The sequence below is a fragment of the Eumetopias jubatus genome, unplaced genomic scaffold (genome assembly GCF_037043125.1).
Source record: "Eumetopias jubatus isolate StellerSeaLion01/CBP00866 unplaced genomic scaffold, mEumJub1_p1.0 scaffold_6, whole genome shotgun sequence".
Taxonomy (NCBI): Eukaryota; Metazoa; Chordata; class Mammalia; order Carnivora; family Otariidae; genus Eumetopias; species Eumetopias jubatus.
Window position 1 is genome coordinate 88,869,855 of NW_028274812.1, and position 72,089 is coordinate 88,941,943.

A 72,089-nucleotide genomic window follows, 5' to 3' on the forward strand; every position below is an offset into this window, starting at 1 on the left:
AATCCAACTTTAGAACACCCTATATTCCTATGTTTTCTGTAATGTTGCATTTATTAGTGGGGTGTTATCCACTAAGGTTAATTTAAATGTCATTTAGAAAACTGTGATAATAAAAGAGTGATAACCCCTATTCATGCTTTTTATTCAACATTTTGCTCCTTCTGGAATAAAGTATTAAATCTTTAAAAATGATTATACATATTTACTTATCACTAGAATATTCTGTCATTGTATATTTCTAACAATGGTGGGAAGCAATATTTTAATGTATCAGAACACATCTGATTTGGATACTGCATATACGGGTTCATATTAATTTCTTTTTGCTGTTTAAACTTGAGATCCTGAAAATTGTTACACTTTAAAAAAAGATAAAATATGAATGCTCTGATACCTTTATCTTCTGTATCTAGTCATTGTAAATGCTAAGTTTTTGCTCCAGATTTGTCTTAAGTAATATGTATAATATTCACATAATCTTAGACATTTATTTGTGTCAATTAGGTTTACAATCTGATAACTTTGGTCGATGATAAAAAAAAATTATAAAAGGTAAAATCTGATGTTTTTATTGTTTTGTTTATTTTTGTACTTTCAAGTTTTTATGTAAATTTCAGTTAGTTAACACACTGTGTAATATTAGTTTCAGTGTAGAATTTAGTGATTCATCCCTCACATAGAACATCCAGTGCTCATTACAAATGATGAAAATTAAATATCAAACTACCTGAGAAAATGTTATTTTCAGTCTGACTTCAGTCACAGGGCCTGGACAATCTGACGAAGAATTCTTTTTATAGTTTCTCATAACTATTACATTTAAAAAATAATAGGTCTATTCAAGAAAACACAAATCACTCTAGTTTTTTCTTAACAATGTGTCATGCTTATATTCTTATTTTTATTTTCTGAGGCGTGGAATTAAAGGCATTACTTCATGAAACCACAGAGAAGGAAATTTGTCTGTGAGATTTCTTATCTTCTAAATCTTTGAAGTCACCTGAAATGATCTTCATTTCTACACAACTGGTCAGAATCTGTATGGTTTTTAGTTTACCTCCACTCCTTAATCATTAAGTAACTTAAAGACAGGGCTTTTTCTGGTTATCAATCCATTCATTGAATTTTATCACTGTGCATAGCACATACTTGGTGTTCAATAAATACTTAGTAAGTGACTCGGCAGATGAATAAAGGTGAAATTTATCAAGTTCTGTACATCAGAGTTTTGTGTATCATCTTTGTTCATATATAAATAAAATTATGGTCCTTACCCACTGTGTTTACCCAGATCAGGTTTTCTTCACTAAGTGGTTAACAAGGAGGGCATAAAATGATCTAAATATTTTAATTTATATGCTGACAATGTGGGGTTTTTTTGGGGGGGTCACCAAAATGAAAAAGCAAACAAACAATATGAAATTGCATATTTCATTTTGCAATATGAAAAAATATTAGTAAAATATATGATGATATTCTATAGAAACAGATGGAATCTATTTTAGGCTAAATTCAATATATATCACAGTGTTCTAACCAGACCAAGCATAACTTACAAATGCTATAGAAAATACCTAAATTTTAAAGATCACTTGTAACACCAGAAAGTTTACTATTTAAAGCTTACTAAACAACAGATGAATTAGTTTACAACTTTTCTTTTCTTTTTTTTTTTCAGGGACCATAAATGCTATTCTTCATGTATGGGAGGATTTTGATATGTACTATCAAAGCTATTAAGCTTATGTTACTTTTCTTACAAAGTATTTTTATTGAAGTGTAATTACCATAACAGTGCTAGGTTAGTTCAGGTGTACAATATAACGGGTATCATCCAGCATTATTTCTTTGTTTCTCAGTGCTTGGTGGGAGGGCAGGGGTTGAAATCTAATAAACGTCATTCTGATTAATTTATGAGGTTGGTATCTGAAGAAAAAATATTAAAACTTTGTCTTTCTTCAGATGTTTCTAAGCTTAGAGAACATAGGTTGCCGACATTCAACAAGTTCATGGTAATAACAACTGTACTTAGATGTAGGCAATCATAGACAAACAGAGCTTATAGATGGATTAAGAGGCTTGCAACATTCTTTGAGGCCCAGGATCCGATATTTCTTAAAACTAGAACCATATCTAATCTTCCCACTAAAGTGAACCTAAAATTATTTTTTTTCTCAAATATGTTTAAGTTAGAATTATGTCAGTTTAAACTACAAGAATCCAAAGGGTTTTTTGTGACTCATGTTCCGTTTTGATTTCTATAGCTTACTAACCATCCCTCTATTAATCAGTTTCTTCAATGGAATGGTACAGGTAATTACTTTACAGTCAAAGCTGGTGCTATCATGAGCAATATTTTATCCCATTAATACAAATTTCAATATCTACAATGATCCTATATTATATTTGGTCTAGTAAAAAAGATTTCTATTTACCTCATCTTTCAAATCTTTGTGGGCTACCCACTGTGGCTGCCAGGCATTCCTATATACTCTTTCTTATTGTGTCCTAATTCTCAGTTCTAAATATGTCCTTACTATGGGTGCCTGGGTGGCTCAGTCATTAAGTGCCTGCCTTCGGCTCAGGTCATGATCTTAGGGTCCTGGGATTGAGCCCCACACTGAGACTTGCATGGAACCCCCATAGCACTCCATGCTCGGCGGGAAGCCTGCCTCTCCCTCTCCAACTCCCTCTGCTTGTGTTCCTGCTCTCACTATCTCTCTCTCTGTCAAATAAATAAATAAAATCTTTAAAAAACTAATAAATAAATAAATAAATAGATCCTTACGAAAGCATAGAACAGATTTACTCTTTATGGGAATTCTCAAATACTTTATGGACTCGATCCTGTTCTTCTAAATATCCTTTTATTCAGAGTGCAATTTCCACTTATTCTTCATTTATTATGATATCATTGACTTTTTCTATGTGTTTTGCTTTCTTGGCGTTTTCTCCAGATTGTCAGTTTCTTATTTTAAATATTATATAAAAATTTAGTAAAATCCACAATTCAGATGGAGGATGGAAAATAGCAAGGGTATCTGTCGGTTGTACTTACTCAGTTTATACACTTTCTGTCAAACTCAAGGTATTATTTCAGGTGAAGAGAAGTTCTGATCTGGGGCATACATTCAGACATGTATGTAGGTAGTTTTGAAATATCTCTTTATATCCTTATTTATGGGTTGGATACCTGGAGTCAGTAAACTTTGATCCAACTAGAGGGAACAACATAAATACTTCTCAATTAAATTCAGAAAATGTGTTTTATATAAGTCATCTGGATCTTAGTAAATTATGGTCACTCTACCTACAGTAAAATTTCAAATAACTCTGATGAGTCCTTTATAAACAAAATGAGAAAGCGTATTATCCTGGCAGAACAAAAGTATGCATATGTGGTGACAGGCGAATCTGTGAGGGCTGCTTTCTCACTTCCCCATCTGAAATGAGCATGAGTCCCAGCTCATGGCTCTCTTCTTTTCTAGGTTGGCTGGTTTCTTATCTCAACCAGTCACAAGCTTAATATGGTCCACCCCCAGCAGTATAGGCACCTTTTCAGGGCAGAATTGCAGTGCTTATCTAAGCTGCTATGACTCCAGTAACAACTTGAAGTTTTTACCTTCAAATATATGGCTTTTATTTCCACAGATAACATTTTCAACAATGGTCTTGATTTGGTTCTAAATCAATGAAATGATAGTAGAAGGGTGATAAAGTGTTTTTGGATGAGGTTTTAGAAAGGGATCATTTTCTTCCAACTGTACATCTAATAAAACCATGTAATAAATTCTTTCTTTGCCTTGCTGACAGGGTCATCTTCCAGAAGATTGGGAACATAACCAAGGAACTTCAATTTTTACTTAATTTTAGCAAAAAGAAGTCCTGCTTTCTGAAGAGTAGTGATAAGAAATTTGGAGAGAAAGTATCAACTTTCTGGGTGTAGTCATAAGCACTATTCTTACTACTATAGTAGTAGCATTATTCTACTATTTTACTCTGTCAAAAAGGAGATTTTAAAAAAAGTTTTAAGATAATTGACAATTCTGTTGTAATAAAATATAATAGTACAGAGGATCTGCGGAGATTGGAGGTCATGTCGCAGAGTGATGAAGAGCACCTGATTCTAGCCATACCACTTACTAATGATATAATTGTCTGCATTATTTGTAAAATAAGGATAATAATAGTACATATCCTAAGGGTTTGTTGCAAAGCTTAAATGAATTGAAGTATGTGAAGTGCTTAGAACAGCACCTGGCAAAGGATCTTATTGAGAGTTTTATAATGAAATTCTATCATTTCAATAAGTGAAGGAATAATAATAATAATAATAAGTAAGCAGAGTATCAGCTCAGATATTTCTCTAATAAGGATACATGTGCTTTTTTAAGTATGTAAAGAAAGGATACTTAACTATGGAAAAATACATCAATAGAATGAAAATAGTCCCATTGTGTCTATTATCAAAAATAAGCTGGCACTTGCAAAATATATCAAAAAAGAACAAGAACATTTATGAATATGGATATACTCACCATTTTGGGCAAATCTTAAAGAAATAAAAAAGGACTACTAAATGTAATATGTTTACCTTTTGTCTGTCAAAGAGAACAATTTGCAAACTGGAAAGTATTAGTGATTTACTGTTGAAGGACCTCTTGCCTGTTAACAAGTGAAGAAAAACATTAAATGAATTAAAATCTCTGACACTGAGGATTATATATATGACTTGATAAATAATTTAGAGTGTGATTGTGCAATCATTGCTGGCTATCTATGAAGTATTATGAATAATAAGATTAGGGCCAGAATTTAAAAACAGGCAAATGTACTATACTTTTTATAAATCAGAAAATGATATATTCTGGAATCTACAGGCAAAATGCACTAAAGGTTGTCCTTAGCAAAATTTGGGTGTTAAATATAAACCAGGTGGTTTGTAAAAGAATTTGTAGTTGACAAAGGGCCATAATATCAAGATTCTAAACCTTATCTTTCAAATTCCTTATGCTGTAATCCTCGTCAAGATACCTCGTTTTCTTGATTTATGTTTGTCACCTGAAAAGTGAAAGATTATATTAGACACTGCTTGAGTTCTCTTTTAACTAGAATATTTTATAAACCTATGACTATGTGATTCTGTCGTTGGCAAGGGCATCTCAAGCAAAACATATTTTACTGTGTGTGCAAATCAAATGTGATTAACATTAAGAGAAGCTGTGAACATTACCATTGCCAAATAAAAACAAATTTGGACCTAAGAAAGGAGAGATTTTCACTGAATGGATTATTGCAGTGGAGAAGGTGTTGAGGACCATTACAATGCGGAGAATGCTACCAACAGTGAGACCTGGAAGAATCTTAAACATCAGGCAGAAAAAGGACTTTTCTTTTATAAAGACAAGTAAATGATGGTAGAAAAATAAGATGTGTGAGGAAATTAGAAGAGTGAATGCAGATAATGTGATACAAGAGTTGATCAGAAAACATTTTACCCTGAGGTCAGCCTATTCTCTCTCTTGGAGAAGTTGTTAAAGAGGGTTGCATGCTAGCTCAAGCTGAGGGTGGGTCAAAGATTAAGAGCATGGTGGAAGGAGAGAATTTTAACTCAAGTTTGATCAAGTTAGTTTGATGGGCATCTTGTTCCAATTGGTTACTGGGGACAAACAGTTTAGCTAATTATTTATGAGACACATTACAGTCTTTTGGAGAGTCTGTGCCTGGCCTTGTCATAGGTAAACAAGGAGGAAATCTGTAAGACATATGGGAAAGAGTGGTTCTAATAAGCCTTTTCCTGGAACTCACAGGGATTTTTTTAAGCATATCTGTTTTCCGGCATCACAGTCTTGGTAAAATTTAACATTTTCAATGTAAATGTCTTAGTGTAAATGTGTTTTAATTTTTCTCTGATAATTAACTATGAATGGAATTTCTGAGTCATATGGTATCAAAAAAAAAAAAAAAATTGCACCAGACGAAATAAATGGGCAACAGAAGAATTTATTTGAGATTATTGCAATAGGGAAGAGAGATTAAACCCAATTCCACTGAAACAAAAGGCAAAAGGGTTTTTGAGCACTGGTGTGAGCTAGTGGAAAAATACTGGAGGACATAAGTGAGGAAGGTTGGCAAATGTGACTAAGCTGTCTGTGTTTGCTAATGGGTATATATAAAAATTGGATCCCTATTGTCCCACAAACTGGAATACAGGGAGCTCTATTTTCATGATGATTGCATTTCAAAGGGGTGCCTCCCAGGTATTAGAGAAAGACATTTCCTGGGTTCTAAAACTTCAAGAGACCAGAGAAGGCTTATATCTCAAAGGGTCAGAGGAAAATGTATCATTTATCAAAGGTTTTGTAAAACAAATGCTCCAAAAATAGGGAGGTTAAGAGCCTGCATCAGAAAGAAACCTATCTAAAGTTTAGTCAAGCTGAGGGAAACATTAAGGCTATCTCGGTCAATATTAAGTTTATATTTAACATATAAGAAATTGTCAAATTGTTTTCCAACATAGTTGTACCATTTTGCATTCCCACTGCATTATGACAAAAACTAGAAACAACACAAATATCCATCAGCAGGTGAAGGGATAAATAAATTGTGCTATTATCTAAACAATGGAATAGTGCTCAACAATAAATAGAAATGATTGCTGACACATGAGAAAACATAGGTGAATGTCACAAACAATATATCGATTGAAAGATGCCGGGCAGGAAAAAGTACTTACTATATGATTCCATTTTTGTAGAAGTCTGAAAAGACAATTCAAATCTATAGTGACAGAAGGCAGGTAAGTGATTGCCTGAGGCTAGGAGTAGGGCTGTGAAGGGACATGAAGGGCCATTTTGGAGTGCTGGAAACATTCTATATTTCAATAATGGTGATGATTAAAGGAGTATATGAATTTATGTAAACTTACTAAAATCTAGAGCTATAGTGGGTACATATGATAATAAATTATACCCTAATTAGCCTATTTAAAATTTTTAAGAAAGTTGTAAGTCATGCTGGTATTACTAACCTGTTAGGTAGGAAGAAAACTCACATATTGATTACTTTCCATTTTTAATGTACAAGTTAATAATTAGGTTCTTGATAAGATAAGAGAAAGGAGTCTGAAGATAAGAGTATCTATGACCTCAGGCTCTTATTGAACAAAGGGAGCAGAAGCGTGGGAGAAAAATCTTATTGGAATTTAGATTTATTTACTCACTGTCTCTTACTGTGATTGTTGGGACTGAAGAACAATTTCCTAAGATATTCATAAGTGATAACAAAATGTTCCCTGAGCTATTTAGTACATGGTGCTTTTTAAAATTTTGTAAACAACCTTCAACTTCAAAGCACGTAAAACATCGCAATGTTCAAATGATCTAAAGGAAGTTTGTTGTAGGAAAAGGAATTTTTTTCCACTTAAGTAGTAAATGAACTTGATTAGCCTTTCATTTACCTATATTATTATTATATAAATTGTCTAGTTTCTTTTGCTCTTCTGACAAAATCTCAGAAAGCAAGTGTCTACTTTGTCTCCCAGGGTGCCTGTAAGATAAACGTGATGCTTGCAGATTTAAACACAAAAACTAGTGACGTTTGATTTCATCCGTAACACCCACTGTGGCCCACTTGATGAATGAATGGTTTCAGAGAACATGTCTTAATTTCTGTTGCAAATTTTTAATTTATACCATGAGATCTTGTGGGCAAGATGAAGAAATGTATTATGGAAGAAGGGTTGGAATTAATTGGTTAATCACACTAACACAAAGCTGTTAATAGTGATAGGAATGGCAGCATACCAGGGGACTTGGTCTTTGTCTCTGTAATTAAAAATCTTTGTCACTGGGCACCTGGGTGGCTCAGTCGTTAAGCGTCTGCCTTCGGCTCAGGTCATGATCCCAGGGTTCTGGGATCGAGTCCTGCTTCGGGCTCCCTGCTCTGCGGGGAGCCTGCTTCTCTTTCTCCCACTCCCCCTGCTTGTGTTCTTGCTCTCCTGTCTCTCTCTGTGTCAAATAAATAAACAAAATCTTTAAAAAAATAATCTTTGTCACTGACTTCAGTAGACATCTTGGTGATCCATCTGTCATTAATCTCTTTTAAGACCTTTCCCTTTCCCCTTCCTCCAGTTCTGTCCAGTCTTTCAGAGGGGGGTCCGCCGCACTACATTTGCCAGACTTCCTCACCATTAGGTGGCACTGGTAGAGGAATGCAAGGAAGGAGGAAAGGATGAAGGGGGGAAGAAAGATGCGAGCATTTGTGTGCCCATCACTCTATGTTTTAGGAAATATTTTCTTGATTTTCAGCTCCTTCTCAGTACTTCCTTCTGTGTTCACAGCTCCTGTTGGAAAGCCCCCTTCATGTTTCTAGCTGCCTTCACACAGCCTCCCATTGGAGCTCCAGAACACTGATTTCTAAGGGTGCTTCCTAAATTTGCTGATCTCTGAGTCTTCTCACTGCCACTTGTTTGTCTCTCATCTTTTTCAGGACATTGCAATTATTTTCCCATATTAATCTCACTGCAATGAACTACTTGCCATGGTCTGTTCTTCTGACTTGCCCTTGAGCCTCACTGGATATAGTTGCCATGTTCATTGTAATTTTAAGTGGCATGAAAGTAGGATAGTCAAGGAGGGTAGGATTCAAAAACATCTTGACAAATGTATTTTCTATTTTATCCAGCTGTAATCCAATTGTCCACAGCCTGTTAAGATTTAATTCTTACATTTGTGCCTAAGAATCTTTATATTTGTAGAAAAAGGGCTATAAGTATATGCCATGTAAAATGCTTCAATAGTGGTTAATGAATTCATGCTCAGGATAAGATGGACTGTGTTACAGGATGAATATTCTGGAAGAAGACATTAAGGTGAAGTTTGTGGTACCCAGGAATTAACCACTGTGAAGGAAAGAGAAGAGAAGCAGAGTTGGGCAGAGAAAAGAGGTAAAAGTCAAATGTAGTGTTAATAAAGCCACAGTCATTTGGGAGGGAATTCTAGAATGATCATTGCCCTTTGGATTGTTCTACAAGGGATTTAAATGGCCTGGCCTTATATCCATGCTTTACTAACCAGATAAAAACTTCCCCAGGAAGAGTGGGTTTTCTGTAGTTGAGGCAGACCTAAAAGAAATTGGAAACTGAAGGCTATCTGTTTATTGACTGAATTCTCCGCACCTCCCCACCCACACACACACTTCGTGTCCCCTCTCCAACACACAGCTGGTTTTCAAGTCTTTTCTTGAAGGGGGGAACTGAATCATATATTTCCAGATATTTCACAACCTGGGTTTGAGTCTTGGATCTCGCTTTTACATATTTTATTATCTTAGACAAATTTTAAATGCCTCCTTGACTCGGTTTATTCCTCTGTAAAATAAAATAATAATACTACCTACTCATGAATATTAATTTAATGTGTCAACCTAGCTAGGCAACTCTGCCCAGCTTCATGGTCAAACACTAGTCTTTGTTGGTTGGAAGCCACTTTTTAGATGTGATTAACTTTTAAATCAGTAGACATTGAGTAAAACAGATCGTCTTTCATAATGTGGGTGGGTCTCATATAATCAACTGAAGGTCTTAAGAGAAAATACCTGAAAAGGAAAGAATTCTGTCCTCAGACTGCCTGCAGACTCAAACCTGCAATGTCAACTCTTGCTGGAATTTCCAGCCTGTAGCCCTGCCCTGTAGATATCAGACTTGCCAGCCCCCACAATCATGTGAGCCATTTCCTTAAAATAAATCTCTCTCATCATATGTATACATCCTATTGATTCTATTTCTCTGGAGAATGCTAATACAATATTTCACAGGGCCGTTATATGACTTAAATATATTGGGCTCTAGCACAGTGCGTGGCAAATACTTAGGATACAATAAATATTGGTTCCTATTGTTTACCTAAAGGTTTCTATTCATTAACAACTCAAGAAATTATGAACGCATTATCTTAACTATAAAAATAATGAACCCTCTGTATATGAACCAAACTGGATTTAGATATTAATTATTCTTGAATATTTTAGAGTTCTTCTAAAATTAAATGTACTCTCTTATACATGAAAAAATATGTTCAATTTTACTATTTTTTATGGTAGTCCCTAGATACTTTGTTTTTCCCAGCAAGTCTCTGAAAATTTATCATGCAGATTACAGTGTAATATTAACCACCTTTGAGTACTAGAAGACTGTAAAATGCACTCCATGGTGTTTCAATGCATGAAGGTACTTTCGGAGTGTTTTATGTAGCATAATCCATTTACTAAAACTTGCAGTGCCCCTTGTTTTATGAGGTTCTATGAAGATGACAGATGTTTCTTAATGTTTCACCCTGGGAATTCTCCCTCAAATAAAGCTGTCTACACAGGAGACTATGAATATAGATTCAATTGTTTAGAGGATGGAAATTCTCCAATTATAATACTATTTATTATGAGTTTCACAAAAATATTTGCACTAAAAGAAAATGTACTGGAGTAGGATGTGTAACTCAAATTGTCTCTTGATTGTCAGGCTAAAGGTTATTGCAAAACTGTTTTTCAACACATGGGTGTAAATGTCTGACTGCCTATGTACAGATGATTTGGAGAAATTGTTCAGATACAGATTTCTCCATTTTATCCATACCTACTGGATCAGAATCCACAGGAAGAAAGCCCCCATATATCCATTGTAATAATGGATTCTATTTCTTATTCACCCTACAGTTTAAAATCTACTAGACTATATACTCACAAAATAAGTTTAAAAACTAGAAAATTTTCAGAATCAACTACATATTTAGAAATATAATTGAGTAAAATAACTTTTTAAAAAATTTTTATAAACTTTAAACTCCCAGTTATCTGCTCTGTTTTTGTTGAAAAACATGGTAGTTGGGTGTATTGCGTATATTTTTACATAGACACAATGTCAGAAAGCAAATAATTTATCTTCAGCAAGAAGTTTATGTCATTTCACTATATTTATATCAATAGATTTTGACCTAAGGCAAACTGAAATCAACAACCTACAGATGCTTTCTTTTGGAAATTATTGAAAGATGTTGCAATATTTCAGACTCGATAAACAAGTAATTAAGTTAGAAATTTGATCATTTTGATGTAATCATATGAATTCCAAAAAGCATTTTCATTGTATATTATTAATTATATCTAACCAGCTATTGTACATCCACAGAACCATAAAACAGAGAAGTCTGATTCGATGTCATATTCACATTGTGGAGAAGAAAATAACTGTTTTCTTTTTCAAAATCCCTTTTCCTTAGCACGTGCAATGATAAAAGAGCTGAAGTCCATTTTAGTTTATCAAAAGTTTATTCAATACATCCTATGTACTAGCTACTATTTATTAGTATCAGCCACATAGATTAATAAAATCACCCTTCTCTTTAGGGAGTTAAAACATTAAATTAAAACAATTTACCCTTATTTCTTAACAATACCATTGTGTATTGCATTATTTAAGATTTTTTTTTAAGATTTTATTTATTTATTTGACAGAGAGAGACACAGCGAGAGAGGGAACACAAGCAGGGGGACAGCAGGGAGCCCGATGTGGGGCTCATGATCCCTGGGATCATGACCTGAGCTGAAGGCAGATTCTTAACGACTGAGCCACCCAGGCACCCCTGTGTTATTTAAGAATTATGTTCACTTACAAATAACAAGAACTCTATGTTAGTTTCCTATCGCTGCTATAACAAATTATCACCAACTTGGGATTTAAAACAATTCAAATTAATTTTCTTAAAATTCTGGAGGACAGAAGTCCAAAATCAATTTCCCTGGACTCAAATCAAGGTTTGGCAGAGCTGCACTACTGTTGGAGACTCTACAGGAGACTCTGTTTCCTTGGTTTTCCACACCTCCAGAGCTGCATTCCTTGGCCCATGTTCCTTTCCTCCATCTTCAAACCAGCAGCTCCAGGGTAGCATGTTTCTGTAATCAAATCTCCTTTTGCCTCCTTCTTTTAAGGATCCTTTCAGTTTAATTAAGCCCACCCAGATAATCAAGGATTATCTTCCCTTTACAATTTTTTTTTTAAAGATTTTATTTATTTATTTGAGAGAGAGAGAATGAGAGATAGCACGAGAGGGAAGAGGGTCAGAGGGAGAAGCAGACTCCCTGCTGAGCAGGGAGCCCGATGCGGGACTTGATCCCGGGACTCTAGGATCATGACCTGAGCCGAAGGCAGTCACTTAACCAACTGAGCCACCCAGGCGCCCCTACAACTTTTTTTTAAATTTAATCACAGCTGCAAAGTCACTTTTGCTATAGAAGGTGATATTCACAGATTCCAGGGATGGGAACCTCAATATTCAGCCTACCACTCACCCCAAAAAAGTAACTCAGATAAAAAAGAAGAGTATTTTAGCAACCTAAAAGTTTGCTTTATATCTAGACTAGGATATAAAGGCTAGAATGACAACACTACGGTGTTTTCAGGGAATCAGTTCCTTTCTACACCATCCCTAGGATATGACACTTGTCCAAGTGCCTCCATAATGGCTTTTGGAGTTTTAGCCATTATTTCTGTATTCTGTATTTCATTAGGAAGAAGGAAGGACAGAAGAACAAAGACATATAAATTAGCTCTCTCTTCCTCTTTGGAGAACTTTTCCAGAAATCCCACCCAAGGACTTCAGATCACTACTCATTGGCTCGAACTCAGTCACATGGTCCCGACTGGCTGTATAGAAGGCTTGAAATGAAATTGTTTATCTTTTAGGGGCACCTGGGTGGCTCAGTCAGTTAAGTGTTTGCTTGCGGCTCAGGTCATGATCTCAGAGTTCTGGGATAGAGCCCCCTGCTCAGCGGGTAGTCTGCTTCTCCCTCTCCTCTTTCTTTGCTCCTCCCTCCTCCGCTCATGCTCTGTCTTGCTCTTTGTCTCAAATAATAAAGTATTTAAAAAAATAATCTCTTATATTGCTGCCCATATAAATTGGATTTGGGAAAAGGAAAATGGGAACTGAATACTAGGATCTGCTGTTACACATTAGTATTTATTATAAACCTATATTTTGGCTTATCTATTATGAAAATACATGTGTTATTAAGCCAATAATTATATTATCTCTTAGTAAGACCATTGCTTACATAGCAAAATATGAACTCTTGCTTTTGAGATACATCAGTTTTAGAAGTAGGGTTCTTTCCTTTGGGTGTGTCTGGGGAAAAAAAAAAGGAGATCAAATATGTTGTAGTCATGCCGTATCAGAAATCTATCGTAGTTGTCATTGTGTCATGTGATGACGCCTACAAACACTGAAATTAGAATGGAAGTGCTGACAATGAAAATTTTGGAGGAAATGTGTGTGAAGATGACTCATTTTACTTGTCCTTTTTGAAAGATGTGAGAATTATTCTGCCAGGATTTCTGGCCGAAATTTGAAGTTCTATCCTATTTAGCTCTGTCTCTTAATAAGGTAACTAAGACCTGAGTAATAAATTCCAAGTAGGTATAAACAGAGACATTTCCAATATACTTAATTTTTTCTGATAAAATATACTATGAAGTCAAAAACATTAATAAATTATGCTATAAGAAATACTATAGGTACTAAGATAATTTCCGGCAAAAAGATGAAAATGTTAATAAATTATGCTATAAGAAATACTATAGGTACTAAGATAATTTCTGGCAAATTAAAAAAGAAAATACGTTAAGCGTTAGGGTGTTGGGTTTTTCTTAAAATATCCTGAAACCACTTTGTTCTCTTTCCCATATCATCAGTGTTATTTATCCTGAGTCAGACATAAGTATACTCTTGTATTTATATTTTGTCCTTCTGGACTGTTTACACTAAGAATTGCATCCATACAGAATTGTTTCCCTGCGGCAGAAACCACATTGTTTTGCTTTGAGGTTTCAAACATCAGAAGTAACTTTGAAGTGTTCTGCTAAGTGCCTTGCACTCAATAATGTGCCACTATTTTCTCCTGGCTCTCTGCTATCTCACTTGTTCCTTTTTGGGTGACTTTGTGACATCCTCCCCTCTGACTCGCCTTAATAATATTGGCATTTATCACAGTTGTTTTCCTATCCCTCTAGTTGCTCTTCCTGGGGGATTTTATTGTCCTTGTCTTGTTTATGACTTGCAAATCTGTATCCCCACTCCAAATTTCTCCTGTAAGTTCCAGCGCTGTAGGTTTAAATGTCCACTGAAGTTTTCCACTTAAATGCCCTACAGGCACCTACAACAAAGACTATTCAGAGCTTGAACTCTCCCCAGCTTGCTATCAGTTTACCTTTTCTCTATTGTTCCTTCTATTAGTGAAAGACACCATCATCCACTTAGTAGTTGAGGTAGGAAAGGAGGGATTACCGTATGTCTTCTTCATGTAATTTGTGTTCCTCATCCCCCAACAACAGCCATATTTAATTACCTTGTCCTGTAAACATCATTCCAAAATATCTCTAGAATCTCTACACTCTACTCATCCAAATCCACTATGATCACTTACATTAAGACCTCAACAGTTGTTATTCTGCATTAAGTGACAACTTTGCAACTCGACTCAAGACCAAGTATATTGATCTACCCTCTCCCCAGTCCCATCACCGCATGACCAACAGAGTCCTTTTCTGAAAGCTTGTATCTCACCATGTTTATAACCTCTTCAAAACGCTTGGGTTACAGTCCAGTTTCCTCCAGATGAATATAAATGTTTTCTTTCTTTCTTCTTTTTTTTTTCTAATTCAAGTCTGTTTTTCTCTCCAGGCACATCCCTTTTTTCTAACTCTGAGCTCCAGATTTACCAAACATTTTTCTTGATTCCTAAATATACCATGTGCTGTCTTAATTCTATGTGTTCAATATAAACATAAGATCTGTTCTTAGAAACTGAACATCCCATTAACTAAAATTCTTACTAGCACTTTGGCTCTCATTTAAATTATTTCATTCCTTCCTAATTTCCACAATCTGGTAAAGAAAATAACACACACACACACACACACACACACACACACACACACACACACACACCTGACCTACTCCAGTAATGTTTCATTATCTTTTCTGTTCTGCCCTTAGTCATAAAATGTCAAATTCAGTATCTGCATACTTGTGTAAATAAATGCCATAAACTTATGCTTACTTCTCATATTTTTAAGACATGGTTAGTTTCTGAACTAACATGTATAAAAGTGATTTTAAGAAAATCAACCTCCAGTCCCTGAGAGCTAAGGTGCATATTGGGGAACAGCAATCATGAAGGGAAAGGAAGTGAAGATCCCTGACCTCCTCATTCTGAGATGAGGGAAAGGGGGTATGTGAGTGAAATTCCTCAGACTTGTGGTTTCCTTGTTGCAGGAAACACTCAGAGTGACCTTGAATGTAGGGTTTCATTTTTGCACTAATCCACATGGTAAAAAAAAAAAACTCCCACATAGTGATTAGTTTATCTGTTATACATATATTTGGAATTATAGTTAGTTTTCATGATTGTCCACAGGGATTTTTGAACTCTCCTTGAGCCTCATTTATACACTTTCCTGATTTAGTCTTCATATCATTCATTATTTTTGCCTATCGACTTAATTTGGAATATCTTTCCTTTTTTCATTTTTTGCCATTTATAACCTTTAAAATGTAAGGATGCCTTTTGATATATCAGCCTCTATTAGATCGAAAAGAATGACTCTTGTAAAAGAAATTTAATAGGTTAAAAGAGACCAGATTCCAAGGATCGGACTAGACTGAATTTGCCTTAGGAAACATAAAACAAGGAAACCATGGAGAACCATTTAATAATTTTAATTTAAGGCAATAATTTTAATAATAATAATAACAATTAAGGCAATAATTTTAATAATAGTAACAACAATAATAATAACAGAGATCACATTCTTTATCTTTTATCTTGCTGTTTATAATTTACTCAGAAGGCCCAGAGCAGGCTGAAGTGTGAAAATATTCTGTGAGAATTGTCTCAACATATACCAGAAGTGTGGACACATCGGAGAAGGGAAGATTACATAGATTATTATGAAATGATCAATACATCACAGATGAGTTTCAGGGTGGCACAATTATCATGGGTGAAATTGCAGTTTGATCTGAGCACACATTCCTTAGAAACTCACTTCTTTCTTAAGATTTCATTTATTTACTTGAGAGAGAGAGAGAGAGATAGCGACAGAAAACACAAGCTGGGAGGAGAGGAAGAAGCAGGCTCCCTGCTCAGCAGGAAGCCCAATGCAGGACTCTATCCCAGGACCCAGGACCTAAGCTGAAGGCAGATGCTTAACTGACTGAGCCACCCCGGTGCCCCAGAAAATCACATTCTTAACTTCTAAATTTAACAACAGAAAAGATTTAATATAGTAAAACAGAGCCAAGCAGAACAATAATAGATTAAATCCAAGTGTGGGAAAACAGAAAATACCTTCTATGTGGGAGTATTCCACTAAGAGAGTTAAATGTGAACTTATTTTTACATATTCCAAACTCCTTGATTTAATATCTCTTGCTAAAGGGTATCACAAAGGGAAAACCATTATTTTTTTTAAGATTTTATTTATTTGACAGAGACACAGCGAGAGAGGGAACACAAGCAGGGGGAGTGGGAGAGGGAGAAGCAGACTTCCCATGAAGCAGGGAGCTCGATGCGGGGCTCGATCCCAGGACCCCGGGATCATGACCCAAGTGAAAGGCAGATGCCTAATGACTGAGCCAGCCAGGTGCCCCAAAACCATTATTTTAATAATTAATTCAGCCAATAAAAACAAATCAAAGGATGCTAAAACTAATGGACAAAAGTTTGAAAAATAATGAATATTTATATAATATCCCCACAAAATACTTACTGATTACAAAAGAAAAAAACAGTAACTCTACAGTAGAGATCATCAGACACCTTCTTAGTCAAGAGATCAATGTTAACATCATCAGTGCTGGGGGAAATTAAATTGTGTGCCTGCCATGTAATGGATGCAATGCGAAGAATACATCATTATTTCTCATTTCTATGATATTTTGCCAAAGAAGCATTACCAGAATTGAATCATAAGGAAACATCAAACAAACACAAATAGAGGTCCATTCTTCAAAATAACTGCTGGTAATCTTCAGAAGTTTCAAGGTCATGAATGTCAATGCAAGACCGTGGAGCTATTCCCGATTGAAGGAAGCTAGAGAGATTAATAACTGAATGTAACATATTATTCTGCATTGAATCATTTTGTTATAAAGGACATTATTGAAATAATTGATGAATCATAAATGGTGAGGATAAATTAGATTCATAATAAATCAATTTTAATTTCCTGATGTTTGTGTTTATATTTTGATTACTCAAGACTTTTTTTTTGTAAGAAATACTCATTGAAGATTTCAGAATGATGGGGCATCCTGCCAACAACTTATTCTCAGAAGTCTTAGAAAAAAATGACTTCCTTACTATACTTGCTACTTTACCATTAATTTGAAATTACTTCAAAATAAAAATAGAAGATAAAATGTTAATTTATATTTTTATTAGAAGTATCATGTTTCTGTTTTATTATGAACAATATATTAATTAATAATATTAATTAATAGTATCTATTACTAGTTTTTATTTTTATTACTTAATTTGTGAATATTTTTATGATGCACAAATTGTCATCTATAATATTTAAAATATCTTTTCCACAGTGTCTCAAGTTATTTGTGGCTGCTAATCAAAAAACCAGAATCCCAGAAAATTAAACTATTAAGGATGATCTTGAGTTCTAGGTTTCTTTTTTTGTTTGTTCATTTTTAATTAGAGTTAGAAGGGTGCATCTTAAACTTGACTCCATGTTAGACTCACCTAGTCAGGTTTTTTTTAATATGTGCATGACCACACTGCACCCAAGAATGTAATATAATTGGTCTGGGTGATACATGAACATTGCCATTTTCTCTAGTATCCAAGGACAGAGACATGGTCACCACCAGACTTGAGAAATATAAGGCTAGAAATGTTAGTAGTGATAATCAGTATATTGCTTTCTGTTTTAGGATCTATTGTGAGAATAATTGAACAAGGAATATTGATTGATAGATACTGCATCCCCTGTTCTTAGTTAATGAACAACATCTTCTTTTGATACAAGGAAATTAATAATACAAACATCAAATATAATAACTATTTTATCTAACACATTGTTTCAGATATTGTTGACTTTTTATATTTTAGACAAGAAGAGCTTACCTAAATTTTATATAAAATTTGTGCAAAATGGACAAATTCATTCTGTGAAATGTTTTGTAATTCTTCATTTTTAGTAGGACCTAGTATAAACCAAAATGGTTTACAATATTCCAAATAATTTCAAGCTTATTTACCAAAACAATTGCTTAGTAATGAATCCTGATTTATTAAAAACCAAATGATCACTTTGTTTCATCATATTTCAGTCTCTACTGACAGAAATATTAATGATTTTTCCACATCTGTCTATACATCAGTTTGTAGTCCATTCAAGTGATGTATGGCCTTATGGTCACAGCTGAGGTTGTATTCATGTCTATATACTTAGCCCCAAATAGAAAGCCTGATAAAGTCCAGTGAATTAATGAATGAAAAGTTCAGATGATAGACATTTTTGGTTTTCTCATTTGGTCCTCCAAATTATAGTGTGGCTTCTCTTTTTCTTCATACATAAAGTTATTCCAGCCAATATGTGTTAGATTTTACATTTTTTCTACAAAATTTCTTAAAATAAATTCTCAATTTTTTCTTATGGAAAGATAGCCAAACAAAAGTTCTTAGAATATTGCTAATAGGTTGTAGTTGGATGTTTCTATAATGAAAAAGTATCAAAAGATGATCTCTCTCAGTAGGGGGGCTTTACATATGCACTGGCGCTTAAATAAACTCCTCTATATCAAGGTACTTGAACTCTTTAGTAGAAGAAAATTATTCTGCTTAATAGGTACCCTTCATATCTATGAAAATAAAAACAGGTAAATGCAAGTTATAAATGAAAGCTCTTTTTAATAAACACTTTGTCTTTTTAGAGTATCAGCTTTCCTCTGATGTTAGTATCTTGTTCACCTTCCTCCTTTCTAAAGTCTGCTAAGTTGGTGGATTACACTACATTGCAGTCTTTGGTTTTATGCCTCTTCTTGTCCTTGGCATTTTCTCTTTGCCTCTTTATGGTAATGAGGCTAATCCTCTTTTCAGTGGGCTCCTGTGGGGCTGTAGCATCTAGACTCTCAATAAAAAGCTGAACAGTTCAACAATTTTTATTGAGTCTTGATTGAACAGCCCTTAGGGAGCTAAGCATAGAAAAGAAGAGATGGTGAAAAGTAGTCAAGAGCTGTAATAGCCTCAGTCTAAGGAAGTATAGCGCCAGTCCAACAGACCCGGCAATGTCAAAAATTTAACAGCTTGGCATCAGTGCACATCTCCTGGTGCCAAATAATGAGGCTCAGAGAATAAGAATAAAAGTGGCATTGAAGTTACATTTTTCTTTTCCTTTCATTATGAAACACCTGAAATTGGGGGTGCCTGGGTGGCTCAGTGGTTAAGCGTCTGCCTTCAGCTCAGGTCATGATGCCAGGGTCCTGGGATCGAGCCCTGCTTTGGGCTCCCTGCTCCGCAGGAAGCCTGCTTCTCTTTCTCCCACTCCCCCTGCTTGTGTTCCCTCTCTCACTGTGTATCTCTCTGTCAAATAAATAAATAAATAAATCTTAAAAAAAAAAAAAGAAACCCCTGAATTTGTAGCAGAATTGTGAATGGCCGAAGTCAACACCCTTCTGTTTCTTTTAAGTGAAATCTTAACTTTCAAAAAATAAGAAATCATGTTACATAATAAAGAGTGAAAAATTTTCTGGCATTGAGGAAATTCCTTCACAACTACTTGGCATTCCTCAGACCCATTCAGTCCTGCTCTCACAGCACTCCTACCTCCTCTGTCAAGCTGATAGAAGAAATAATATGGGAATGAAAAAGAGGAGTTCCACCCACAGAAGAAGAAAGAAACCTATAAAGGTGGACATGGTTCCTCGCAAAGAGAATGCTTCTGGTAGTTCCTAGACAGCAGCAACTGGGAGCATTGATATTCATCATTCCTTGAGGACTCAAAAGAAAGCTTATTGAAGGCTCTTGTTGGTTTGCTATATCCTTCATTAAAATATGTATCTCATGGAAAGCTGTTAAGGAAAATAGCTTTCTATGGTCAAATATCTTGTCAAAACTCCAAGTAGAAAAAAATTAGTATTGAACTTTGTAGAACTCTCTATATTGTACAATGTTGTAAAGCTTCAAGCAATGGAAAAACTATGCAGCATTTCTCAAATTACATATTTGTTCTTCAAAGCATTTTGAATGTAGGACATGAAAAGGTAAAAATAGAAGGGCAAACTTATCTCAAATAACTCCTTGTCATAACACATGAAAGAGCACAAAGTGTTCCTATCAGATTGCAACTTAATTTTAGTGATGGTCCTGTGAATGAAATCAGACAATTATTATGTATAATCTTAGAACTGGTAAGGAACCTGAGGCTAAGAGTGACTCAATGAATGATACTATTGTACCAAAGACAAAAATATTCATATATTTAGATTTCTTTCTTCCACTTAAAGTTTCCAAGAGAAACAACTCTTAAATAGATAGCCTTGGAGAATAAGATTCCCTCGGGATATACACTTTTGACAATCCCAGGTTTAGGGCTCTTTTTCCTCAAAATAGATGTCAAGGCATCAGTCAACTCTGCTGCCCAGTAAAGGACACCACAGGCTCTAAACCTGGGAATCTATACCCTATTAAATCAAAGTTACTGACGAGCCTAAAGTTTACCCAACACACACACACACACACACACTAACACTCTCTCTCTCTCTATATATATATATCTATATATATATAGAGAGAGAGAGAGTGTGAGCTAACTAGCTAACAGAAACATGAGACCCCTTGCTCAGGGATCAGAACCAAGACACCAAAGTAACTTGATGGGGTTGGTCCCCCATGATAACAACCCAGAGGTGATACGATGAGAGCCAGATGTCATAAACCTACATGTTCAGAAGAATCACGCTTTAGGAAAGGGAGCTAGAAATACCAATGTTTCCACTTATATAAAATTAGGAATATCTATTCTCCTAAGACTGGAGGAAGATCCTTTGGTCCCTACCTGTTAGAGGGTAAATATATTTCTCCAGGGAGAAGTTAAGACTGTGTCTCCGAGTTTACCATCCAGGAATTTTCCTTTTAGAAATTGTAAACACATAGAAGAAGAATGTTCCAAATCTCTTTGGAGGTCTGTGAACTATGCAACCATCCTTTCCCTTAACTCAATATTTTAAAAATATATAGGCATATGAAATAAAAAGAACCCCAAGTTAAATTAGATCATTTTGTATAATCATATATTGAGTCCATGGCCATCCTTTTATCTAAGGGAAATTGCATGGAGACAAATATAAATTGTTAGTTAATAATAGGTTGGGAAGTATAAGATGATCCATGTGACTGCCACACAGAAAACAACATGGCATTAACACTCTAATTAAAACAAGTCTTGATGAATCAGACATAAGATGGCCATGTTGTTTTCAGTCAGTTTTGTACCCAACAGAGAATAAATATTATTTCTGTTAATGGCATATTCCAGAGACTCAAAGAGATATTCAGTACTTTCTTCCGCCACACAGGAAGCAGAAGCTGTCAATTGATTTAAAGCAATAAAACAGAATGATTATCCTGTTGTGACTTCCTGGGTTTTGGTATGTCACTAGGAACAATAGAGGCTGAGCTTACTTATGTTGACCTGCTGAGGCCTCTCATCCAATTTATGTGGTAAGAGAGGCTTCATCGATGGTTCTAAAGGCAAGAAGGACATAGAATCATTCTGGATGAGCATGAAGGATGTCATAGAATGCCTTTAATGTATTTGGTGTATAAAATTGATCAATATATTATAAGATTAGAAAATTAGTATGATGTTTTACAAAAAGACAAGTTCATGAACCGAAGAGATAGAATGCTATTTCTTTTGTTTTTGAATAGTGTATTGATTTGATTTTTAAAATTATCATTTGAAAAGGAATTTCACTACATCTTCTACTTTATTTCTTTGTAAAATGAGAAAAAGAGAAGTTACTAAAAATACAGAAATAGAAGAAAAATAATAACTAGGGACCATTCTTTTTTTTTCACTATTTCAAATTTTTTTACATTCAGAAATGGAAAAAAATGAGAATTATTCTTTTCTAAATTCTTATAAAGTACTTATGTCTTTTGTTGAATCTTTACAGAATTAATTGAGGGGACTCCAGGTCCAGGAAAGGCAGCTGAAAGGGTACGTAAGGACTTGAATGTATACAGTTTTATTAGAAAAATCATATTGAGTTCAATGTTATCCAAACATCCAGGGTGTCAAATATCCATTCATCTTTATTTCTTACTAATGCCACAGTGACACAGTCTGACTTCTTTTTTTTCCTTTTCCCTTGTTATATTCCATTTTTTGGCTTTTTAGGGAGAGCAGTCCAAATTATAAATCTGAGGTCTAGTTAAATCACATGAAATGAAAGGGAATAAGTTAAATTACATTTCTGTTTAACTTAGAACAATATAATTCCAAAGAACTCATCTTAATCCAAGTAGTTATTTATGAGAAATATATTGACCTATATTGACTTTAAAACTTTGTAACTAAATTCACACAGTTTTGAATTTATGGAGATTTATATGAGATCAAAATCTAATTCACTTTATGGATGGAAAAACAAGCAAACAGAAATAAATGAAAATATGTTACAAGCAGATCATACTTTGCATACTTCTTTTTCCATTTCATCTTATTTTACAGATGTTTAACTTTCATCCTCTCATCTAACAAATTACATTCATGAATCCTGTCAAAGATACAAATTATAGTTTCCATATAAACAGTTCCCAAAATCATGTACCAATGATGTGAAAGTTTTGATAGAAGGATTACATTTCCGAATTTAATTTCAATGTACAAGAAAAATAAAATTAAGGTGAAAGCTGGGACAAAAGTGGCTGTGTCTCTTACCTGGATACATTTAAGGATTTACATTGTATCTGAGAGGGGAACTCTTCCTGTAAAACAGAAGGCATGTAAATCTGCCCTTCAAGCAATATTAACTGAGCATGTTATATGGGAAAAAATAAGGTTTTCTGGGACCCTACAGTGTAGAATAGAGGCTAGAGTGCCAGCAGAGACAAATTCTCTGTTTGATACCTTCATGCAGAGTATAGACTGGTGCTTATGGAAAAAGCCTGAGAACACCTTCAAAGACAACAGCTGGAACTTTGCACTAGAGACTTTCCATTTCAGGACCAAATACCAGCTTGCTATCAGACACTAATTGAAACTGCTCCTATGACTGAAAAACATCAAACACTGTTGAAAGCTGAAGCACATATGATGTCTTGGGTGATATTAGAAAAAAAATTCTAATGGGGAAAGCAATGCCCAGAAGAGTTCTATAATAAAATGAAAAGGAATCATGCTACAGGATTATGCTACCAAGGGAATGCAAGGAAGAAATATTTAGGAGTATGGAGCCTCTTTTCCACTAGGACTAACTTTGGAATCATGTGCAGAGCTGCCAGATTCTATCATCACTTGGACTATACCCTATAAACAACACTCAACTGACCAACAAAGAGCTGCTTGGTTTGTGGATGGCAGTTCCAAGGTAAATAAACAACAACTTGTTTGGAAGGCCACCACTCTAATCAAAGAATATGGGCTAACTTGCATGCTTCTTGACATAATGTCTTGGTTTTTACAAACTCATGGGAAGCGGCCAATAGCTTGACCATACTGACAGGCAGAGGGTGATAGAAAAAGCCCTAGAAACCACTATAGGAATTTGTAAGTGGTGATAAAGTAGAACATGTCAATGCCCACCAGGAAAAACCCCTCCAGCATCTGAAAGTGATTGGAATTATTACAATTTATAGTTACTTTATCAATACTTCCCAAAATTATGTACCAAAGATGTGAAAGTTTTAATAGTAATATTCAATTCTAATTTAATTTGAATGTTCAAGAAAAATAAAATTATCATGTTTAAACATTCATTTTGATCCAAATTTATGTTATACTTCTACTTTAGTTCAATTTATTTAAATTGTATGATAATAGAACTTAGATTATTGTTAAAGTTTCCTTTCTTTAAAAAAGAAAATGTTGCCAGCAAATTAGATAACCTGGAAGAAATGGGTGCATTCCTAGAGATGTATCAACTACAAAAATTGAACCAGGAAGAAATAGAAAACATGAACAGACCTATAACCACTAAGGAAATTGAAGCACTCATCAAAAATCTCCCAAAAAACAAAAGCCCAGGGCCAGATGGCTTCCCAGGGGACTTTTACCAAACATTTCAAGAAGAATTAATACCTATTCTCCTAAAACCATTCCAAAAAATGGAAATGGAAGGAAAACTTCCAAAACTCATTTTATGAGGCCACCATTACCTTGATCCCAAAACCAGAAAAAGACCCCATCAAAAAGGAAAATTACAGACCAGTATCCTTGATGAACATGGATGCAAAAATTCTCACCAAAACACTAGCCAATAGGATCCAACAGTACATTAAAAGGATTAATCACCATGACGAAGTGGCATTTATCCCTGGGCTACAAGGTTGGTTCAATATCCGCAAATCAATCAAGGTGATACAATATATTAACAAAACAAAGAACAAGAATCATATGATCCTCTCAATAGATGCAGAGAAAGCATTTGACAAAATACAGCATCCTTTCTTGATCAAAACTTTTCAGAGTATAGGGATAGGGGGTACATACCTCAATATCATAAAAGCCATCTATGAAAAACCTACAGTGAATATCATTCTCAAAGGGGAAAAGCTTGAGAGCTTTCCCCCTAAGGTCAGGAACGCGGCAGGGATGTCAACTCTCACCACTACTATTCAACATAGTATTAGAAGTCCTAACCACAGCAATCAGAAACAAAAAGAAATCAAGGGCATCAAAATCGGCAAAGAGGAAGTCAAACTCTCACTCTTTGCAGATGATATGGATACTTTATGTGGAAAACCCAAAAGACTCCACCCCAAAACTGCTAGAACTCATACAGGAATTCAGTAAAGTGGCAGGATATAAAATCAATGCACAGAAATCAGTGGCATTCCTATACACCAACAATAAGACAGAAAAAAGACAAATTAAGGAGTCGACCCTGTTTCAACTGCACCCAAAACCATAAGATACCTAGGAATAAATCTAACCAAAGAGGCAAAGGATCTGTACTCAGAAAACTATAAAATACTCATGAAAGAAATTGAGGAAGACACAAAGAAATGGAAAAACGTTCCATGCTCATGGATTGGAACAACAAACATTTTGAAGATGTCAATGCTACCTAGAGCAATTTACACATTCATTGCAATCCCCATCAAAATACAATCCACTTTTTTCAAAGAAATGGAACAAATAATCCTAAATGTGTATGGAACCAGAAGAGACCCCGAATAGCCAGAGGAATGTTGAAAAAGAAAAGCAAAGCTGGCGGCATCACAATTCCGGACTTCTAGCTCTATTACAAAGGTGTCATCATCAAAACAGTATGGTCCTGACACAAAAACAGACCCATAGATCAGTGGAACAGAACAGAGAGCCCAGAAATGGACCCTCAACTCTATGGTCAACGAGTCTTTGACAAAGCAGGAAAGAATGTGCAGTGGAAAAAAGACAGTCTCTTCAACAAATGGTGTTGGGAAAAGTGGACAGCCACAGGCAGAAGAATGAAACTGGACCATTTCTTTACACCACACACAAAAATAGACTCAAAATGGGTGAAAGACCTAAATGTGAGACAGGAGTCCATCAAAATCCTAAAGAACACAGGTAGCAACTTCTTCGACCTCAGCCGCAGCAACTTCTTCGACCTCAGCCGCAGCAACTTCTTCCTAGAAACATCGCCAAATGCAAGGGAAGCAAAGGCAAAAATGAACTCTTGGGATCTCAACAAGATAAAAAGCTTTTGCACAGCAAAAGAAGCAGTCAACAAAACCAAAAGACAACCGACAGAATGGGAGAAAATATTTGCAAATGACATATCAGATAAAGGGCTAGTATCCAAAATCTATAAAGAACTTATCAAACTCAACACCCAAGGAACAAATAATCCAATCAAGAAATGGGCAGAAGACATGAACAGACATTTTTCCAAAGAAGACATCCAAATGGCCAACAGACACATGAAAAAGTTCTCAACATCGCTCAGCATCAGGGAAACCCAAATCAAAACCTCAATGAGATACCACCTCACACCCGTCAGAATGGCTAAAATTAACAAGTCAGGGAACGACAGATGTTGGCGGGGATGCGGAGAAAGGGGAACCCTCCTACACTGTTGGTGGGAATGCAAACTGGCGCAACCACTCTGAAAAACAGTATGGAGGTTCCTCAAACAGTTGAAAATAGAGCTACCATACGATCCAGCAATTGCACTACTGGGTATTTACCACAAAGATACAAATGTAGGGATCCGAAGGGGTACGTGCACCCCAATGTTTATAGCAGCAATGTCCACAGTAGCCAAACTGTGGAAAGAGCCAAGATGTCCATTGACAGATGAATGGATAAAGAAGAAGTGGTATATATACACAATGGAATATTATGCAGCCATCAAAAGGAATGAGATCTTGCCATTTGCAACAACATGGATGGAACTGGAGGGTGTTATGTTGAGCGAAATAAGTCAATCAGAGAAAGACATGTATCATATGACCTCACTGATATGAGGAATTCTTAATCTCAGGAAACAAACAGGGTTGCTGGAGTGGTGGGTGGGGTGGGATGGATGGGGTGGCTGGGTGATAGACATTGGGGAGGGTATGTGCTATGGTGAGCGCTGTGAATTGTGCAAGACTGTTGAATCACAGATCTGTACCTCTGAAACAAATAATGCAATATATATTAAGAAAAAACAAAGAAGGGTGCCTGGGTGGCTCAGTGGTTAAGCAACTGCCTTCGGCTCATATCATGATCTTGGAGTCCTGGGATCGAGTCCCACATCGGGCTCCCTGCTCAGCGGGGGGTCTGCTTCTCCCTCTGACCCTCTTCCCTCTTATGCTATCTCTCATTCTCTCTCTCTCAAATAAATAAAATCTTAAAAAAAAAAGAAGATAACAGGAGGGGAAGAATGAAGGTGAGTAAATCGGAGTGGGAGACAAACCATGGGAGAGGATGGACTCTGAAAAACAAACTGAGGGTTCTAGAGGGGAGGGGGTGGGGGGATGAGTTAGCCTTGTAATGGGTATTAAAGAGGGCACGTTCTGCATGGAGCCCTGGGTATTATGCACAAACAATGAATCATGGAACACTACATCAAAAACTAATGATGTAATGTATGGTGATTAACATAACAATAAAATGTGTTCTCTAAAAAAAAACATGTTATTGGAATAGAGATGCATTCTATTTCAGAAATGTCATAGTCATAACAATTCAGTTATATCCATAACTGAGGTTTTACTTATTTATTCAACAAGCCCTTTTTGAGGAACAGTTATGCATCAGTCATTTTGTTAAGACATAAGGATAGAGCAAACTGTAACACTGGCAATTTCCCTGTACTTGTACAATCTTTCTTCTATTGAAAGAAAGAAAGAAAGAAAGAAAGAAAGAAAGAAAGAAAGAAAGAAAGAAAGAAAGAAAGAGAAAGAAAGAAAGAAAAAGAAAGAAAGAAAAAGAAAGAAAGAAAGAAAAAAGAAAGAAAGAAAGAAAGAAAGAAAGAAAGAAAGAAAGAAAGAAAGAAAGAAAGAAAGGAAAGAAAATAACAACAATAATTCAGATGCTGATTAGTGCTGTGAGGGAAATAATTATGAGGAGAGAATAAAGATGGAAAGCAACTGGAAGACTCCATGATTGAGAAAGATATATCTGCAGGCAATTGACTATAGAGATATAAAAATGGAGATAGGAATATCAGTTATAAGATGATTCAGATATAACTGTCAGGGTATCTCAGGAAAAAAGTAAGGTATGGGGAAACAGCAGTTTCATACTATGTACTGGGCATCATTTTTGGCACTGATGATTTATCATTAAATAAAAGAAAAATTCCTAATCTCATGGAGCTTGCATTCCAGTAGGAAAGAAAGATAATTTAAAAAATAAGCAAATGTTAAGATAAAGAAATAACAAAGAAAAAATATAAAACAAGGAATTTGTGTCAGAGATTGGAGAGAGGGGGTAATTTGAAAGATATGATCAAGGACGACCTCATTCATAATATTGAGTAAAGATATAAAGTGATGAGGGGATATATCCTGCAGATATCTAAAGTACACCTGAAGTCTGAAAAATAATGAGGAATATGTGAGCCTGGATAAAAGTAAACCAAGAGTAATAGATTGTCTCAGAAAGGTTATAAAGAGACAGACTGGTTGCTTTAAGTATGTAAGATTTACTGTTAGTGATAGGGTGTACAAAGGAAGAGTTTGAGTAGAAGGGTTAGCTACGTGTGTTTTAATCAGTTTTAACTACTAGTTTGTGAATAAACTATAGAGGAAAACAAAATCAACAATGGTCTGTAGCAATAATATTGCCACAGGATAATGGTAACTTGGACCACAGGGATATCCATGCAGGTGATAACAAGTGCTTCGATTTTGTAATATGAAAATAAATAAAGCTGACCTTATTTCCTGACTAATCAGATGTAGATTTTAAGATAAATCTTCGTTTAAATTCAACATTTTTTGAGTACCTATAAACATTAACCTAATGTATGTAGGTACTAATTGAGGTACCTAATACATTAACCATTTTTCCAGGTCATAGAGATACATCAGTGAATAAAAGCAACAATATTTCTGCCCTCTTGGAGCTTATATTCTAGAATACAAGGTTCAATTTTGACTCAAGAGACATTTGTCCTGAGCAGCAGGATAAGGGAAGGTCCACCAAGGAAGGTTCACTAAATGAGATTGGGGAGGTTGTAGGGAGAGATCATTTGGAGAGGGAGTTTGGAATTTTTGTTTTCAGAGATACTAATTCTGAGATACTGTGAAATGTGGAGGAGGCAGTTCACTATAAAATCTAGAAGCCGGAGTTCAGGAGAGGAGACTGAATTGAAGATTTAAATTCACTGGTCTGGGGCACCTGGGTGGCTCAGTTGGTTAAGTGTCTACCTTAGGCTCAAGACGTAGCCATTTTCATCCTGGAATCAAGCCCCACATTGAGCTCCTTGCTCAACAGGGAGCCTGCTTCTCCCTTACCCCTTACTGCTCCCCCTGCTTGTGCTCTCTCTCTCTCTCTCTCTCAAACAAATAAGTGAAATCTTAAAAATAAATAAATAAATAAATAAATAAATAAAATTCATGGGTCATTAGCTACAAAGGACAAGTAAGGCCCTGAGACAGCATAAAAATACCAAAGAAGTGGGTACAGTTAGAGAAAAGAAATTAGTTCACTGAGCCACGAGAATTTCCACATCAGAGGCCTGGAAAATGAGGACGCACCAGTAAAGAAGGGAAAGAAAGAAACACCAGCATAGCAGAAAGAACAAGAGAATGTTGTTCCTAGTAGCCAAGTGAAGAAAGTTTCTAAGAAGATGAAAGTGATCAAATGTATCAAATGCATCTGTAATGTTAGATGAAATTTTGAATATTGAGTAAATGGGTTTCAGAAAAAAATAAGAGAGAGATTATAGATTGTAAGAATAGGCAATTCCTTCAGTTTTGTGGTAAAATAGATGAGGTAAATTGGAACGGAAGTAGAGGCAGGAGAGTCCTTGGCTTATCTTTAATAACTAGAATGATCATCTGCAACGCTGCCCTGCTCTTTGCCAAATGTACATCTCTTCAGGTTTCTTCCTGGTTTAAATCTCTTCATCACGTCCCAGAGCAATTCATTGCCTTCAAAAGAATGCTTTTAGCTCATCAGCCGAGGCTGTTCACAATATGTTCACTATATATTTCTCCAGTCTCCTGTCTTGCTACCCAATCCTACCCACTCTACCCCACCATGATCAAAACTCCATGTATTACAGTCAAGAAATTATTAGCAATTGTCTGTGCTTTTTTTTTTTTTTTTCATTCCCCAGTGTGTTGGCTCATACTATTTCTTTCAACCAAATATTTTTCTCACTTTTTTGGTTAAGCTAACTCTGCTTCTGTTTTTCAGGACAGCTGAAGAAGAGGTAGCTTTCTCCACACCTCAGTATCAGTTTTTCTCTTCTGTGAGGTTATAACACCAAGTACAAATTTCTGTTATAATGTACATTGCTATATAATGAAACTTCCCCTTCAAGTTTAATAAATCCCTTAACAAATTAAGCATCCCTTGATGAAAATGGCTACATCTTCCATTTAGTTAATATTGGCATCTGGCACACATAAGAGCTCAATAATGATGAATGGATGAATGCGAAGAGCTAAATACTACTCAAGAAATCATTCCAGAAAGAATGTTAACCTCTGGCTACCCTGAAACCTCAGTGATATGTTCCAGAGCAGGAGAGCTGGGACTCTGAGACAGAATTTAAGGTTAGTTAGAATACAATATTTTTCATCAAAATCTGTGCATAATATCATATTGGAATATGATGGATTTCACTTGTAGATTAATGAAAAAGGTATACAATTTTATCAAAATACAGGTGTTTTATATATGCTTTAACATATATAAAATATAAAATAACACACATATATACAGACATAGATATATAATTTTCAGCATTCTATTTGTATCTATTTCACTAAAGAGTTATGCTCAGTAAAAGACAAAAGAAATATCAGAATTGTAATCTGTACCTTAAAAATGTAACTACATGGTAGAGAGAAAAGAACATACCTTGAATTATAAATGTTGTGGCAGTAAAGTGGGATAAAATGTGATTTTATTTGGACTGAGTCAAAATTTTCCAGACAAACTAATAATATAGTGTCATTCAGAACCAATATTTTTTCAAGAAAATGTTGATTTTTGTTTATGTACTTGATTTCCTCTTCATTTCATTTTATGTTTTCCCAAACACGAATTTTTAGGTTGCAGACTAAAATATTTAAAGTTTGGGGGTGCCTGGGTAGCTCAGTCTGTTAAACATCTGACTCTTGATTTGGACTCAAGTCATGATCTCAGGGTTGTGAGATGGAGCCCCGAATTGGGCTCCGCACTGGGTGTGGAGTCTGCTTAAGTCTCTCTCTCTCTCGCTCTCTCTAAAAAAAAAAAAAAAAAAAAAAAATTGTTTAAAGTTTGTAAAAGAAAATAAATCACTCATTCACTCTAAGTATCATTATACCATGAAATAGTCATTCTCAGAATTTTGGTTGACTGGAAGCTACCAGCCTTCAAGATTCATGGAGCTTCATATAATTACACCAAGCTTTAGCATAGGTGATTAGAGATTACTGGGTTTTTGTAGCTGTTATTACTATTTTTTAATTTAAGAAGACATTGTTTACTTCATTGGCATCAAGCTCACGTAGAAATTTCTGGTCATGTGAGGAGCTGCTTGTTGTAATTTGAGAGGACTGTCAATTTCTTTTTTGTTTCTATAGTTGTTGAAAGTGGTCTCATATCTTAACACCTCATGTGACTACCTGTCTCATCCACAATGAATGAGGTTAAAAAAGAATCACAATTTAATTTTAGACAATAAAGGGAGAGTAAGTCTTTTGGAATGCCTCTAAAGGAAAGGGGGATGAAACATTAGTAAGAAAAAGAAAAGAAATGGGGAAAATCAGAAGAAGATGTAACTTAGAAAAACAGAGAGTGAAAATAGATTTAAAATGGCCAAGGCACAGGTCTTGTATGACTCCATCTCTTGTGTAATGGGTTGTATTTCAGGTACATAGCAGGACTTGAAATAGTTTAGGTGAGATTAAAGGACTATCAACTTTTTAAGAGGACATTCTTAATAGAAAAAGATTGGTTTAAAAAATTATTTAAATAAAATACTTTATTGTAAAATATACAAAGTTTTAGAGGAATATAAAGAGAAAAAATTATATATTAACATTTTGATATATGATGTAGTCTAAGTCCTTGCTAACCCAGATGAGAAGTGAATACAAAAGTGTTCAACTCAATTTTTAAAAGATTAAAATAACTAAAAGACTATAATCAATACAATCTGATGTTAGGTAAAAGTTATTTTTTTTCAATCTATTTCTATCTCTTTAGAAGAAGTATACCAGAAAAAAAAATATCTAACTTCTTCTGGTATATGGAATTGGATGAACAACTGCTGATCCAATGTTGGAACCCCCATCTTTGATCTGAAACAACTGAGAGGATATTAGCATGTAGAAATCCATAAGTATGTGCAACTTAAACAGTATCTGTGCTAGCAGTGGTCTGCTTCTCTTCCCTTATGTCAAATCTTGTCCCTCAATCCATAGCTCACAATGCACAGAAACAGGGAAAGAAGTGTGCAAAGGGTCCTTGAACAGCCTCTTATTATCCTCTGGATGATGAATGCAGCCCTGGACTGAATATCCCTTGTCCTTGATAGCATCAGTAAGCATCATTATCAGTTAATTCCGCACATCCGTGAGAGCTACTCAGAAGTAATATACCACAAATTTATCTTTCTCCTTCAGGAGGAGTAATCTCCTTGAAATAAAACCTGCAGTGACCCATGGCAAAAGATGCTTTCTGTAGTAAAATAACCCAGAGCCATGGCTCTTTTATGCATTTGCAATCATTCAGGAAGAGGCCACTGCCCTCTGTTCATCCATCAAAGGAAAAATAAAGATGTTAAAATTACTTGTATCAGTAATGAGGGCATTTGACTTACCACCTGTGATATGTGTGGCTGAAAGGCCAGGCACAGCCTTCCTGATGCTGTATTTGAGATGTTTCCCAAGTGTTTCTGAGTAGACAAGCAGGAAGGCTGCCAAAGAGGGATGGAAACGGTCATCACCATTCTTCTGCAGATTAACTGTGCCGGTCAGTGTCAGCCCAAGAGAGTAATCAGAGGGCAAAGTAGTTTGTAAGCCTCCCTACCATTTGTCTATTTATTCTCTCTCCCTTATCTATCTACCTATCACCTATCTATCATCTATTTATCATCTATCTATCTATCTATCTATCTATCTATCTATCTATCTATCATTTATCATCTATCATCTATCTATCATCTATCATCTACCTATCATCTATCTATCTATCTGTCTATCATCTATCATCTGTCTATCATCTATCATCTACCTATCATCTATCTATCATCTATCATCTATCTATCATCTATCATCTACCTATCATCTATCTATCATCTATCATCTATCTATCATCTATCATCTACCTATCATCTATCTATCATCTATCATCTATCTATCATCTATCATCTATCATCTATCATCTATCTATCTATCACCTATCATCATCTATATCCTGCTCTCTCTTTTCTCCCATTCCAGTTCACTCTCTCTTTCTACTCTTCCCTTCAGATCTCTTTTGTATGACATCACTGTTAAGAGCACAGACTCTGACTAGATGGTCTAGGATTGAATCCAAGCTCCTACCTTAATAAATGTGTTTCCTTGTGCAAATTATACAACTTCATCACCCTCGGTTTTCTCTTCTTTAAATTGGGATTAGTTAAGAGACTTCAGTAAGCATAGTAGGTACTTAGAGTTTTGTAAGTGCTATGGAAGTGTTTGTTATTCTTACCATACTCCATTACTCATTGATAATAACAAATTACTACTTCTCTTGTTCTTTTGTAGCATCATTACTACAATAAAAGTCAACCTTTAGAGGTGGACTAAATAATATCAGGCTTATCATTAGATTTTTGAGGACTGCAATTTGCAAGTAAAATGGTATATCATCAATGACTTATTTAATAATATAAATGAGTTCTAGTTGTGGAGGATTTTATTTCCATAAATAACTTTAAATATTCTCTACACAATTTCTTTTTATTTTAATTTTAATAGTTCTTTTTTAAATTTAAATTCAATTGACCAACATATAGTATATCATTAATTTCAAATGTAGAGTTCATTAATTCATCAGTTGCATATAACACTTTGCTCATCAAAGTACCATAAAAAGACTTTAGGAGCTGTGCAGAATCCAAAGACCTTTTCCTTCTGGCCAACTCAACCTGTGGGCAAAACTTGATTTTGCCTCTGGATAGTCATCTTTATTGATCTAATACAAAATTCAGAAGGCTATGTGAAGGCATATTGAAGAGAAAAGACAGATATGGAAGTAGGTAGCACACTAGGTTATGCTTTAAATTGCAATAATAAGTGATATAATTAACTATCTTTGTCATTCTTTGGTTTACCACATTATATAACACATTCAAGTTTTGATTTTTATTTTTGTTTTTCATACAGTTATTTTTCTCTTAAGCAGCTTTATTTTCTTTATATATTTTGTCTTTCTTTATACATTACAGTGGCCCAGATATGTTACAAAAATATAAGTAGGTAATAATAATGATTATAATAAAATGTAATTTCTAAAGAATAAATACATAAAAGGTATATCTTATGATATTATCTCAATATTTACCTTACAAATTCCATGGCTAAGTCTGAGATAGGAAGTGTTAGACTAATTTTGGTCAGCTTCACCTAGGATTTTATTATTGTCATTCCTCTTGTTAAAAACAAGTTACCAAATGATTTTGGTTGATTTTACTATGTGAAATAAACAGTTATTTTAATTTATTCTGAAATGCATGCCTTCTCACAAGCAGCAACCATATATTAATAACATTTCTATATTCTATACCTATTAACAGTTACTTTATCTACTCTATATGCACACTAAAGAGTGATATGAGAATTCCAGTGTCTGCTTAACAATAATATATGGGTTGGGATAAGTCTAATAAAGTTCTGGGCACAGGACATGGAAGCAAGTGATAACTGAGCATTCACGTTTATATGCCCTGTTTTGTATTTTCTCTTCTTCCTTCTATATTTCATAGAAATGTACCAGGTTCTTCAGCTGCATATGTTAAAGAATCTTGGAAATTAAAAAAAGAAATTTTAACTAAAATAAAGAAAAGCACAATGAAATTATGTAGTATTATTCAACATTCATTGTACAATCCAAAGACTGTGCATGGACTCTAATTTGAGTTTATTTCAGTCACAGACTAATGGCTTATTTGTTTGTGAGAATGGTTATTGAAACATTAACTAAAGATATTTTTCTTCTTGTTTTTTAGTTGATGATTTGTTCTTAAACTAAAAGTTGTGACATTTCCATCAAAGCAAATAAGGAATTTTAGATAACTGATTCTTATTCAGAATACTAAAAATAAGCTTTTTTGTTTTTTGTTTGTTTTTCCTAAGGAAAAACAGTTTTATTACACATAGCTTTAGAACACTTATATTTTCCTAGGGGAAAAATTGACTATGACCATTTAAAGTGACAAAACTGTTTTCATATAAAACATATAAACATGACTTTAGATATGTTCTTATAAGATATTTTTTTTTTGCTACATAATGGGAATTTGAAACTGAAAATTATTTTTTGCTGAAAGGAAAGTCAAACCAGTAACAATACTAACCATTAATGTAATTTTTTTCTTTTAGTAAAAAATCCATTGTGAAGTTAATATAGTTAGCTTTTGATATTTATATAGTTCGGACTTTTGCTTCTTAAGAACACATTTTTGATAGAGAATTGTGTAGTATTAAGATGATCTCTAGGTGCTTGTCAACATTTTTAAAAATTTATTTTCCATCTCAACATTACAATTCTATTGCAAATACATTTTTAAATTTTTTTTAAGATTTTATTTATTTACTTGTCAGAGAGAGAGAGAGAGGGTGAGCACAATCAGGGAGAGCTGCAGGCAGAGGCAGAAATGCTCCCTGCTGAGCCAGGAGCCCAATGTGGAACTCTATCCCAGGATTCTGAGATCATGATCTGAGACGAGCTTAACCGACTGAGCCACCCAGGCATCCCACAAATACATTTTTAATACATATTTGAAAATGGTACTGAGTGTATATTGATAGCATATTAATTTAGCATATATTATTTATTAGCATATCTGTATATTAGTATTTATTTGACATATCTGATTTTATTTAATATATTATCTGTTAATTAAATTACCATAATTTTTTTTAAAGATTTTGTTTACTTATTTGACAGAGAGAGACACAGCGAGAGAGGGAACACAAGCAGGGGGAGTGGGAGAGGGAGAAGCAGGCTTCCCACGGAGTAGGGAGCCTGATGCGGGGCTCGATCCCAGGACCCCGGGATCATGACCTGAGCCAAAGGCAGACGCTTAATGACTGAGCCACCCAGGCGCCCCACCATAACATAATTTTTGAACAAAATTTACTTTATTTAAAAATCTCCAACACAATGACTGACCCATTGTAGTCTCACAAATATGTTTCCCTGAACGATAATACTAAAGCTATGTAATGCTCACATATATTTTAAATAACCAGTAGCATTAATCTGTAGTCCCATTAAATAGAAAAATAAGAAATAAAAAGAAGGCCTGAAAGTATTCTCCATGAAATTTTAGTTTTTGTATTATTAAACACATGGACAGGAAAAAAAAAACAGACCAAAAGCCTCTAACTAAATTTCTGTGAAATTATTATAACCTGAGAACAACTCTAAAATAACTGTTTTGCAGAAAGCAAAGAATTTAAAGATTTTGTAGCACAGACAAGGGGAATTTGGTCAGAGTACACCTTGTTCTAAAAATTGTTTGTCATTGAATTCTTCAATAGATATAGGGAAACTGAGGTTGTATTAGTCATGAGCCAGGATAAAAAGGTAGCAAGACTAGCATCTCAGTTTAATCGACATTGCTCAGACAATACAAGGTTAACAAAAGCATTATAAGTGAACAATTAAGGGTGGCCATGGGACTGAATATTTGTGTCTCCTCTAAAATTCGTATGTTGAAACCTTAATCTCCAAAATAATGGTATTTGGAGGTAGGGCTCTGGGGAGGTAATTAGGTCATGAGGTCAAGCCCTCATGATGGAATGACTGCACTTATAAGAAGAGACACCAGAAAGCTTTCTTCTCCCTCTGCTCTCCTCCATGGAAACAACAAAAAGAGAGCCATTTGCAAACCAGGAGGTGAGCTCTTAACAAACACCAGATCTGTCAGCACCTTGATCTTGGACTTCTCAGCCTCCAGAACTGTGATAAATCAATTTCTATTATTTAACCCACTCAGTCTATGGTATCTTTGTGATAGCAGACAGAACTGTCTAAAACAGGCTCAGTGGGAAGTTTTAGTACTTCAAGGTCTTTCTCAGTGTTTCTTTTCATCCATCATTGGGTTCAGGGCCAACATGCTTAAGCAAAAGTCAGAGTCCAGATTTTCACTGCTATAAAATATATAAGATTGAAAAACTGAGGTCCATAAGTTTAGGAATAGTTGAGTTTTTTTTTTAAGATTTTATTTATTTATTTGACAGAGAGAGACACAGGGAGAGAGGGAACACAAGCAGGGTGAGTGGGAGAGGGAGAGAGAGAGAGAGTGTGTGTGTGTGTGTTTGTGTGTGTGTGTGTGTGTGTGTGTGTATTAACTTCAATCATATGTTGAGTTAGCTGTTGTGTAGAAGCAGAACAGAATGCAACATAGGACTAAGATGCCAAGGACAAGAGGAAGTTGATTTGCTAAAAAGCTCTAAAATGCTTCCCTTAGCCACCCACTTATATTATGTGTTCCTAACAAAGAACACCAACTCCATCTTTCATCTGAACTTATTAACCTGATGACCCAGAAGTTGACAGTCATCAGTTTTCCAAGCTTAATTATATTTTTTTGTTTCAGTCTTTATCCTATTTGTCAGATGTTGACAAAATACCAAAGATTAGACTTTAAAAATCAAATCACAGAATTAAAGGTAAAACAACCTGAAAGTTTATACCATTGATAACTAACAATCTAGAAATCTAAACTATAAAAAATTAAAAAGAAACCTATAAAAAGGAGGAGATAGACACAAAGAAATTATGTGATAGTTAGTGGCTCCAGGCATTGAAATGTCTTTGTCTGGGAATCTTGGGAGGAAGCTGTCTACATATGGAAGTTTGCTGCTTAATCTGAAGTTTTGGGGAAAGTTGTCTCCTTCATGATGCCATCTGTTCCCAGAAAATATTGAGAGATATTCAGCATAGTCATACCTCATTTTATTGCACTTCACAGATATTGCATTTTTTACAAATGAAGTTTGAAGACGTCAGCGGAGGAAGTAAGTGCAGATGTGGTGGAAATAACAAGAGAACTAGAATTAGAAATGGAGCCTGAAGATGTGACTGAATTGCATGATAAAACCTTAATGGGTGAGGGAGTTGCATTTTAAGGATGATCAAAGAAAGTGATTTCTTGAGATGGAATCTACAACTGATGAAGATGCTGTGAAGGGCACTGAAATGACAACAAGGGATTTAGAGTATTATATAAATTCAGTTGATAAAGCAGGGTTTTGAGAGGGTTTGAGAATGGAAAAGTTTGAGAGGATCTACTCCAATTTTGAAAGAAGTTCTACTGTAGGTAAAATGCTAAAAAATACTATCTCATGCTACAGACAGATTATTCATGAAAGGAAGAATCAATGTGGTGAAACTCAGTGTCTTGTTTTAAGAAATTGCCACGGCTACTCCAACCCCAGCAACCATCATCCTTAGTCAACAGCCATCAACATCAAGGGGAGACTCTCCATCAGAAAAAAAAGATTGCAACTTGCTAGAAGTTCAGAATCATCATGTTAACATTTTTTTAACAATAAAGTATTTTTTAATTAAGGTATATACAGGAAGCCTGGGTGGCTCAGATGGTTAAGTGTCTGCCTTCGGCTCAGGTCATGATCCCAGAGTCCTGGGATCGAGTCCCGCATCGGGATCCCTGCTCAGTGGGGAGCCTGCTTCTCCCTCTGCTTCTCTCTCTCTGTCTCTCATGAATAAATAAATAAAATCTTTTAAAAAATTAAGCTATGTACATTGGGATTGTTTAGACATAATGCTATTGCACACTAAATAGACTACAGTATCATGAAAGCATAACTTGTATATCCACTGGGAAATCAAAAAAATTCATTTGACTCCCTTCTTTGTGGTCGTCTGGAATCGAACAAGAAATATCTTCGAGTTATATGTGAAGTTTGTGAGCAATGAAGACATCATGCCATTGGCTCATGTTTTTATAATTATGAAATGTGAATCCAAAGATCTCTGTTTTTAACTTAATTACTGGTTAGTAGATGAAGTTTCCTGATATGGGTCATTCCAATAAGGTTCAACAGCAGTCTAAGATTTGATGGCATGCAGGAGTTTTTGAACTTAAACATGGAACAAACTGTCTACACCCTAAATAAAAAAAAAAAATGTATATATTGCTTTAATAATTTATAATAACTCTCCAAATAAACTTGCCAGTTTGATTTCATGGAATCATTTGCTCTTTTAATTTTCATTGATGACCTACAACGATAAGGGCAATTCATTTCTGTATGGTGAACAGTGTCTTATAAACCTTATTGGTCATAGTTGCTATCAATGGACAACTCTCTGACTTGATAAGGTAGTTGGTATAATGGAAGTTGGGAACACAAATTCTAGAAAAAATTTTTTTAAGTTTGTTTACTTTTTTTGGTTGTGCATTTATTTTCCTACTATCTGTGTAATTGCTTTTTGACAGGAAAAGCTTTTAGCCGTGCAAATATAGACAGACAATAGCAAGAACATATTAATATCCATTCAAGATATTCATATCCATTCAAAAAATCCATCTGTAAATGTTTAAATAGATTTTAAGGCTTTAGTTCTTACCCATGTCTCACTTTTATAGTTTGGCCAGGGTTATGAGTTTGGCATATGGGACCTGAGCCAGGAACATCCTAGGCAATTTTGAGTAAAAGAGCCCTAGCAACGTGGGTTTAAATTTGATATCAATTAATCTCTACCATGATGATAAAACTAAAAGTCTTGGGCAATAAATTATGTTAGCCAAAATTATTAGAATGCAGTTGGAATACCTTCTTGATGTCTAACATAGTCAATGTGGAGGGATTGAGTTCATGATTACCCAGGGAGGATATTAGCAACTTTTCAGTGACATTTAATTTATACCATAAAACATAGCCAATTGTCTGTTATTAACTGACAGGTACATTAAAATCCAGAAACAAAAACAATTTGGAGACAGTTATTATATTTGTAGACAACTATTTGTTACCTTAATAGAAGTATATATCTTTAATTTAGAAAGAGGTAATTACATATATGTATAATACACACATGTAAAAATATATAGCTTACATATATATATCATGAAACTATGAAGACTGGATCTTCAATATGTCATTTTTATCATTTTTATCTTATTGTGTTAAGCAAAGGATAATCACAATAGTTATGGGTTAATTATTACTTGGTGAGTGCCCCCAAACCTAATTATTTCTATTGTCCTTTCTTCTATAAAATGAAGAAGCAAATTACTGTGTTAACTGGTAGCCATTCCAAGCAACACAAAGATGATTTTAGCAAAGGAGACTATAACTTCCAGGAAAATTAAAATAGGAAATTTAGAAAATTTAAATCATTAAATATTCCTATAACTCATAAAGAGCAAAAACACAGAGTTGTGAAATTTTTCCAGCAGCGGCAGGAATGGATTTCAAAGCGACCCAACAAAACTCTCTTCCAGCATGTTTGTGCAATAATGTGTGAGGGAACTAGGATGGACAGATGGCCTAGCCAAAGAAATTCCCCTTGACCCAGTGGGTTAGGTAATCAGAGTAGGGAGGGCTGCAAAATGAATTGCCCAATAGCTACAGATTTGTAGAAAAGATCCCATCTACATGATAACAGAAAATAAGTGAGGTCTTTGTTTATTGTTCTATACCTCCTGCAAAAACCCAACAGTGCTTTATTTGTGGAGAGGTAAGGGAAATATTATCAAGCTCATTCTAAAATTCATATGGAAAAATAAAAAGTAGAAATAAAAAAATGCTGGAAGGAGAAAGTAAAGGAGGATGGTAGAATCTAAATTGACCTGATATTAATTTATATTATAAAATTTTTATTAATTAAAAATACAGTAATGGAAATGAATAGACTAATGATACATAATAATACATTTAGGGGCGCCTGGGTGACTCAGTTGTTAAGCGTCTGCCTTCGGCTCAGGTCATGATCCCAGGGTCCTGGGATGGAGCCCTGCATTGGGCTCCCTACTCAGCAGGAAGCATGCTTTCCCTCTCCCACTCCCCCTGCTTATGTTCCCTCTCTCATTGTCTCTCTCTGTCAAATAAATAAATAAAATCTTTAAAAAATAATAATAATACATTTAGAAATTTACACTGATACATAATGCAGTATACAATATGATAAAAGTAGCATATCAAATTGCCAAGAAAAAATGGGGTATTCAATAAACTGAGGTAGATATCTTGGTAGCCCCAGAGAAAAAAAATAATTTCTATCTGTATCCCACACCTAATATCAAGACTAATTCCAAATGGATTACAAATTCAAGTTCTTCCCCATTTTTGAAATTGGTCTATTTTTCTACATATTACAATTGCTGTCAGAAAAATCAACATGAGATAAAATCTCTTATACTAAGGAACTTATATGTCAACTTAAACTGTACCATGAAAAAGGAAAAGTATATTTATAGAACCTAAACAAAATAAATAATAAAGAATTCTAAAATGCACTGTATGATTGTTCTATCTATAAAGTCTCTAAATTATAAAAGCAAAAATTTGAATGTTTTAGAAGTGAATAATAAGCCTAAAATGCATGAAAATAGGAAGTAAGAAAGGCAGAAAAATTTTAAAAAGGAGGAAAATACATTTTAAAAGAAATTTATGCACATGACTAATATAACTATTATATAACTAGTTTTGCATATTTTAGCATTAGGAATTTTCAAGAGACCTAAATTTATGATCAGATTCCATATTTTACATATATAAGTGAATATACACATATACACACCAGACACATATATATGCTGACTGCTTTCATATTTAAAAAGATGAGTGTCAAATATTGTGAGCTGATATTTCTAAGTTTAATTTTACATGTTTTCCCCTGAAGGGGGAGAGGGCGGACATTGGGCATACATGCTAGAGTGATGAAATCAATGGGCCATAGAGTCTGAGTTAAGTAATTAAAGTTAGAAAGGAGAACACAGGAAGAATAATAGTGAAAAGATAATAAAGTCAATGGATTAGACAACCTCGTGGGATGTTTTTGAGGGAAGAAAGTAAGGAAGGAAGCTAGAAAGAGAGGAGATAATGGCTAAAGAAATGGAACGTTGAGATGGATGCACTTGTTGCCAATGACAATGCCCGTGGCATGATCACGGCAGATATGGCTGAGGTGAGGTAGGGGACAAAATCATTGACTGTAAATCATTATGAGAACAGGAAATAAGAAATTAGGGACAGAGTATGCAATCAGTGCTTTTATAATGAAAAGGAATTAGATAATTTGAAAAAAATTGAAAGGATATATAATGGATTAATAGTGAAAATAATAAAGCATTTTTATATGTTGAAGACAATAAAATACGAAAACAGATTGCTGGAGAAAGAAAATGGGTAGAATATAGAACCAGCAAAATATGTGGGAGTGAATGGGGTCTACAACCCTTAGGGAGAGATTAAAGTTCCCAAAGAGTAGGCTAGGCATGGTGGAATAAAGAGGGATGGTGGAGAGAAGCAAGTATTTACTTATAAATAAAAGTAAAGAAAGGAGGGTTCTACTGATTGGAGAAGTATATCAGCTAAAAGTGGATGATGATTAAAAGTAGGGAAGAAGTGTGATTAAGAAGAAACAACGTGAGAGACTATGGACTCTGAGAAACAAACTGAGGGTTCTAGAGGGGAGGGGGTGGGGGGATGGGTAGCCTGGTGATGGGTATTAAAGAGGGCACGTTCTGCATGGAGCACTGGGTGTTATATGTGAACAATGAATCATGGAACACTACATCAAAGACTAATGATGTAATGTATGGTGATTAACATAACATAATTAAAAAAAAAAAAAAGATGAAGAAACAACTTTAGGGAGCCTGGCTGGCTCAATTGGTTAAGTGACTGCCTTTGGCTCAAGTCATGACCCTGGAGTCCTGGGATTGAGTCCCGCATCAGGCTCCCTGCTCAGCGGGGAGTCTGCTTGTCCCTCTGACCCTCCCCCTTTCTCATGCTCTCTCTCTCGAATAAATAAATAAAGTCTTAAAAAAAAAAAAAGAAGAAACAACGTTATATTTTCCTTAGAAAATAAAGAAATGATTTTAAGGGAATATTGATGAAACATTGTTAGACATTTCTGAGTTCTCATTTCAAGACTGTGATTGACTTAAAACACTTTTTGTCCCATTGTCTTATTGTCTATTTGCTGCAGACACTGAGATAGCAAAAGCTTAGGTTCATTCAGGGCTTAGGTGAGGGCAGGTGAGGGGTAACGGAGTGAATATGCTAGTAAGGAACATAAGAGATTATGTTGGATAATGAATAAGGTAGAGATGGGAGGTTGGTGAAGGGTAAGAAGAAACTGGTATAGTCCCTCAATCAGTTGCAGTAGTTTATTTTTTTAAAGACTTTATTTATTTTGAGAGAGAAAGAGCACAAGCAAGGGGAACAGGAGAGGGAGAATCAGTCTTCCCACTGAGCAGGAAGCCCAATGTGGGGCTCAATCCCAGGACTGTGAGATCATGACCCAAGCCAAAGGCAGATGCTTAACTGACTGAGCCACCTGGGCACCCCAGTTGCAATGGTTTAAACAGCATCCACCCAAAACTTTATGTTCACCCTAGCTTCAGAATATGACCTCACTTTGAAATACAGTCTTTTAGATGTCATTAGTTAAGAAAGGTCATAGTTGTTTAGAGTAGGCCCTATATCTAACAACCTAGGGTCCTTATAAAAAGAGCAAATTACACAGAGATAGACACGGGCAAGGCCAAGAGCGCACACAGGCAGAGATTGGAGTGATGCTGCCACAAGCCAAGGAAACACAAAGAGCCATCAGAATCTGGAAGAGGCAAGTAAGGATCCTCCCCTAGAGCCGTTCAGGGAATGTGGCCAGGTCAACACTGTGGTTTCAGACTTGTGGCTCCAAGAATGGAGAAGAATAAATTTCTGTTATTTTCACTTATCCGGTTTGTGATAATTTGTTACAGCAGTCCTAGGAAATTAATAGAATTGTTTTTGTGGAGTAGACACTTCTGGCGTTTGTCAGATTATATACTTTAAGCAAGTATCTGAATCAGAAGCTTGTAAACTTACAGTGAAATGTTTTTTGAAAATGTGATTACAGTTCAATGTTGTTTCTGATAACGTCCAAGTCTACAGTGAGGTAATGTTGAGGTTATGACAGAAGAGCAGGAAAAAGTCAGATGATGACAGGTAGGTGCAGGAACTGGTTGGAGAACTCAAATAAGGATGAATTTTCCAAGAATGGGAGAAAGAGTTAGCCTAGAAAGTTTGATGATGAGATAGGAAGTAAATACCTCAAAGAATGAAGAACAATTTTAAGCTCAATAAATGGAAACAGGAATGATGGCATTTTTTTTTTTTTTGGTTTTTATTTAAATTCCAGTTAGTTCACATACAGTGTATTATTAGTTTCAGATATACAATTTCCATACCACACCCGGTGCTCACCACAAGTGCCCTCCTTAATCCAATCGCCTATTTCAACCATCCCCCCACCCACCAGCCACTCTGGTAACCGTCAGTTCGTTCTCTGTAATGAAGAGTCTGTTTCTTGGTTTGTAAAGATGGCATTTTTTACTCTCATTTTCCTTTTATAGATAAAACACAGAGAAACAAGTATCCCACCTAGACAGAAAAATAGGTTCTTTCTTTTTCTTCTTTTTTCCTTTTTTTTTTTTTTGTTGTTGTTGATGTTGCTGCTGTTGTTAAAAAACCGACTGGCTAAGTGTAGCTGATACAATTTTCCAAACACAGTGTTCTAGAGGCCTTTTATTTTTTCAACTTTTTTTCAACCTCCTTTGTTGGAAACACTCTCCTTTTTGACTGGGTATTTTGTTAACCCTTTCCAGCCCAGGACACAATTAGGTAAATTCAATTAGGTGGTTTATTTTTCACTATTCTATAAGTTTATTTATGTTGGTTAAATTTGAAATATAGAGAGGGGGCAGAGCAAGATGGCGGAGGAGTAGGAGACCTGGATTTCGTCTGGTCTCGGGAATTCAGCTGGGTAGGGATCAAACCATTCTGAACACCTACGAACCCAACAGGAGATCGAAGAAAAGAATAGCAACAACTCTCTGAACAGAAAAGCGACCATTTTCTGGAAGGTAGGACGTGCGGAGATGTGAATCCAAGGTGATATTTGGGAGGATAGACGGCGGGGGAGGGGGCCTCCATCGGCCGCTTCTGGCAAGTGATAGAGCCGCGGAGCACAAAATCGGAACTTTGAGAAGTCGGCTCCACAGAGGGACGTCGCTTCAGTGGCAAAGAGGGGGATGGAACCCTTGTGGGACAGTGTGGTCTCAGGACCCTCGGGGTCACAGAAAGAACGGGGGTGCCTGAGTTCAGCGGAGCTCCCAGGTGTCAGAGCGGAGAAGCCAGCTGCAGGGACAGAGCGGAGGAGCAAGCTCTCAGCTCACGGTTGCCATAAACTGTGATCAGTGACTGTCAGGCCACTGCTCCTCCAGCAGGGACCCAACAAGCGGCAGATCCGGGGAGACTCCCCTCCCTCCCCTGAGGGGTGCGGTGCGGGAGCGCACCACAGGGATCTGCTGGGTTTGGAGACTCCACAAGGGGTCAGGTGCCAGAGATAGAAATGCTCGGTCACAGGCTGAGTGAGCACGGAGTGCGGCCAGAGACCGGGGACACGGGAGTGACTGACTGCCTTTGGGGGTGCACTGAGGAGTGGGGCCCCGAGTTCTCGGGTGCTCCCGGGTGGAGATTGGGAGGCCGCCATTTTCACTCTCGTCCTCCAACACTGTACGGAAAGCTTGCAGGGAACAAAAGCACCTGAGAGCAAACCTGAGCTGATTACTTAGCCCGTACTCAGCAAGGGCGGGGCAATTCTGCCTCCGGCAAAGACATTTGGGAACCATGGCAACAGGCCCCTACCCCGGAAGATCAGCATGAACAGCCAGCCAAGGCCAAGTTTACCGATCAATGAGAACAGTAAAACTCCAGTGCTAGGGAGAATACTGCACATAGAATTCATGGCTTTTTTACCATGATTCATTAGTCTTTCAAAGTTAATTTTTTTAACTGTTTTTTTTTAATTTTTCTTTTTCCCTTTTCCAACCAACATCTTATCAATCCCTTTAAAAAAAAATATTTTTATTTTTCATTTTTAGAGTCATATTCTATCCCTTCTAGTAGTTACCTTTATTTTTGGCATATATATATATATATATATATATATATATATATATATATATATGTTCTTCTCTCTTTAAAATTTTGAGATACAGTTTCTTCTAACATATCAAAATATACCCTAAATCTCTAGTTTATGGCTTTTTTCCAGTCTCCTGCCCGATCACATTCTCTCCCCTTTTTTTTCTTTCTTTCTTTCCTTTTTTTTTAATCCTCTTCTTTGTTTTTTCAAACACCTTCTGATAAATTCCTTTTTTAAAATTTTTTATAATTTTCATTTTTACAGTCATATTCCATCCCTTCGTCATATCAACCCTTACTTTGTACATATATAAGTCTTTCTTTCTTTAAAATTTTAGGAGGCACTTTCTTTTAATAGACCAAAATATACCCAAAATCTAGTGTGTGGCACTCATCTATGCACCAGCCTGACCATATTCGATCATATTCTGTTTTGGAAACAAGAAAGGTCTCAAATACACAACCTAACCCTACACCTAAAGGAGCTGGAGAAAGAACAGCAAATATAAAGCCTAAACCCAGCAGGAGAAGAGAAATAAAAAAGATCAGGGCAGAAAGCAATGAAATAGAAACCAAAAGAACAGTAGAACAGACGAAACTAGGATCTGGTTCTTTGAAAGAATTAACAAGACTGATAACCCCCTGGCCAGACTTATCAAAAAGAAAAGAGAAATGATCCAGATCAACAAAATCATGAAAGAAAGAGGAGAGTTCACAACCAACACCAAAGAAATACAAACAATTATAAGAACATATATGAGCAACTCTATGCCAGCAAATTAGATAACCTGGAAGAAATGGGTGCATTCCTAGAGATGTATCAACTACCAAAATTGAACCAGGAAGAAATAGAAAACCTGAACAGACCTATAACCACTAAGGAAATTGAAGCACTCATCAAAAATCTCCCAAAAAACAAAAGCCCAGGGCCAGAAGGCTTCCCAGGGCAATTCTACCAAACATTTCAAGAAGAATTAATACCTATTCTCCTGAAACTGTTCCAAAAAATAGAAATGGAAGGAAAACTTCCAAACTCATTTTATGAGGCCACCATTACCTTGATCCCAAAACCAGACAAAGACCCCATCAAAAGGAGAATTACAGACCAATATCCTTGATGAACATGGATGGGAAAATTCTCACCAAAATACTAGCCAATAGGATCCAACAGTACATTAAAAGGATTATTCACCATGACCAAGTGGCATTTATCCCTGGGCTACAAAGTTGGTTCAACAACCACAAATCAATCAATGTGATACAATACATTAACAAAAGAAAAACAAGAATCATATGATCCTCTCAATAGATACAGAAAAAGCATTTGACAAAATACAGCATCCTTTCTTGATCAAAACTCTTCAGAGTATAGGGATGGGGGTACATACCTCAATATCATAAAAGCCATCTATGAAAAACCTACAGTGAATATCATTCTCAATGGAGAAAAGCTGAGAGCTTTCCCCTTAAGGTCAGGAACGTGACAGGGATGTCCACTATCACCACTGCTATTCAACATAGTATTAGAAGTCCTAGCCACAGCAATCAGAAACAAAAAGAAATCAAAGGCATCGAAATCGGCAAAGAGGAAGTCAAACTCTCACTCTTTGCAGATGATATGATACTGTATGTGGAAAACCCAAAAGACTCCACCCCAAAACTGCTAGAACTCATACAGGAATTCAGTAAAGTGGCAGGATATAAAAATAATGCACAGAAATAAGTGGCATTCCTATACACCAACAACAAGACAGAAGAGAGACAAATCAAGGAATTGATCCCATTTACAATTGCACCCAAAACCATAAGATACCTAGGAATAAATCTAACCAAAGAGGCAAAGGATCTGTACTCAGAAAACTATAAAATACTCATGAAAGAAATTGAGGAAGACACAAAGAAATGGAAAAACGTTCCATGCTCATGGATTGGAACAACAATCATTGTGAAGATGTCAATGCCACCTAGAGCAATCTACACATTCAATGCAATCCCCATCAAAATACCATCCACTTTTTTCAAAGAAATGGAGAAAATAATCCTAAATGGGTATGGAACCAGAAGAGACCCCGAATAGCCAGAGGAATGTTGAAAGGGCAAGGCAAAGCTGGCAGCATCACAATTCTAGACTTCCAGCTCTATTACAAAGCTGTCATCATCAAGACAGTATTGTCCTGGCACAAAAACAGACCCATAGATCAGTGGAACAGAATAGAGAGCCCAGAAATGGACCCTCAACTCTATGGTCAACGAATCTTTGACAAAGCAGGAAAGAATGTCCAGTGGAAAAAAGACAGTCTCTTCAACAAATGGTGTTGGGAAAAGTGGACAGCCACAGGCAGAAGAATGAAACTGGACCATTTCTTTACACCACACACAAAAATAGACTCCAAATGGTTGAAAAACCTAAACCTGAGACAGGAGTCCATCAAAATCCTAAAGGAGAACACAGGCAGCAACCTCTTTGACCTCAGCTGCAGCAAATTCTTCCTAGAAACATTGCCCAAGGCAAAAGAAGCAAGGGCAAAATGAACTCTTGGGACTTCATAAAGATAAAAAGCTTTTGCACAGCAAAAAAATAGTCAACAAAACCAAAAGACAACGGACAGAATGGGAGAAAATATTTGCAAATGACATATCAGATAAAGGGCTAGTATCCAAAATCTATAAAGAACTTATCAAACTCAACACCCAAAGAACAAATAATCCAATCAAGGAATGGGCAGAAGACATGAACAGACATTTTTCCAAAGAAGACATCCAGATGGCCAACAGACAAATGAAAATGTGTTCAACATCGCTCGGCATCAGGGAACTCCTAATCAAAACCTCAATGAGATACCACCTCACCCCAGTCAGAATGGCTAAAGTTAACAAGTCAGGAAAAGATGTTGGCGGGGATGCGGAGAAAGGGGACCCTCCTACACTGTTGGTGGGAATGCAAGCTGGTGCAACCACTCTGGAGAACAGTATGGAGGTTCCTCAAAAAGTTGAAACTAGAGCTACCATATGATCCAGCAATTGCACTACTGGGTATTTACCACAAAGCTACAAATGTAGGGACCCGAAGGGGTACGTGCACCCCAATATTTATAGCAGCAATGTCCACAATAGCCGAACTGTGGAAAGAACCCAGATGTCCATTGACAGATGAATGGATAAAGAAGATGTGTATATATACAGAATGGAATATTATGCAGCATGAAAAGGAATGAGATCTTGCTATTTGCAACGATGTGGATGGAACTGGAGGGTGTTATTCTGAGTGAAATAAGTCAATCAGAGAAAGACATGTATCATATGACCTCACTGATATGAGGAATTCTTAATCTCAGGAAGCAAACTGAGGGTTGCTGGAGTGTTGGGCAGGGTGGGAGGGATGGTGTGGCTGGGTGATAGACATGGGTGAGGCTATGTGCTCTGGTGAGCGCTGTGAATTGTGCAAGACTGTTGAATCACAGATCTGTACCTCTGAAACAAATAATGCAATATATGTTAAGAAAAAAAAAAGAAGCAGAAGAAGATAGCAGGAGGGGAAGAATGAAGGGGGGTAAATCGGAGGGGGAGACGAACCATGAGAGATGATGGACTCTGAAAAACAACCTGGGGGTTCTAGAGGGGAGGGTGGTGGGGGGATGGGTTAGCCTGGTGATGGGTATTAAAGAGGGCACGTTCTGCATGTAGCACTGGGTGTTATGCACAAACAATGAATCATGGAACACTACATCAAAAACTAATGATGTAATGTATGGTGATTAACATAACAATAAAAAATTTGAAATATAAATAATGATATCACCAATAAAAAGATGAGTTTCACTGAACAATATTATTCTCCCTTTTGAAAAATTTTGGTTCTTTTTATGAAAACATTTACCTATGTGACAACTCAATTATTATCATTTGAGCACTCTTCATTTGAGATCATATATTTATAATGGGATCTGCCTAAGAAGTATCAACTGAAAGGTAACTAAGAAATAGTCCTTGTCCTGAGGTTGCTTATAGAAGCAATATGCAGAGGCACCTGGGTGGCTCAGTTGGTTAAGCATCTGCCTTAGGCTCAGGTCATGATCCCAGGGTGCTGGAATAGAGTCCTGGGATCGAGTCCCACATCGGGCTCCTTGTTCAGTGGGGAACCTGCTTCTCCCTCCGCCTGCCATTCTCTCTCTCTCTGACAAATAAAATAAAAATAAAATCTTTTTTTAAAAAAGAAGCAATATACAAAGGTGTATAAATGGCATTTGATATGTCAATATTATTAATATGTATGAGAGATGTGGGAGCAGAGGAAAGCTATATTCATTCAATCTTCATGCTACATGAGGAAAGTGGCAAAATCTTGAAAAAGGAGGGATCCCTCAAAAAAAATTAGATTTATTTTTCCTTAGACCTGATAAATGGGAGCTCAGAAAAAGAAATTAAATTGATTTGAAGGGGAAAAAAACCCTGATAATTATTATACACTTGAGTTTTTGGACTAAAATACATATCCACTTCTCAGTATTAGAGATCATAATTTTTCAGAGCACCTCCTTTCTTTCTTTAATCTTCTGATTCTCTGAATTACTATTCATATATTTCACTATATATCTGAAATCATATTCTATTAATCTAGTTGTCTATTTTTTTTCAAACATGGAATCAAAAGTAAAAAAAAAGTAATCATTGAAATATTTCCTTAATATCTATTTTTTCTTAAGGTTCAGTTCCTGAGTAAAAGCTACATGGAAACTTGTTTTAAACCTATTTGAAACCAGTATTGGCTTTAATGGACTAGGTGATATTTGTAATCTTCTAATGTAAATCACCCTAGTCACTGACACTATGCCCTTCTTTCGCCCTATCATGGGAAGGAAAAGAGAAACTAACTGCCAGCAAAGGCCATGCTTAGCTCATCCCAATCCTGTGCATAGCTTTTTATTAGGCATTGGTGGCGCAAAAGAAATAGTCATTCTTATCTTAAACAGACACCCTAGAAATCCTTAGTTGTTAATGAGATGAGCTGTGAACCCAAAATATATAAGATTTAAATAGCAGTAGAAAAAATGGGAAAATCTGACTTATACTGCAGTGCCCCAAGTTTTGCAATTCAAACATAACTACTTCAGCTAGGAATCTTCTAGACAGTGTTTCACAAAATGTGCCATAAATGTTGAAAGAAATCTTCAATCAACTATGTTTTGAAAATACCTGGTTAGACAAAACTAAACAAGGTTGTTTGTTAATGAAATTATTTAGTTACAAAGAAATATATTTGTTTGATGCTAAAAGGACTATGCCAAGGTTGCTTCCACGCTATTTGTGTGTATTTCATTGATGTTTTATCATGAGATAATTGTAAATTCACATTCACTGTAATAAATAATACAGATAACACCCATACAAACCTCAGTCTCCCCCAACAGTAACATCTTATGAAAGCTTAACATAATATCACAACCAGGAAATTGAAATAATAGGTTTATTTTCAAGATAGCTCAGAGTCTAGCATTCCAATGATTCTTATGATGTTCTGCGAAGGGGAGCAATAGTGTGCAAAAAGCCTAATTTTACCCGCATGCATAACTTTCCATTGTGTTATTTTTTCCTTTAGTAAGTAAGCTGTGCCAGGGGCTTTGTATTCTATGGAACATGCTCTAGATAAAGGTCCCCTAGAAATACTGTAAGGAGGTTATATCTTTAAACTCATGTCCCATAGTTGATCAGATATGGGTAACAATTTGAGCTATCTGGATTAGAATGTAGGAGGTTGTCTAGAGAAATTGTTTAAAAAAAGGGGGGTTGTTTAGACACAAAAGAAATCAATAAAATGTGCAAGAAGTGAAGATACACTAGTTTACAATATTTGAAAAGTGAACAATGTTCTGATTCTAAGAATGATAAAATGCTCTAAAAGACAAAAATAAATTTTGAATATATTATAACTTCAATATAATTTTGTTTTTTCAATATAATGTACTTTGATGAATAGAGTTCAAAATAATCTGTTTCCTTATATTCAAGTATATATTTGACAAACATTTTTATTTTATTTTTTTTTAAAGATTTTATTTATTTATTTGAGATCGAGAGAATGAGAGATAGAGAGCACGAGAGGGAAGAGAGTCAGAGGGAGAAGCCGACTCCCTGCTGAGCAGGGAGCCCGATGTGGGACTCGATCCCGGGACTCCAGGATCATGACCTGAGCCGAAGGCAGTCGCTTAACCAACTGAGCCACCCAGGCACCCCTTGACAAACATTTTTAAAGTACCCAAAATGTGTCAGACTCTGCTAAGAGCTAATGATATAATGAATAAGACCTAATCTTTGCCCTCAAAACACTCACAGGATAAACCAAGTGGCATTCAAAAGGATAGTTTTAGGGCAACCCCCGGATACCCTCCCTCCATGGAGCTTTGTACTATCACTTTGCTATCATTCAATAAACTTTGCTTTGTTGCCAGAAAAAAAAAAAAAAAGATAGTTTTAACAATTGCGCAGATATATGTAAAATTATTTTTTTTCTGTAGAAATTTTATTTTGTTTTATCCTTAGGTAGGGAATAATTATTTGACAGTTTGCTAGAATAGATTAGTAGTCTCAATGATATCACTCTCTCACCTACCTCTCAGGAACTATTTTATAAAAAGAAATAAAAGGAGCTTGAGGCAAATAAATATGCAGAATTAATGAAGCATAGGTAATTTCTGGATATGTAAATAATTAAATAACCCTGGTGATGTATTTCCATACTACAGAGGAGATAATTTGGAGGTACCCTCTGTCCGAAACAAATCTTTGTGGCTCTAGCTAATTTGAGAATAGCCCTCCTCTTTAGGCTCCTACATCACAAGCCTTTTTTTTTTTATAACATCTTTATTGATACATAACTTACATTCTATCAAATTCAGCCTCTTGGAGTATACAATTCAGTGGCATTTTGCAACTATCAGCATTATCTCATTTTAGACTATTTTGGCACCCCCAAAGAAGCCTTGCTCCCATTTAGCAGTCACTCCCTATTTCATCCTTCCCTATTATTCTACTTTTTATCTCCATGGATTTGCTATTCTGGACATTTCATTTAATACAATCCTACATTTGTATAATTTTGTGACTAGCTCCATGTGCATAGAACACTTTGGCGGCTTTTTGGTACAATTTGGGGACATCAGAAATACCCCTGTACCATTTCCTTTTAGCGGCTATTCCCTTTGTATTAGGTCAAGGTTTACCATGCAAAACTAAGGCAGAAGGAAGGGACTTAGATATGGTCTTAAATTCTCCCAGTTACATTTTAATAAAGCATGCAAGTCTAATTACACAGGGATTTTTAAGATAAAAGGATCATAGAGTTCTTTTTTATTCAATCTTTATCCAATAATTCAACCAAAACCATTATGTCTCTAAGGATATAATTATTTATTCACTTAGGCTTTTTTCTCTTTCGCTAGGGAAATATACACACACCTGATCTAGGCAAAAAGATCACAACTCAAATATGGTTCCTATCTATACAGAATGTGCATTTATGTGGGGGAAATTATTAAGTAAATAAACGAATTACTGGTTTTGAAAGATACTTTTAAGAAATAACACCAGCATGACTAGGAAAGGCACACAGAAGAGATCTTTAAGCTGATATATGAAGGATGAGAAAGAACCAGCATTAGGAAGATCAGGGGGAAAGAATATCTGGCAGAGAGTGATTCCAGTGACACTACATGAGAATGAGACAGGCATGTTGATCGTACAGAAAAAGTTGAAAAAAAGTGGTTCAAGTGTAATGGGAAAGGGTAGTGTGGCACAGAAATAAGACGAAGAAATGGGAAAGGATCATGCAGGATCTCGTAGGGAGTTTGGACTTCCATCTAAGTGCACTTGAAACTATTGAAGCATTTGTTAAAAAGGGATAAAATGAATCAACAACTTTGTAAGAAGCCATTCTTGCCACCATGTGATGCATAGTTTAAATAATGGGATGTACTTAACTGGCTTTTAGAGTCTTCCAAGCAGAAGGAACAATGGTTAACTCTAGGGATAAAGCAGTAAAGATGAAAAGTAATAACTGCCAACCTCTAGTTGAATACTCTTGGAAACAGTGCCTCCAAAGTTTTCTTATTTATTTCAAAGAAGTTGGATTGTTAAAAGCCTTACCTGGAGAATGAGTCGGTTTTTTGCTTCATAATAAGCACCCTCAAATCTCGTAACAACAGCAAACCTTTTTTTCCTTCTTACTGGTATGCAGGTCAGCTTGACTTCGTTAGATTTGGATGGACTTGGCCCAAGACTTTGGGCTGGGGCCAGGCATGCTGTGTGCATTCCCAGTGTCTTTGTAACAGTGGTTACTCAAGAAATGTTCTTCTCCTGGCAGTTGCAAAATGTATGAGAGAGCAAGGCAAACCACGCTGGTGGGTTTGAATCTTTCTTCGGAACTGGAACCCTGTTCCTTCAAACCACTTCTCTTCCAAAGCAACTCAAATGGGCCTGTCTAACATCAATGTGACAGAGAACTATACCACCCACTTTAAGTGGAAGGGCTGCATGGACACATGGCTAAGGGTATGGGTGTATAATTCTCATACAGAAAGTAAAGAATTGGAAACAACACCCCGACCTACCACATCGAATAGTTATAACTTTGCCTCCTAGTTCCTAAATTTCTCTCTACAGCCACACAAAAAGATCTATTTCTTTAACAAAATAGATATGTAATTATTAAAAATCAGCTTGCCATACACAAACACATACATATTTTCCAAGAAAAACAGTATTTAACTCCTTTAACTATTTCTCTGGTGTTAAAGTCATATCAAAATAGTTGAGATCCAGGCCCCAAATGTCCTTTCAAGTCTTATCTTGCACCAAGCTAAAGCTTTTTTCCACCTTTTCAATCTCATAAGCTGATCCATGACTCCCTAAATACATCATGAACTTTCAACTTGCCATGCGGTTATTCTAGCTAGTTTTTTTATTTTATTTATTTTATTTTATTATTTTAAGATTTTATTTATTTATTTGACAGAGAGAGACACAGCAAGAGAGGGAACACAAGCAGGGGGAGTGGGAGAGGGAGAAGCAGGCTTCCCACCGAACAGGGAGCCCTATGCGGGGCTTGATCCCAGAACCCTGGGATCATGACCTGAGCTGAATGCAGATGCTTAATGGCTGAGCCACCCAGGCACCCCTTTAGCTACTTCTTTTAGCTAAAATATTTCACCTCCACCATGTCATCTGATAAAATTCTTTTTTCTTTTTGCAACACCACATTCAAATGTCAAATCTACTGTAAAGCCTTTCTGATCCTGCAGGCAGGATTAATAGCTTCTTCATCTAGGTATTATTGTATTCTTTTAATGTCATTTGTAACGTAGTCATTGGAGGTAGGGTGTCTTTTCTTCTCTCACCCTCTCAGCTGCCCAAAATATAGAAATTTCTTCTCTTTTATGGCATTAGGGAGGGTACGTCTCTCAGTATACTATCATTTTGCATTCACTGAAGAAAACAGATACAACACTATTATTTCAGACAGAAAATGGCATAATAGAGAGAAATAGCTGCTTAAAAAGGGTTAGACATCCTGGAGTAGCTCAACTGATTAGGTGTGTAGCCACAGTTCCCAGAACATCACAGCATTAATGTGGCAGATGCTCTACTCCCTCTGCCCTAGGAGGAAGGAAGGGAATATGGAAGATGCCATTGGATCAATTAGCTTAAGAATGCACTGCTCTGGTGCACCTGGGTGGCTCAGTCCTTAAACGGCTGCCTTTGGCTCAGGTCATGATCTCAGGGTCCTGGAATCGAGCCCCGCATCGGGCTCCCTGCTCAGCGGGGAGTCCGCTTCTCCCTCTCCCCCTGCTCCCTGCTGTGCTCTCTCTCTCTCTCAAATAAATAAATAAAATCTTAAAAAAAAAAAAAAAAGAACGCACTGCTCTAGCTGGGTTGGAAAGCGGTTGGGAGCAAGAGGTTATCAGCTCTTCCCTCAACACCCACACACTGGAGCTTGGATCTAGTAGTCCTGCTTCAGAAAATTCCACATCTCCGCAACCTGGCTTGCCAACAGAAGCCTGCAAAAAGCAGCAGGAACATTGCTTTCATCTATGTTCCGTCTTTCAAACCTTGGATCAGTGCATTTAGTTGTGGAAGCCGATTTACATTAATGTTCCTAATCAGAAGGAAGTCAGAAAAATAGAGTTTTTAGCTGTGGGAATTCATGTTGAGTGTGAAATACACCATATATCTGATAGTTTATTCAACTTCTTACTCTTCCCGTACTTTAAGAGGAATAGGCAGTAGCTGATGGATGAGCTGGATCAAATCTGACAAACATTGGTCCACATTTATCTGTCTGTGTAGACTTAACGTATTAAAACAGTGAGCAAATAAACCATCCTTCTTTTGTGCTTTTGAGTCTTCACTTAACAGGGTGTGAGGCAGCAGCTGCTCAGCTAAACATTCTCTCTGTATACATGTCTCTTCCCTTGATCCAACTCCAAGTTCTGGTTCAGAGGAGAGTGTTCCAGAAATTCAATCCTATTTTGCCTCAAATCTAAGCAATTTTTTCAATCCTGATTTATGGGGGAAAAAAAACAAAGCAACACAAAACAAAACAAAAACAAACAAAACAATCAAAGGGGAATGGATTAAGATTATAATATCATTCCCTAATTCCAGGATTTTTATGTTTGGAAGTGAGTAACCAGGGTAAGATCATAAGCCTTTATTGTAAAGAGTATTCTCAGTGCTTAGAAGCTTTCAAATATTTTAATTAAATTTAAGGGAATATGATTCTCACTTAACATTTTTAAATTTCATGTAATAACGGAACAGCATAATGTCAGTAACAGTCACTGACAATCAGACAGGTATACGTTCAAACTTGGCTTTAACTCTTAACAAATCTGTGACCGTGACCTATTATTTCAACTTCCTATATCTCTGATTTTTCACTTATAAATAAGATACAGTATTACCAATCTTTAGGGCATATGCAAATATAAATGGATAATGTTTATGAGAAAATGTGGTAATGAGTAGATAACCAGTGAACATTAGTTTGTTTTCCCTCCCTTTCCTTGTCTCTGCTCTCCTTAAAATTCTTGTCACTAGTCTCAACACAAGATCGGTGCATTATATTTCCTCTCAAGTGTGATGCCCGGAAGTGAACACAATGCTTCGGGTGTGGTTCATCTAACACATCTATAGAGGGGAGACCAACACAATAATTTTAATTAGATATATCTGATATATCATTAGATTATTTGAAAACCAATTTGCACTATTTATTTATATTTCATTTAATCAGTCCCTTAGATTTTCATACCAGCTTCTTGAGGAGCATACCTACATTCTTAAGGAACTCAAAGTAAAGAATATATATTGCTTTGTATTATGTTTCATGTATTAAATTTAACCTATTGCCTCTTATTAACCTATTTAGATTTTCTTTTATGCTGACTCTCTATTTCTATATACTTGTGATAATTTGAAACTTTATGCCATTTATAATCCTTTTGCACACCATGACTCTCCTCACCAAAGTATATATAAAAATTACTGGCTAGGAAAAGCCTGAGGCAAAAACTCAGATTGTCTACTAGAGATCACTTTCCAGATTGACGTCAACTTTATGGGTACTGATTACCTAATTCATCAAATTATCAATTTCCTTAATTATGCTCGTTCTTTCACTTCCCTCAATTTATTTCACAAGGATGTTATGATATATTTTGCTAGATAATTTGAAGAAATAAAGATTCACTTGCATAAAATATAGCTATCAACTTGTTTGGAGGAAAGAAAAAAATCCTGTAACATCCTGATCAACAGAATATTGATTTGAATTTACTATTCACATTTCTTGCCTTTTGGATGTAGCTGCATCTTTATGAGCCAGCTATAGTGGCATGGTAATCAGTTATCCCTTTGATACATATTGTGCTTCTAGAGTTGAATTATTTAGCTGTTACCTTTTGAGCAAAGTACAATCCTTGGACTTTTTGGATGTAACTCCGGCTATTAATAATTAAATAGAGCCACTTTGGTCACAATTAACATTATTTGAAAATTATTCAGCCATGCAGACAGCCCTTGACTTACAATGGTTCAAACGATTATTTTTTGCATTACAATGGTGCAAAAGTGTTATATATTTAGTAGAAACTATCTTGAATTTTGAATTTTGATCTCTTTCCAGGTTAGTCTCTCATATGCTGGCTAGTGGACAGCAGGCCCCGGCTCCCAGTCAGCCACACAAACCTGAAGTTGAGCAACCAGTACACCGAGAGCCATTCTGTACCATACGACATCCTGTTTTTCAGTTTTCGTACAGTATGCAAAGATTACACGAGATTCCCAATGCTTTATTTATAAAAGAGGCTTTGTGTTAGATGCTTTTGCCAAACTGTAGGCCAGTGTACATGTTCTGAGCACATTTAAGGGAAGCTAGGCTAAGCTATGATGTTTAGTAGGTTAGGTGTATTAAATGCATTTTCAAACTAATGATATTTTCAACTTATGGTGGGTTTATTGGGACATAAACCATCGTTAAGTCAAGGAAGATCTGTATTAAAGTTTGAAAGGCTATAACTCTGTGCTTGGATTTTTAAAGTTGAACAAAATGAAATATTTACCCAAAGTAGCTTACTCTCAGCCCTTAATCTTCTATAACAGTATGAAGAAAATCAGTAGTAATTTCAAGAAAAATACAAACATCCTAACAATTTTTAAATTAACCTAATTTTCTACTATAAACCCAGGTTTAGTTTATTGATCACATTCAGATATCACATTGTATATCTGATGCACTTAGGGAATGAGGTGACCCTGAGCATCTATTTCAGTAAATTAATTGTAGGAGTTTAAAGATCTGTATCCTAGAAGAAGTAAAGAGAAGGCAGAGATTATTTTTCACGTGTGTCACAACCCAGGTCCAACCCTGAGATTCTTACTGAGCCTCATGGAGAAAGAGCTAACACAGAACCTGAAATAGGCACGTCTGGGTGGCTCAGTGCATTAAATGTCTGCCTTGGGCTCAGGTCATGATCCCGGTGTCCTGGGATTGAGTTCCACGTCGAAACTGCTTCTCCCTCTCCTCCCTGCTCGTGCGCTGGCTCTCTCTCATTCTCTCTCAAATAAATAAATAAAATCTAAAAAAAAAAAAAAGGAATCTGAAGTACTTTTTGTCACCCTGCACCCTTTTATTTGTCCTGTTGCTTTGTTGCCATATTCTGTAATGTGATGGTTGGTCTACTTTTGAACAGGCCCAGAAGCTTTAACATACTGAGTATGCCAAAAACGTAATGGCAATCTGGTACTTTTAGAGGTATGTACATGGAGAAGCACTCTCTTCTTATAGCCATCAGTGTTTATAAAACTGACAAAAGTTTCAGCTAAGGGGTTGAGGACTCTACAAGCAACAGATTGAAATGAAGGACTAGAGCAAAAGATCAAGACCAGGTTATACACTCTTGTGTAACTATAATCATAAGGGTTCTTTGTGTGTACACATAAGACAACATTTGGGAATGTTCAGAAATAACTAAGATTTTGAGGGTATCTGGAGACATTATATAAGTAGCTACAGCTAGAAATTAGCAACAGCACTGTTAACATGATCTATTATTTATTCATTGGCCATCAAGTGCAGAAGAAACTGGGTTTTAATTGTAAATTATTATTTACCCTAACATAAAGTTGTTATATTATTTTTCCTTTTAGGTTATATCTCCTGGTCCATCTTCTAATGCCCTTAAAAATATTTAGTGCATTTTGAATAAATATAAAGCAGTCTGACACATATATTTTATCTTTTTCAGAACAGGGGCCAGATTTTATTCACTTTTGTTTCAGTCCTTACGATATTGTGGAATATAGTATACATTAGATAACACTTTTTTACTATAAATATTGGATTTATGGCAACATTTGAATTCTTAAACCATTGTGCTTAGGTTAAATTTTGATCAGTAATTCTGTTTAAAATAAGCTAGTGAATTTTTCTTTGAGTCTACTTTGAGATAGACTATTTTGGGGATATTGGAGAATCCAAGCTTTTCTACATCACAGAATCATCATATTTTAGAGATAATAAATGTGTATAGTCAAAGTTCATTAAAAAACATGCTAATGGAAACTGGCTTGTCAATAATACACAGCTCAAGTTTGAACTTTGAGATTTACATTTCATAAAATAGGTTTGCATTCCTATGAAAATAAATGTGAGCCTATAATGCCAAAATAAAAATATAGACAAAAATTATGAGAAAAGTAAAAGCAGAAGGCTCAGCCTTTATTAATAGTTTTTTTTTTTTTTTTCTGTATTGCTGGATCTATCAGTAGTAAAAAACATACTGCTTCCTCTATGTGAGTATTTTGATATGCTGGGTCAATTCCTATGATCCTATTCCTAAATGTCTATATTTCTAGAATCCCTCATGTTCACACCAGGGTTTCTCCATTGATAACCTCATTGCCTTTCTCTTTTTATTAACAAAACAAAACAAACAATGTATGCTTCTTTCAGTCCCGTATTTTTTTTTCTTTTCTCTCAGTTTTGTTTTTGGGTTTTTTTGGTTTTCTTTTTAAGTCACATAAAATGTCATTGGTTAGAACAGTATTTTCCCAACAGGGAAAAACATAGTAAGACTAGACTACGTGACAAAAAATAATAAATCCTTTACTTCCCTTTCAGAATCTTAAGATTTCTTCTTGGCTCTAGATCTCTCTGCAGTTTTGCAAGACAGGTGACTCGAAAAAAAAAAAAATTCCAGAGAGGTGATGGTTTCTTAAAGTAACGTCTGTTTAGAATAACGCTTTTAGGGCGCCTGGGTGGCTCAGTTTGTTAAGCAACTGCCTTTGGCTTGGGTCATGATCCTGGAGTCCTGGGATCCAGTCCTGCATCTGACTCCCTGCTCAGCGGGGAGGCTGCTTCTCCCTCTGAACCTCTTCCCTCTCATGCTCTCTATCTCTCATTCTCTCTCTCTCTCTCAAATAAATAAATAAAATCTTAAAAAAAAATAGAATAACGCTTTTAAAGAAATGAAACATCTTTTTACATAATTTCAAACCATTTAAAATATATCTCAATCATAACAATAGGTTTTAAATAACATCTCCAAAAATTCAATTAAATTTATTGATACATAAAATACAGTAAAAAGTTTTCTAGAAGCTACTTATTCAAGCCAGAGTAATTTTTGAAGAACTTGAAGGTCTAAATGGTAAGTCTAGTTAATGAAATACACTATTAGTGTGGCAACAATTAAAAAAAAAGGAACTGGAAGAGAAAAAAAATATTGGAAGTCAGAACTGTAGTTGAGAATCTGTCTGTATCCCAATCATAAGTCTGTGAACACTGTATATGTGTGTACATGATGTGTTTAAACAATCAATCCATCTTTTCATATGTAATTTCATTCTCTGATGAAGAATACACAACTTTAAATTAGCCCAAATTAACCTGATTGAATTTCAATATTGTAATACAAAATATCTGAGACATTATTTTTAAGAATGTGCTATGATGAGCACTGTGAATTGTGTTAGACTGTTGAATCACAGACCTGTACCTCTGAAACAAAACATACCTTATATGTTAAAAAAAGAAGAAGAAGATAGTAGGAAGGGAAAAATGAAGGGGTGGAATTGGAGGGGGAGACAAACCACAAGAGACTGTGGACACTGAAAGAAAAACTGAGGGTTTTAGAGGGGCGGGGGAGTGGGGGATGGATTAGCCTGGTGATGGGTACTAAGAGGGCACGTACTGCATGGAGCACTGGGTGTTATACACACACAATGAATCATGGAACACTACATCAAAAACTGATGATGTAATGTATGGTGATTAACATAACATAATAAAATAAGAAGAAAAAAAGAAAAAAAAGAACGGGAGGAAATATTTTTAAAGTATTATAAATAATGCAATTTTTACAATCAAGATTATAATACCAAAATAAAAACATGATGCTAATAAATTCAAGGAGATGTCATTATGAATGGTGCTTGCAATCATAAAGAAACATATTAATTATTTAAGTTGTTACTTAAACAGGAAAAACTATTAACAGTAAAAATAATAAAATAATCAAACTGATTTCTTCCTGTCATTTAAAAAGTTATATATTGAATTTCCTATATATTTCCAAGTAAAAAGGATTTTTATTTTTGTAAAACATGCATGCCTGTGTAAAATATTCTTAAGGTGTTGCACATAACTAATTTTGATTTAAATGGGATCTGATTTATTCAAATTGATCCACTATACTTGTTTAACATAAATATTAAAATATCAGCACTTTTTAATTTATTGAAGCTATATTCAGGGTATTTGGCACAGAATTAAAATATGAAAAAGACTACTCTTTATATGACATTGAAGGCAGTCCAACTTCTAAAAATGTCCTAAGAGATGTAGAAAAAAATATAAATATTTGAATCGGGTACCAGCCTTAAGACAAATGATCTTTGATGTTTTAATCCCATTACACTTTACCAATATTGTCTCAGAAATGTACTATTCTTCAAATGTGATGCAGACAAATTTAGAAATGAATTTGAAGAAAGGCAAAAAGGCTTCACTGTCAGGAAATCCAATACGTTAAATGCTTCCCTAAATTGTCATAATTGACAGTGATTCCTGACTTATAGAATTTACTCAATGAAAAACTAACAATAATGAGTACTTTTAAGAAATAATAATTAGGAAGCTAACAGAAAAGATGTGCAAAGGCAATAATTTTCCCCTAATTTAAAAGTATTTCTTTCAAAAACTAGTCTTTCAGGGTAACAGATCCTGACTTAGGGCCTCCCCAGATTCACTGGGCCATGGTTTTCTACTCCATGTTACTGATGACCCTTGTCAAGGATCAACAAAGACTGATACTAGTTCCAGTGGTAAGAAAATATTTTAATCAGTAATATCCTATTGTAATAGGAAACGGAGTTCCGGATAAACTGAACTCAACTTCAATTTTTACAAAGATGGCAAAGAGTTTTAAGGGGAGAATGAGGGAATAAGAAGAGGGTTGACTGGGGGCTCAGTTGAGTCAGGAAAATGAAAAGTTATCACAAAAGGGAAAGGGAGGTGTTGGTTCAGGTGAAAGGCATCTGGGTTTGTTAACTGCTGCTTATGGAAGTTAAGCTCCTATCCGCTCAGAAAGGCTGGGAGCTAGGGCCCCAGTCTGTTGAGGTGTTTGCTGGAACAAACAGTAAATTCTTTTTTTTTTTTTTAAAGATTTTATTTATTTATTTGAGAGAGAGAGAGAATGAGAGAGAAAGCACATGAGATGGGGGGAGGGTCAGAGGGAGAAGCAGACTCCCTGCCGAGCAGGGAGCCCGATGCGGGACTCGATCCAGGGACTCCAGGATCATGACCTGAGCCGAAGGCAGTCGTTTAACCAACTGAGCCACCCAGGCGCCCAGAATATATTTCTTATTAACTTTAACTGTGGAAGGAAAACAGATGGTTGGAAAATTAAGGCCTTATTCATATTTCTTCGTTGGAAAAGCTCAAAGCAAATTCTAAGTAAGTGTGCTAGCATCCACGTCCTTCAGTGTAATAACAGCTTTAGGAGAGTGATTCGGAGCACCGGAGGGAAGTGAACCAAAGATCTTCTTAACTTTTATTTATTGCACAGAAGAGAATGACCACAGTTTGAAAAAGAGAAACAAGTCTTTCCTGCAGGGTAAAGAATGAAAAAGCCAGAGAATTTATTAATCTTTTGTGAGACCTATAGCTAGCACTTAAATTTGGCCAACATGAATCTTATAAGAGAACAGAATTTGTTCACTTAACAAAAGTGCACACATGCTCACATGTGTGTGCATACACACACACACACACACACACTCCTTCTCCCAAAACCAAGCAAGACCAAATGCTACTTTTCTATTCATAAAGCTCTATATTTTGGTAAAATTTGTTTTTGTTGACTTAATAAACTTTGAATAAATAACTACATTAACAAAGATAGAAAGGAAGATGCTTACAGTACAAAAGATCCAATTTTTATTGTTAAAGATCTCATGTGTAGTAATTTTGTATTTCAGTTCCCAAATATAGGCATGATCTGCAATTTTTCATACATTTTTGTTTAAATCAACTTATACCTTACCCTGTGTTCCCAATGCACCAAGTTTATAGAGACTTTAAACTCAGACATTTTTAGACATTGCCAGCCCAGTATGACAACGTTTTGGTCTTAATGACATTGTAAGGCAGCTGCGAAAAACCACTGATTATATTCCATTGCTCCACCCTAGTCTTATCTGAGAGAGCCATTCTTCGGCCATATATGTTCCATCAGACTAGGTGATCCTGTTGATTTGGGTTCGTTACAGGGACATAAGACTCTATTTTAAGTCTGCACTATTTGTTGCCTACACTACATTTTTCTTGGGTGTAAAGTTAGCAAATACCCTCTGAGGGCTCGGTATCTCCCATGACTACATGAGCTGCCCGAGCTTCTGGTGCTGATGGACTCACTATTTTCTGTCTTCCCGGTTTGAGACTTCTCTGAAAAGCTTTAACACTTCAGAGTATTTTTTAAATCAAAGTTCCTAGCCATTTGTGCACCATAAACCCTTTTGACATCTTGATGATGTATATGGATCCATTCTCAGAATAATGTTATAAATGTATTTAAAAAAACAAATGAAAAGAAGAACAATTATATTAAAATACATTATCAAAATATTCTAAACAAATTTGTGATATGGTAATATCTGAGTACTTTCATTAACATTTTAATAAATGTGATCAATATAAAGATAGTTCTTATAGTGATTTTTGACACAGTGATAATCATCAAAATTATTTTGAGGTACCTGCAATAGGTATGACATGATAGAAAATATCTGTAATGTCTATCGGTAACCAAGTCCCAGGTACCATTAGTATTGTTCATATTTGTAATTGAAAAAAAAATGTTAAATTGTAGTTAGGGCTAATTGAGAAAAAAATGATATAATGTTTACATTTATATTCACAGAACCCCTAAATTCTCATCTATGGGTCCATATTAAGGATTTATTCTTAAAAAAAAGAATTTCCTCTTTATATAATTTAGGCTTTTACAAAAAGCAGAAAGTATCAGAAACTTCCTGTTGCTTCATCTTGCTACTCCGAAAATAGTACCTGGGACAAAGTATCACAAAGCCTGGTCTTCTGATTAATCAGTAAAAAGAGAATTCCAATGAAGACAAAATCAATTTAATTATTTGCTATATAATTTTGTCATATATATTTTCATTGGCTTAAGATCCAATATGCTTTCTCCTCTCAAAAAAATAATCCTTCTGTTGTATAGCTCTAGATTCCGAGATACGCCAGCCTCAATAGAGCAAAATAGATCTTTAGAAAAAGTCAAGGAAACAAGCAATGTTAAACAATCCTCTCTCAGCACAGCACCGTTGCATAAATCCTCAAAAATCCTATGGCTCTCCAAATTCTCAAAGTGCCTATTTCTCACATGGCTTCACACATGGTTTTTGTAAGTTATACTTTGTCTCTGTTGCCAGAATCCTTGTCACCGGATCCATGTTATTTTCTCTGCCCCATATGTCTCTTTGATTGGAGGAGTTACCACAGAGGAGGACTTTAACCTTATTAAGGGTTTGGTACTAGCAGGGCCCAGGTATAGAAACAGGGAGGCTTTCCTTTTTAGTCTTCTAATTACACCTCAACTGCCTGCAAATTCAGGCAAGGTTCTAAAATTTATTGCAAGTTCCTGAAATACCAGTGGCCTTTGGAATTCAATTTATGTCTTGCATTATAAGCACGGTAATAGCTTTGAATGTTCAGAAACTTCATTCCTATCTTGGTGTTCTATTTTCTCCATAATAGTCAATTAAGCTCTGTTTCTTCATAGAACTAATCCCCGCTTAGATATGTGGGGATGGGTTCAGAGTTGTCACTCTCTGGTTTTAAATTTGTAGAGTTCCCAGTGAGAGTTTTCCACATCCATTCCTCTATCCTAGATGAAATGTTTTTCTAATCTTCTATTTAAATTAGCATTTCATGAGAGCCTGTATAATTTCATCTGAAATGTAGATGGGAGTTGGTTTTGATGTGAAGGAAAGTGGGTACTATGGTTTGGGGTGAGAAAGATAGAATAAAGATGTCAGAACTAAGAATATTCAAGCAAAGTTTACTTTTCTCCACTAAATATAAATGTAAAGAAATAGAGAATTGATGTTGGGGATATTTTTTAGTGAGTCAGATGTTGACTCATTTCTTTTTATATTCATTGGCTTGAAACTATCACAAAATCAACAGCAGAGAAAAATTTTTAAAATATTTTAAGTGCTTTTTCCAATAGAAAATGGAAAATTTGTCCAAAAATAATAGTAGAACCAAGGAATGTGCATGATAATTAACTGCCACTGAATGAAGAAAATGATTTGAATGTAGAAATACTAGATGTGAAAAAATAAAATAAATGAAGAGTTGGAATACTGATTGTTACTTTGTGATTTTCTACACAAAGTAAGCCAAGCTGAATATCTTCATCTTTAGAGACTTTCTTTCTTTTTATTTTCTATAGAATAATTTTCTTTTCTATCCTCTAGACTTACATTAGTTTTGACTTACTCAAGTATAAAGGAACTTTGTTCTACCTATCAGTTTCATTAACTACAGTCCAAGCAGACAAGAGGAGATATAGTGTCTCTCACAGATGTATTTGATGGTTGATTTAAGTCATGTCTCCATGATACATAGTAGTCCTCCCTTATCTGCCATTTTACTTTCCACGGTTTCAGTTTTCCATGGTCAGCTGCAGTCAGGAAGCATAGTATCATCCTTCCGACGTATCATCAAGTGGTTAGTAGTAGCCTAACACTTGTTAAAATGGCTACATCATTCACCCACTTCATCTAATCATGTAGGGTTTTATCATCTCACATCATCACAAGAAGAAAGGTGAATACAACATAATAAGATATTTTGAGAGAGAGAGAGAGAGACCACATTCACATAACTTTTTTACAGTATATTGTTATAATAAATATAGTTTATTGGTTATTGCTGTTGATCTCTTGCTCTGCCTGATTTACAAATTAATCTCTACCATAGGAATGTGTGTATAGGAATAAAACACAGTATATAATAGGTTTCAGTACTATCTTCAGTTTCAGGCATCTGCTGAGGGTCTTAAAACATGTCCCCCGTGGATAAGGGGGACTTCTATCTGTGAAGCGCTACAACCAAACCTGCCAATGAAGCATAAAACAGTCTGCACTTTTTGCTTCATAAAACAGACGTGATAGATGTGGACAATCTCATTCACAAATTGTGCCTTTGAGTTTTTTTAATACCAAAAAAATATTGAAAATAGAATAAAGGGAAGTGCAACAGAGCACTATTTGCAGGCAAATGTGGAATGTTCTGAGGTGATTATGATTCAGCAGTCATAAAGCAGAGTGTCCAAGAAATTGTCACAACCAATAGCAGCATCCTATGGAAACAGATCCCAGGAGGTCAAAGACATGTCCTCTGACTCCAAGTTGTTTACATCCCTCAGCATGTAATTGTTCCACCCATCAGTATATAACCAAACATACCTAAAAAATGGAACTTTATAATGGCTACTGTTTATAGCTACTTAAATTGCTAGAAATAATGACATTTTAAATGATGACAGTGATACTTCAACATTTTTTGTAGATTTTTTTTTTTTATTTCTACTTAGGTAAAGTGCCTAGAGCTAATACAAGGATATTAAGAACACTTTCATTATCAGTCAATGCAATGAAAGATAAAGACAACTAAAGAGAGTTATCAGTGGGAGGGGAAATGAAACACTTCGTGAGTCCTACACAAGTTCCATTGGTTTAAATTAAAAGGAAAAACATAGAACGGATTAAAATTTCCATCTGTAGTGTTTAATAAGTTCTAGAAATCACATGCCTAATATTAATTTATAAATACTGGCTACAGTACCTCCAAAATGGACATGTATAGTAACAGAGCAATTTTAAAAGTATTTTACAAACATGGAAGTAAACAATTTTCACCTGTGATATTCATCAGTAAAATTGGATCAAATGTGATAATTTTCAAAATATAGGCATGATATTTTGCAAATAAATCTGTAAGATTTGCTATGTAGAAACTAAGCACATATGACAATAGGATGATAGAGAATCTGATGTACATCCTATTTCTTTTCATTTCTTTCCACCTTCTTTCTTTCCTTCCTCCATTCTTTTCTTTTTTCCTTGCATTTCCCCATTTCTTCTCACTTTCTTTTTCTTTTTAACTCAGAATTCATAGATCACTTTTATTAGGCTAGGCTCCAGACTAGTGATTCAGAGCAACATAAGATATAGTGCTCAAATTTCATTCTGCATGGAGCACTGGGTGTTATGTACAAATAGTGAATCATGGAACACTACATCCAAAACTAATGATGTAATGTATGGTGATTAATATAACAATAAAAAATTTAAAAAAGATATAGTGCCCAATTTTGAATAACTCAATATTGTGGTGGAGAAAGACTTACAGAAGAGTATTTATGAAATCTGTATGCTATATTGAAGTTATCTGGAGGAAGCTATGGGACAGAGAAAATGAAAGAATGATGAAGTGTGAAAGGTTGAGAAAATTAGTATTTAATGGAATGATTAGAACCCTGGTTCAAGATGCCCCAAGTAGGTCTGAAGTAAGATTGCATTATTCATATAATTACAAAGAGTTCAGCATGTTGAAAGTATTGTGTGAATAGGGACGGCTGATCAACAAAGATGTGAAGAGAGAGGTAGGCTGCACAATATCTGGAAGAGAACTGAGTAAGTTTGAAGAGTTTTAGAGAGGGAAATTCATCCATGGACTAAATTAAGTAAATGAGTCCATTAGAAACTCAATTTAGTCAAAATGATTACGTGTCCCTGTTAGGTCATTTTCCCAAACTTTTTTTTTTTTTCTCACAAAATGTGATTATATGTTCAATATTCATCTGCTTATTAAGTGATAGACTATAATTGAGCTTATTTTTTTAGTAAAAATTGGAATATATTTATATTATGATTGCTATATCACCAATACCAATCACAGTACCTATCACAGGATAGATGATCAATAAATATTTACTAAATGAATAAACAGATGATTTTAGTCTGAGTCTATGAGGAATTTATAGTTATATCCTTTATAGGTATTATTGTTAAATCCACTGTATCTAAAGTTTGACTCTGGATGACAAGAATAATGTGGAAAGCAAAATTATAAAGATATCCCCAAGATTTTTGTTCTCTGATTATTCAGTCAAATGCTAATCTTAGTAAATCTGTGAATGGACTTTGCAGATATAATTAAGGCAACTAACCAGCTGACCTTAAAATAGATTATTCTGGCTTATTCAGGGGAGGTAAATGTAATCACATGGATCCTTAAAAGCAAAAGAGGAAGACAGAAAAGTCAACCAGAGAGGTGTAGCCGAAGGAGAAGTCTTAGAGATTTAAAGCTTGAGGGGACTCAACCTACATGAACATGTAACATGTAGGGAAGCCACATGGAAAATATGATAAGTAATATGAGCACTTTCCAGGTGCAAAGGTGTTCTCTGGCTGACAGCCTCCAAGGAAACAGAGACCTCAGTCCTACAATTGCCAAGAAACTGAATCAGGCCATCAACCATAATGAGCTTGGAAGGAGATTCATCTCTGAGTCTGCAGAAAGGAACATCTTGATTTTAGTTTTATGAAATCCAGAATAAAGGAGCCAGCTATGTCATACTATGCCCAGACCTGTGACTCACAGAACTGTGAGATAATAAATGGGTGTTAATTTAAACTGCTAAATTTGTGGCAATTTGTTATAACTATTAAGACGAGCAGTTATAATATTCTTAAAATAAATATTATGAGAAAGCAAACTTTGAATGATGTCTCAGATATTTAAATTTTACTTTATTTCAACACATATTAAATAAAAATCTATTATGTTTTTGACATGAAGATCTTCAAAGTGAGAGGGAAGAAATATTTGAGTGAAAATTAGACTGTCAGAACTCAGGGGACATTGCTACTATTATTTTTAAAACATTCCATCGCGGGCTTATAAGTATCGGGACAGTGAAAAGAAAGGGAGAGGGGTATCTATTTAATGTGAAGAGGAGGGTGAAAAGAGAGAGGACTTGTCTGTTGGTCTCAGCGGTTTCAGGGAAGTGCAAGATTTTCTGCTGAGTATGAGTCAGAATTAAATATAGGATTTAAGCAGAATCTGAGAAAATAATTGAACAATGACAAATAATAAAGGTTGCTGAGAGTTCCAAAGAATAAAATGATGACAAAGTATTTACCTGTTATCCTTACTGTACCTCTCTCATCTCAGAAAACTCAGGTCAGGTCATTTCAAGAATTTTCTGCAAAATAGCAGTTTTTTTTTAATTTTGTTTTTGTTTTGGCAAAAGATGTATATACTCTTTTACAAAAAGAATTGCTTAGATCTTCTATGTTTATCTAAATTGCTGAGACCAACAAATAGTCTGAACAAACAGGAAACTAGTATTCAACTCCTAATGCTTAACATATTAAAAATTATGGAACCAAATCCAATTCACAAAAATCTATAAATATTATATAAAACAAATACAATGTAAATTAATGGCAAACTTAATGTGATTGATCATGTTGCTTTGCTGAATGGAACAATTTACCATAAGATGAATTTGGCACCGATGGCTTTGAAGTTTTGGAGTTCATCCTGACGTGCATTTCCATGTGTTCACTCATTCTTCACAGCTTTGCAAAAGTTATATGGGACTTGCCTTGACTGAAATATATTATGGACAAGTAACCTTGTCATTTTATTATTTTCTTATTATCCTATCATAATTAAATACAGACTGCTTTACCCTGACATATTTGTAAAGGCACAGGCATTGTATCACCTTCATATTCGAATTATGCTTATATTAATTTTAAATTCAAATGCTATATATATGTATATATATATATTTTTTAAAGATTTTATTTATTTGACAGAGAGAGGCACAGTGAGAGAGGAAACACAAGCAGGGCAAGTGGGAGAGGGAGAAGCCGGCTTCCCGCCGAGCAGGGAGCCCGATGCGGGGCTCGATCCCAGGACCCTGGGATCATGACCTGAGCCGAAGGCAGACGCTTAATGACTGAGCCACCCAGGCGCCCCTAAATGCTATATATTTTTACTTCAAAATAAATTAATAATGAGTATATGTATATGATTAAACAAATAAATGAGAAACAAAAAAGCAGCATAAAGATTATAAAGTGACAGATAAGTCTGCCTCCTGCCACCAATTCCTCAGTTCTTCATCCCCTACACTGAGGCAACCATTGTAACCATTTCTTATTATTCTAGAAATCATTTGTTTATATATATGTATGTGTGCAAGTGTGTGTATGTGTGATTAATAAATACACATTTCTTTATTATACAAGTGAAAGTGGTTCTGAACCTTGTTATCTTCATACAATAAGAAGTCATACTTATTTTTTTATCATTTCTGGGAGATTTACTTTATTGTTTTAGTGGCTACACATTTTTAATGATAATGTCATAATTTCTTTAATTCCGTACTGATGATTGTTTAGTTGTTTGCTACTACAAACAGCGCTGCATTAGACATTTAACTGTTATATTTAAGACTTCACATTTTCCTTTAGCTGCTACCACTTTAAAAAAATAGACTTTCTTTTTTTAAAACAATTTTCGGTTTAGGGTAGTATAGAAATTTCCCATGTACCCCGACTTATGCATAGCCTCCTTACTATCAACATCCCCCACTAAAGTGGTACATTTGTTACAACTTATG